Consider the following 68,555-nt stretch of genomic DNA (forward strand, 5'->3'; position numbering starts at 1 on the left):
ATGACCAGTATTGTGGATTTTTTTTTTTTTTTTGGTGGTTCTGGGGACTACACCAATATCAATAACCCTAAGCCCCAGCTTTGTTGATCTTTGTTCACGGTTGGGAATGCAGCTATTTTTCCTTCATAATTAAGAAATGACACTAAGCCACAATGATTTTCTTCGTTGGAAAATAAAGTCAGCTGCTGCTCTCGGTATTAAACTCAAAAGAAATTCAGTGAGAAAATAAAATCCAACTGAATGTCAAATCCAGCTGTGAAGCTTAAAGGGATAAACAATCCCATTTGTACTCTAGACAAGAAGAAGGAGCAGAGGGGGAGGAAGGGAAAGAAAGATTGACAGAGCTGTTTAAGATGGCAATAACCTGGCCATGGGGGGAAAGTTAAACTTTAGTGAAAGTCAGGAAGGAAGTTAATATGTGATATGAGGCTAGGCACTAGAGGAAGGTGACCTCTTGGTTCTGGAGAACAAGAGTCAGTTGTACACACAATGTAGAACTGAACACAGCTAGGAAGAGTGTTGCTGAAGCATGTGGTGTGTTGGCTATAATTGGAAATCAAATTTGTGGGCACTGGTATTAGGAAGGAGGTCAGCCGGTCGCAGCAGTGTCATTGCTCTTGGATGCAGTTCAGAGGCAGGGCTTGGGTGGGATGGAGAGAGGCAAAGCAGGACAGGAGCCTCGTCCTGGAATACTTGGAGGAAATGCTCAACAGATCATCAAAAGGGAAATTTTTGCTTCAGGAATGAGGCAGTAGCCAACCAATAGAACCTAGGACAGGCGCAAGAAGTCAAAGCTGGCTCTAGAGCCAGCTCTGTGCACGTGCAAGGCCAAATATCCTTAACCTTCCTTTCTGAAATCATGATTGCTCCTGAGCCTACCTGTTTGGCCTAGCCTGGGTCTCTTGCCCTTATGGTTGAGTTTATTATTTAAAGAAAAAAATAAAAAGCCAGGTGTGGTGGTGCAGGAGGATCATGAGTTCAAAGCCAGCCTCAGCAATTTAGCAAGACCCTGAGCAATTTATCGAGACCCTGTCTCAAAATAAAATATAAAATATAGAGAAGGGGGCTTCAGAGGCTAGGAATCAAAAGGGTGTGAGAAAAATTTCCCAGTAAGAAAACCCACTGGAGGTATAAAGTCAGACTGCTGCAGAAGCCGTGGGAAAGTCAAATGTATCACGACCAACTCTTCTTATTGTGTGTGTGATGCTGGGGAATGAACCCAGGGCCTCGTGCATTTGAGGTAAACACTCTACCAACAGAGCTATAGCCCCAGCCACACTGGTTCTTCTTTACTAGAGAAACTTTGTATGAAGTTCTTGGTGTGTGATTGCCTGGATAAAGGCGAGAGTAATTTGTACATCAACTTAACTGGAGGTCTACATTTCCCAGAATGTCCTTCCCTGTATGGTGCCAGGTAGGAGTGGAGCAAAAGAGGAATTTGCGTGAGATTTGGGAAGTAGAGGAGAAACTGCAGCCATGACCCTCTGCATGTTGACACGATTAGAAGTGGTTTATAGATAGGTGCAGAGGTACCCATGGATTCCAGCTTGACCTTGCTCTGTGCTCCTGATCCACCTCTTTTTGCTAATTTATCTTGGTCCTATGTATCAACAGGGGCCAGATGCTCACAGTGATTCACAAAGGCAGTAACCACACAGTGGGGTGGTCCCCCACCACCTCCCATAAGCCTTGCCTTTGGGAGGCAAGGATGTGGTGTGTTGGCTAAAATTGGCTGGATGTGCTTAGCTCCTCAGATTGACCCAATAGTGAGAGCTTCGCAGATCCCTCTTTTCATCCTCCCTTCTCCCAGATCTCCCTGCAAATGTGTAGGGTCTCCTTTCCTGTAATAAGTTCATTATCCCATAAAATGCAGTGATTCTGCTTTTCCTGAATAACTTCTGACTATACTACTGTGGAGTCTGTGTAGACCCCTGGGGAATCCACACATAGGAAGCTTCTACCTGCTTACTTAGGGTAAGACATTTTGGTTTCAAGACAGAAGGCCAGGGGCTGGGGATGTGGCTCAAGCGGTAGCGCACTCGCCTGGCATGCGTGTGGCCCGGGTTCGATCCTCAGCACCACATACCAACAAAGATGTTGTGTCCGCCGAGAACTAAAAAATAAATATTAAAAATTCTCTCTCTCTCTCTCTCTCCTCTCTCACTCTCTCTTAAAAAAAAAAAACAAAAAACATTGAATTCCTTAATCTTGTGTAGAATTCCCCATAAAAAAAAAAAAAAAAAAAGACAGAAGGCCAAGAGGAAAAAAAGACAGAGAGAGGGGTGTGGGGACTGCCTTTGGCTTCTATACTCAACCAGGAAAGTGCAGGAGCAACTAGAACCAGGGGTTCAAAGCTCTGGGTTTCCTGTCTCTGTTGCTCTTTTCCTGTGAGCTTTATTCTTCCCTACATGGGGAAAGGATGACCCAGCTTGGCTCATGGGTCCATTGCCAGGACCAATCACAAGCCAGAAGATTGAGTCATTATTATTATTGTCCATTGCCAGTCATTGGCCTAGCCTGGGTCTCTTGCCCTCATGGTTGAGTTTATTATTTAAAGAAAAAATAAACAGCCAGGTGTGGTGGTGCAGGAGGATCATGAGTTCAAAGCCAGCCTCAGCAATTTAGCAAAACCCTGAGCAATTTATGGAGACCCTGTCTCAAAATAAAATATAAAACAGGCTGAGGATGTGGCTCAGTGGTTAAGCGCCCTGGGTTTAATCACCAGTATCAAAAAGAAAAAAGACAGTAGCATAGACGTGGTCATTGGGAGAATTGTTGTAAACAAGGAAGAGGCCTCCATTTCTATCTACTATGATTCATTTAGTAAAATTAAATTGAGGGGGCCAGAGTTGTGGCTCAGTGGTAAAGCACTTGCCTAGCACGTGTGAGGCACTGGGTTCAGTCCCTGGCACCACATAAAAATAAACAAATAAAAAATAAAGATATGTGTCCATCTACAACTAAAAAAACATATTTAAAAAAATAAATTGGGCAATTTTGAGCATAACAAAAGCCCTTTCTAGCTTAGTTATCCAAAGAGACCTAGTGGTTCAAAGACACAAATAAATTGCACAGGCCCTTCAGAGAATCTGATATTATACTAACATACTTTGAGAGCTTTTTGTACTTTACTGGAATCCTGACAAACACCAGGTAATTATTATTATTATTGTTATTTGTACTGAGGATTGAACCCAGGGGCACATTACCTCTGAGATACATTCCCAGGCCTTTTTTTTAAAAAAAAAAGTTGAGACAGAGTCTTGCTAAATTGCTGAGTCTGGCTTCCAGCTTTCAATCCTCCTGATTCAGCCTCCCTTCCAAGTTGCTGGGATTACAGACATGTGCCACTATGCCTGGATTTTTTTTTTCCAACCAGGGTTTGAACCCAGGGCACTTAAACACTGAGCCACATCCTCAGCCCTTTTAAAATATTTAATCTAGAGACTGGATTATCACTGAGTTGCTTACAGCCTTGCAGATTTGCTGAGGCTGGCTTTGAACTTACGATCCTCCTGCCTCAGCCTCCTGAGCCACTGGGATCACAGGTGTGTACCACTACACTAGGCCAGAAGGCAATTTTTTTGAAAGCATATGAGTTCAGAAACTTGAGTGAACTTTCTCATTAGTTCTAATTGTTAATCTGAGGAGACTCGAATTTTCTATACTGTAGAAATATAGAATTAATTTTCACAAGAAAGTTAATTTTCCTTAGGTTAAAAAAACCAAATTAAGTAATGTAAACCTAAGACTATGATAATCTTTATTTTCTGAGCTTTAATAACTAGTATTTATCTAGCTCTTATTGGAAAGCATAATGGTTTATGCAAGTGTTTTGAAAGAGTACCCCAGCAACCAAGAGAAGCTTTTCATACTGTATGCCACATTCTTTTTCTGTAGATTTCACAAAGGCCCTGAGAAATCCTGCAAAGAAACTCCTCAAACTTGGATAAACTTAGCTCAAGCTTATTTCATCATGGAACCACTGCAATACCATTCAGCCTTCTGAGGATCTACTTTTCCAAAGAACACACTTTCAAACTGATAGGTCTTGTGAAACTAGTTTAGTTAACCCTAGATTTTTCTCGAAGACTCTACTCTGTCCTTTACTGTAATCTGTGGAAGATGGTCTAGGTAGAACAAGGATTTATTTGGGTGTATTTTGGTTTTTTGTTTTCCTGCCCTTTAGCCCTGCCCCCCCTTTGATGGTGGGGATCAAACCCAGGACCATACATGCTAAGCAAGTGCCCCACTGCTGAGCTACACTTTCAGCCAAGATCTACTCTTCAGTCTTTAATAAGAGCTGGCAGCATCACATGGTAGCCCATTAGTGTGCATTTGGGGGTGTTGAGGCTCCAACCCAGGGCCTCACATATGCTAGGCAAGTGCTCTATCATGGAGCTGCATCCTCAGCCCAATATATACAATTTAGCTTATCAATTAAATAAAACACAATAACTTCCTGTGAGTTAATTCCAGCATTATTAAAAAAAGAAGGACCGTATAACAGTCACATCCAGTTCCTGTATTCACACCAGTTCCACACTAGTCAGTGGGAAATAGTTTTTGATTCCCATCAGTATCTTTTTTGGTACCAGGGGTTGAACTCAGGGGCACTCGACCGCTGAGCCACCTCCCCAGCTCTATTTTGTATTTTAGTGCCTTGACATTACTAAGGCTGGCTTTGAACACCCGATCCTCCTGCCTCAACCTTCCGAGCCTCTGGGATTACAGGTGTGCGGCACTGTGCCCCACTCCCATCAGTATCTTTTTTTTTTCCCCCAAATTTTTATTAGTTATTGATGGGCCCTTATTGATTTATTTTTTATATGTGGTCCTGAGAACTGAACCCAGTGCCTCACACGTGCCAGGCAACCACTGAGCCACAACTCCAGCCCCCATCAGTATCTTTTGACTAAGATGGAGATGTCATTTTTTTTCTGCTTCTGTTTCTCCTCCTGCTAAACTTCAGGCCATCAGCTCTTGTGCCATGTTATTCTCCTTACATTGTACAGAACCACAGTGTTTATTGAAAACTGTCTTTTCTGCATTCCGCACTGTGTACCCAGGCTATGAATTAGAGGATAACTAAATAAATGGAAATGTGAAAGCTCCACGGAGGGGCATGTTTCACGTGGGGGTAAAGTTTGGGTTGTGTTAGTTTCCCTTGTATTGCCATTTCTGATCAGACAGTATGTTTACTAGATTAATTGAAAGGACAATGATGAAGGTCTTCAGTGGGTCTCACCCTGGTGTATATCAAACTTGTTTCTGGAGCTCAGAAAAAAAAAAAATGTGGGTTTTCCTCTACTTGGGGCCTTCCAAATTAGAAGTTCCATAGAGATGCTCAAACAGGAGTAGTTTTTTTTAAGTTTTGCAATTTATTCTCTGGCATTTCTTACATGGTCTTTTTTGCCAGGAGGGTACGGGATTGAACTCAGGGGCACTTGCCTACTGAGCCATATCCCCAGCCCTATTTTGTATTTTATTTAGAAATAGGCTCTCACCAAGTTGCTTAGTGCCTCGTTTTTGAAGAGGCTGGCTTTGAACTCACAATACTCATGTCTCAGCCTCCCAAGCTGCTGCGATTACAGGCATGCTCCACTGTGCCTGGTTTATATGGTCTTTTTTTAATAAAGAAAATACATTTTTCATTGTTGGGATTTTTATTTTACACACTTGGCAAGTCTCTACCACTGAGCTACATTCCCAACCCTAATCAATCATTTTTCAATACACCCTTGCCTAAATTTCTTTTCTGATTTTAGTTTAAAAATAACACAAAAGGGCTGGGGATGTGGCTCAAGTGGTAGCGGGCTCACCTGACATGCGGGGGCGCTGGGTTTGATCCTCAGCACCACATAAAATAAAATAAAGATGTTGTGTTCACTGAAAACTGAAAAATAATTTTTTTTTTTAAAGAGAGAGTGAGGAGAGAGAGAGAATTTTAATATTTTATTTCTTAGTTTTCGGCAGACACAACATCTTTGTTTGTATGTGGTGCTGAGGATCAAACCCAGGCCACACACATGCCAGATGGGCGCGTTACCGCTTGAGCCACATCCCCAGCCCCTGAAAAATAAATTATTAAAAAAAATAATAAAATAAAGATGTTGTGTCCACCAAAAACTAAAAAATAAATATTAAAAAATTCTCTCTTGGGCTGGGGATGTGGCTCAAGCGGTAGCGCGCTCGCCTAGCATGCGTGCGGCCCGGGTTCGATCCTCAGCAGCACCACATACCAACAGAGATGTTGTGTCCGCCGAGAACTAAGAAAAAATAAATAAATGTTAAAATTCTCTCTCTCTCTCTCTCTTTAAAAAAAAAAATTCTCTCTTTTAAAAAAAAATAATAACACGGAAGATATGTATGTTTGTGTGTGTGTTGTATATGTGTGTATGTGTACAACTGGGGATATAACACAGGGATGCCCTATCACTAATCTACATCCCCGCCACTTTTCAAAATTTCTGAGACAGGATCTTGCTAAATTGCCCAGGCTGGCCTTGAACTTCTGATTCTTCTGCTTCAAGGGTACCAAGGATTGAACCCAGGGACAATTGACCACTGAGCCAAATCCCCAGCCCTTTTTAAATTTTTTTATTTTGAAAGGGAGTCTCACTAATTTGTTTTGGACCCCCCACTAAATTGCTGAGGCTGGCTTTGAACTTGGAACCCTCCCGACTCAGCTTCCCTAGCTACTGGGATTATAGATATGCACCACATTGCATGGCCTGGCCAAAGAATTTTTTTAAAGAAAAATATTTAAGTCCAAACAAATATTCCAATAATGTAGACTCTGATCCTTGTTCATATGTACAGATATTTTTGAATTTTCAATTTGTCAGCCTTTTATTTTTAAAAAATTTCATACTACCATATAGTGATAATAGTCATTTCAGTGATTCTATAATATTCTAATAAATATTTATTTGTATCATAATTTAGTTAGCCTCCCTCTTGCTATTGTACATTTAAGCTGTGACTTTATTTTTAGTTGCCATAGAGAAATGGCAATGAGGATGTTTAATGTATATGGATTTTGCTTTCCTTTTGAATCAGTGTCTCTTAGGAACATTTTTCTGGAAATCTAGTTATTGGGTCAAAGGATATGAATGTTTTTATGGCTCTTGTTAATGATTACTAAATTGCCTCCCAAAAGGTTGAACAAATCCTCAGAGCCATGCCCTACTCCTTGGCATGATTGCTGAGGATTCAGGGAGACGCTGGCAGCACCAGAGATATGCTGAGTTTTCCCAGGACAGACAGAAAACATGACTTCAAATGTAACACTCACGTTATCTCACTCAAAAAAATAGGCAAGAGGGCTGGGGCTAGGGCTCAGTAGCAGAGCACTTGCCTAACACATGTGAGACACTGGGTTTTATCCTCAGCACTGCATACAAAAATAAGCAAATAAAAGAAAGGCGTACTGTCGATCTATAACTTCAAAAAAAATTTTTTTTAAAGAATAGGCAAGAAACCTAATAATAACAAGAGGGCAGATCATAGTGCTGCCTGACCATTTCTCCTACCACCACTAGCATTTTTCCTACATCCTTTCTACTTCTAGAAGAATGCTGGGAGGTTAAATCTTACTGGCCCTCATCTTACAGATGAGCAAAGAATGGAAAGAGAGGTCTAATAACTTGTCCAAGGGAGTTAGTACTAAGACATGAATTCGAACCCTGTAGGGTTTTTGTTTGTTTCTGGTACAGGGAATTGAACCAAAGGGCACTTAACCACTGAGACACACCCCAAGCTCTTTATTTATTTTTATTTTGAAATGGGCCTCACTAAGTTGCTGAGGCTGGCCTCAAACTTGCAATCCTCCCACCTCAGCTCCCAAGTTGCTGGGATCACAGGCATGTGCCACTATGCTGGGCTACTGAACCCTGTGTCTGAACAGTGCTGTTCTTGCTGCATTTTACATCATTGATTCCTAAAGCAGTTCTAGAATCTTCCTAGATTCCTCCTAAATCATAAATTGGCTGGAAATGAAGTTTGATACAATGGATGTGGTAGATTAAAGAGCCCCAGAGTGCTTTGTTGTTTCTTTCATCAAGAGGTGGAATTTACTGAGCCTCCCCTTGAATCTGAGGTGGCCTGGTAACTTTAAAAAAAATGTTTTTTAATTGTTCTTATTGATATTGATATACATGACAGTGCATTTTGACATATTATACATATTAAATAATTCTAATTAGGATCCCATTTTTTTGAGGTTGCACATGATATGAAGTTACACTGGTCATGTGTTCATACGTGAACATAGGAAAGTTATGTCTGATTCATTCTACTGTCTTTCCTGTTCCCATCTCCCCTCCCTTCCCTTCATTCCCCTCTGTCTAATCCAATGAATTTCTATTCTCTTCCATCCCCCACTTATTGTGTGTCAGCATTCACATACGAGACAGAACATTTGGCCTTTGGTTTGGCTTATTTCACTTAGCATGATAGTCTCCAGTTCCATCTATTTACTGGCAAATGCCATAATTTCATTCTTCTTTGAGGCTGAGTAATATTCCATTGAGTATATGTACCACATTTTCTTAATCCACTCATCTGTTGAAGGGCACCTAGATTGGTTCCATAGCTAAGCTATTGTGAATTGAGCTGCTATGAACACTGAGCTGCTTTACAGAATCATTAATTTATTTTTGCCGCACTAGGGATTGAACCCAGGGCTTAGGTAAGCACTCTGCTCCTGAACTCCACCCCCACCCCTGTTAAGACCTAGCAGAATCAGCTTTCACCCTCTTGGAGACTCAATATGTAAAGAGGTTCCCTTTCTGGAGAGACTACAGAAAGAAGGAAATTCCTGGCCAGCCCAGCCTTCCCCCCACCCCAACCCCCCCATGGTACAGCTGGGACACTAGATAGGGAGAGTCATCATCTTAGATATCCATCCCCAGTCGAATCACCCAGTTGACATGTGGAGCAGAAACAAACTGTCCCTGTTGTTGTTTTAAAACACATTAAGTGTTGATGTGGTTTATTTTACAACAAAGACAACAGAAGCAATAGGGCCTATTTTGGTGAATGTCAAATTTAAATAAAGAGTAACAGCAAAATGTTCAGTCTTCCTAACCCTCACCTGGCTGAGTGAAACTCACTGACATTTGCCACCTGTCATGCCACCTAGCACTCACCTCTAGCACAACTCTGACCCCACTGCATGTGACCTTACACACACACTGGCCTTCCCTACCAGACTGGCCATAATTCATCTTAGTAACCACAGTCTCTCAGCCAAGGCCTGGCATAAAATAGTTCTTTAATGCTTATTTGTTAAATGAATTTTGACTCCCTCTTGACTAATTGATAAGAGCCCTTGGAAAAGAATAATGGTTTTATTTATTGTGCTTTGCACTGTGCCAACTACTTACATGTATTATCTCACTTAATCTTCACAATAACCCCATGAAGTAGGCTGAGGTTATAGGGCTTGTTTGAGGTTACACTCCTGTGGAGCTGCACAGATTTAAATGTGGGCCACCTTATGCCAGGGATCTCACTTTGCAAAGAGAAAATTTTTATCATGAAACATTTCAATCATACAACTTGACTGTAGAGACTACAGAAACATATGTTTATTTCCCTGAAGCCTTAACTTTATTTGCTTCAAATATTTATCATGCTTTTAAGGAAATAAAATACTAAGAAGATTCAGTTAAAGTCCCCTTCATACTTTTCCAATAGCATGGTGTTATGGTTTGGATTGGAGGTGTCCCCCAAAAGCTCACGTGTGAGACCATGTAAGAATGTTCAGAGAAACAATTGTGTTGTAAGAGTCTTAACCCAGTCAGTGATTTAATCCCCTGACAGGGGGTAACTGAGTGGTAACTGAAATGGCAGGGTGTGGCTGAAGGAGGTGGGAATTGGGGCGTGGCTTTGGGTATTATCTGGTGAGTGGAATTGCTCTCTCTGCCTCCTGGTCACCATGATGTGAGCTGCTTCTCTTTGCCACCCTCTCCTGCCATGATGTTCAGCCTCATTCTAAATGGAGCCAACCTTCTATGGACTAAAACATCTGAAACCGTGAGCCCTCTAATCAACTTTTCCTCCTTTAAAATTGTTCTGATCAGATCCTTTAGTCACAGCAGTGGAAAAAGCAAACTAAAACACATGAAATGAGGGGGGTCAGCCCTCAAGATCTTCAGGGGGTTCATTCCAAGACCCCCATAGATACCAAGATCTATGGATGTGCAATTCTCTTATATAAAACAATGTAGTATTTACATAGAACTTACATCTTCCATCACACTTTTAATGATCTGTAAATTTTTTATAATAACGAATTCTGTGTAAATACTGTGTAAATAATTGTTACACTGTATTGTTTAGGAAACAATGACCAGGGAAAAGTCCAAACATGTTTGGTTATAGACACACTCTTCAAAAAATGTTTTCTATCCTTGTTTGGTTGACTCCATGGATACAGATCCTAAAGATATGGAGGGTTGACTGTATGTCCTTCCCTTTCTTCCTTATCCTCGATCCCAAGATCCCAAGACAACTACTTGCCCAAGTCTGTGCTTGTTTTTATGTTTTTCAACATATGCATACATTCATAAGTAATGTATCATGGATTCTTTAAAACTTTACACAAAAGGAATCATAATGTTTGCACCTTTCTGTACCAGAAACATCTTTTTCTCACTCAATAAATATGGTTTTTGAGATTCATCCATGTTATAAACTTGTAGCTTTTTAAATGCTATATAGTATTTCATTAAAGAAGCATGCCATAATTAATCATTTTTTTGCTGATGGAAATATATATGTATTTATTTATTTATCACAATATATATTGTTATTACAATATTTCAATGGATATCTGTATAGATCTGCAAGGGTTTCCACCCAGGGAAGCACTTACCCTATAGCATATATATATCTTTTATTCTACTAGATTTTGCCAAATTGCCATGCAAAGTGGTACTGATTTTCACTTCTAGAGTCCACTCTCTTAAACATGTTTTAGTTTTGATATTAGTTTCAGTGTTTTGTAAGTCTTTGGCAGCAATTAATGAAGCTGTTGCAACATGGTGCACAAAACCTTAAGAGGTCTCACCTGGGTGTGGTGGTGCACACCTGTAATCCCAGCAACTTGGGAGGCTGAGGTAAGAGGATCACAAGTTTGAGGCAAGCCTCAGCAACTTAGCAAGACCTTGTTTCAAAATTAAAAGAAAATACAAATAAAAAGTCCTGGGAATATAATTCAATGGTAAAGCACCTCGGTGGTAAAGCATCCTCAGTATAAACAAACAAAACCTTCAAGAGGTCTGGTTGGTTGGCAGAAGATAGTACTATTTCCTGTTAGGATTCAGTCCCAATGCAGGAATACAGAGGATTGGGCACATGGGCATCTAACCCAAGGGCAATCGGGGACTGCTATCTAGACTGTCCTACCACACTCCACCTGCCACAGGGCTGTGCATGTTTGGGAAATGGGGTACCTGCTGTCTAATTTGCATAAGGAGCTAGTGGCCATCCTGAGTGGGAAACTGACAAGTCTGTTGTAGAGACTTGTTAGTCTGATCAAACAGGAGACGCTAAGAAACTTAGCCACTTTTAAAATGAGCCATAAATGGTTCCAGAGAGATGGCAGTGGGTATGTGGAAGTTGGAGACAATGGAGAATTTAGGTGCAGGGTGAGAGCTTCCATTTTGCAATGTACTCTGCCCATCGCTCCTGGGAGTGGGTTAAATGTCTCATCTCCAAGGAAGTTCCTATTTCCTTGACATTATCTGAGATTTCTGGATTGCTGTGTACTGAAAGGTGTTCAAACTACCAAAGTAAACACAGTACAGAGATTACAAACTTCACCTACAGAAGGCTCATTGCAGATTTCTTATAGATTCACACGTTTCCCACATGCATACACAGGCATCCAGCATGCTCAGTTGGCCTTGGGAGGATCCCAACTATTGGACCAGAAGAAGGTATCTCCCACAGAATCAAATACAATAGGTAACAATCTCCCACATTTAATTGCTTCTCTACTTGGATGAGCTTTGCTGTCACTGAAGGTCCTGGATTGGCTATGAGTGGACTTTGCCTGGCATGAAGAAGTTTACAAAGTTCCGTATGCTCCAGTTCCAAGCTGAACTGCCATTGGAAGAAGCTGGGAAGAGTAGAGGGGCCCTGGGAAATAGCCAACCATACCCCTGCCAGCCAGCCATGGAACAGAGCTAGAATTAAGATCACAAATATATAGTTGACAAATGCCCAAGAAGTATGTGGTGGTGATGGTGCCAGAGCCTATGTAGGAGTTATTTGAGGTCTCTTCATCAAAGCCACTTGGGTGGGGTCCCTGATCTGTGAAGTCAAAGGGAAAGCAGACAACTGTCCCCACCCACTGATAGCACATTCCCTTTAACTAAATGGTGTCCATGGTTCAAGAATCAAGGGCACTATATTCATTTCCAGGTGCCTCTATAACAAAGTTTGGTGCTAGAAATAGGTGGTTTACAACAACCAACTTAATTATTGTCTCACAGTTCTGGAGAAAAGATGTCCAAAATCAAGGCATCTGCAGAGCCGTGCTCCCAGCAACCTGTAGGGGAAGGCTCCCTTGCCTCTTCCTAACTCCAGATGGTTTGCTGACAGTCTTGAGGTTCCTTGGCTTGTAGAGACCTCAGTCCAATTCTTTCTTCACCTGAGGTTCTCTCTGTGTCTCTCTGCCTTCCTTCAGTCATGGTGGCTGTATTAGAGTGGGGTCTCTTCTTATAAGGACGTTAGTTATATTGAAGTAGAGGTCCAGTCTACTCCACCATGCCTCAACATCTGTGACCGCCCTGCATTTACATAAGGACACATTCTGAGGGAACAAGGGTTAGGACTTCAACATAATTGTTTTAGGGAAAACCATTTTCCCCATAGCAGACATATTTCTGTATAGAAAACTACTTCCTAGCTGGGTGTAGTAGTGCATACCTATAATCCCAGCAGCTAAAGAGGATGAAGCAGGAGGATCACAAATTCAAAGCCAGCCTCAGAAACTTAGCAAGAGTCTGTCTCAAAAACAAACAAAAAAATGGGCTGGGGATGTTGCTCAGTGGTTAAGTGTCCCTGGGTTTAATCCCTGGTACCCCACTCCCCAAATAAAATGAAATTTAAAAAAAAACCCAACTTCCCGAATCTCTCAGTCTGCCTTAAGCCACAGTAAAGTGATCTGGTTAATCCATGGGTTCTGAGTTTGTTTGCTCTGGTTAAAATCTTGTCTTTGTTGCTGTGTGACTAAGGATTATGAGACAGGAATACATTATAGTAAGACCTTTTTGAGGTTGGTAGAGGATTAAGGTAAGTACTTTGCATAGTGCTGGGCATTAAGCGCTCATTGAATATTAGTTACTTAAGTGACATTAATGTTGTTATCGACCTCCCACCCCCAACTCTTCCCATTAACTTTCCTAGTAGCAGTTCATTTATTCTCCCTTGCACACACACATGGACCTCAGGCCTCACCAAATGTATCCTTACCCCACCTGCACCCGGTACTGGGAATTGAACCCAGGATGGGCTCTACCACTGAAGTTCATCCCCAGCTCTTTTAATTTTTTATTTCGAGACAAAGACTCACTATATTGCTGAGGCTGGCCTCGAACTTGTGATCTTCCTCCTGAGATTAACAGGAGTGTTTCACTATGCCAACTGCTTCTTCATTTTAATAAGGAAATTAGGAGTGGAGTGGAGGGGTGTGAGTGGGAGGGACTCCTTTAGTGTATAGCCATATAGGAGATAGTTTACTAGCATTTCAAAAGTTCCTTTGTAGATTCTTCCAATAGAAAAAGTAGGACATTTCTCAAATGCACAATCCTGAAGTTGGAAGGACTGCTTAGAAAAGAAAAAAAAAATAAACTGCTGACTATGTAAACAGCCTTACAAGGGGATGTCCACCTTGGAGAATTTTCCCCATGGTCCTGCATCAAACTTTCATTCAGCTTTACAACAGGTTCAGAGAATTTCCCATGTTCTAGTCCCAGAACTGCAAGCTGACTCACACTAAAAACATTTGCAAGATGTACCAGATGTAGAAAATGAAAGGATACTTTATATAATTTACAATGACAAAAAAGTCACCGGTGTACTAGTGCCTTTGTAGTTCCAATCACCGCCTCTCTCAGAATCATCAGAAGGCTGCTTGGTGGGTGTAGAGTCAGACTGAAGGGCTCAAGACACAAGCATTAAATGAATAATAGCATCAGGTTCTTAATTGACCATTCTGACATATCAGAGAGGCACACAGGCCCCTTGGGCTCTGTCTCTTCCTCCTCCTCTTCTTTCAATATCTCCTTTAATGCTTCCATTTTTTTTTTTAAACCTCCTCCCTCTGATCAGCACATTCCCTTTTTGGATAAAGTGTTTTGTTCTCTTCACGGGTTTCTTCTTTTTTTAAGGTCAGAATCAGAGAATCTGAGAGAAGCTATCCATAGTAATCTCTGCAGAAAAATGTCATATGATACTTAAAATACCATGTGAACAACTTCAGGAGGGTTCATGGACCTCCTTGAAGCTGTTTTATGCATCCTAAAATTCCTGCCTTGGGGCTCAGTGATAAGAGTACTTGCCTGGCATGCAAGAGACCCTGGGTTCCATCCCCAGCACTTACCCCCACAAAAAAAATATCTTGCCTTAAACAGACCTTGCTTATCTTGAGCTGAAGTTAAAGTTGAAAGCTAACCACGTAATCTTTTCCTCTTGGTCAAGTTCTTGGGATCACCTTACATTGTCACCTTCATTTTCTTTCCTCTAATTTTATAGTAAGACCTTCTTTCTGCCCTCTACACTGCCTTGACCTTGTGGCCACTATCTTGGTCTTGTTTCTGCTTTGACTTGTAGCTTGCACTTTCCCTCTGAATCCAGTTAACCCACTCCTTTCTTCCCTCATCTTTTTTCTTGGCAGGCCTTGCCCATGTCCTCATACATTGGCTTTGATTGACATATTGATCTCATTCAACCTGTTTTTCTCATAACCATATTCATAACATTGTCTCCCTTTTTTAACTTCCTCCCTCTGCCTGTTCTTTTCTGCCAGTGTTCCCAGGGCTTAATTCCTTGAATATCCTTTTCTCAGTTTCTTCCCTTTCCTACCTCCACTACCACTAAGCATTACCTATCTTTAAAATACCACTTTTTACATGATTTTTGATACATATTTGTATTTCCCATCCAGACTAGTCCTCTGAGCTACAGCCTTGCATATCCAACTTAACTGCAATTTGCACTTGAATGTCATAAAAACAGCATAAACTAAGTAGATCCAAAATGAAACAAATGTTTCTCTGCTCCCATCTTCTCCCTTCTCAGTTCATATAGTAACTCCAGCCAGAGGAATAATCACTCATTGTTCCCCTCTCCTTAACTGCAACACGAGTGATCTTGTTACTCTACTCTTAATATATATCTTGAGAATAAAACAGACTCTTCATCCCAGGGCCACTTAGCCCTAGGCTCTTAGTTCAGGCCAGCCTCATTGCCCACCTGACCCACTTGCTCTAACCTCCTGCCTGCTCTCTGTTTTATCCTGGCCTCTCTCTCATCCATTCTTCTTATAGCAGATACAGCTTGCTCTTTAAAACAGAACTAATATTGTGTCACTCTCAACCTTCGTTAGTAGCTTCCTATTCATTCACTAAACATATTTTTTACTGAGCAGCCCCTAGGTGCCAGGACCTAAATAATCCCTGCCTCCTAAGTAAATGTAGATAGTAGATGGTGGTAAAGCCTATTTAAAAAAAAAAAAAAAAAAGGAAGGGGCAAGGGAAGAAGAATTGTGTGTTTATTGTTGACAATTTTATTTTTTATAGAGGTGATACTTGAGAAAGAGATGATTTATGATTTTTTGTGGTGTGTTGAATATTGAACCCATGATTTCAGGAATGCCAGGCAAAACCTTTGCCACTAAACCACACCCCCAGGGATAACCTCTGCAGTTCCCTTAAGATTTCAGGTGGAAGAGATTGAAGAGCAAAGGCCCAGAGGTGAAATTATGACTGCCTTTGGGGCTGAGCAGAATAAAATCCAAGCTTGACTGTGGGTTATAAGACGGTCTAATCGCCCTCACCCCTGAAAAAACAGTAACACCCCCAACAAACAAACCCACAACCAAGAAACAACCCCTTCCTCAACCTTGACTTTTGTCCTATTGCTTCCCCCCCCCCCGCCCCCACTTTATCTTCCAGTTCACTAGAAACTGTTTCTTGCTTTTCCTTGTTATGCCTCTGCACAGTATTCCCCCACCCCTTATGCACAGATTCAATCTCCAAGGAGGGCAGCTTTTCTCCCAGTAGATGTGTTTGAATTTCACCTTGGGCCTTTCCTTACTGCAGGAACTAAAAGAAGCCTTGTTATTTCTCTTTTTGACGGCTTCCTCTTGTTTCCCTCAAGGCACCCATCCCACCATGCACTTGGAATTCACATATGCACGAATTTAAACTCAACAGGCAAACTTATCTCATTGTCATTTGAATTTGCACTTGATCGCTGATAAAGATTATTTTCCCAAGCAATGGTAACGTTCTTAGCACGATCTTTTATTTTGTCTAAACAAACGCTCAAAGTCCCTACGTCTTAAGGATCGGAGCAGGGCTGGCCAGCCGCAAGCCCCACCCTGCCAATTGTCTGGAGGGAATTTCTTTTTCTAAGTTCCTGGAGGAGGGAATGACTCACGGTGACCGTCACTTCGCCGGAATCATTCCAAAACCCGAACCCATTTGGAGGAAAGTATTTCACTTCGATATCACCAAGTTGCGAAAATGGGCCAAAAAGTTGCACTCGCGTGGCACCGGGTACCACCAGTGCACACTTACTGAGCAATTATTAATGACCACCGAATTATGCATTACAACGTTATATTAGTTACCGGGAAGCTAAAGCCCCGATGCAAGTGGATGTGTGTGAGGGGGTGCTGTCCATCACTAGCCTCTCCGCCTCTTCCACAGGACTCTCGGTCCCCAGGGAGAAGACAGCCAAACTGACCCCTTGTAATCTCCCAAGGCCAAAGCGGGGAAACAGGCGCGGGGATCGTGGGGCAGAGAATCCAGAGTTTTCCGGGATCTCGACATTCCAGCCAGGCCGCTCTCCCGGCCCATCGAGATTACAGCTCCTCTCGCGAGAGCACTGGGAAGGCTGGCTCCCGGCGGCAGCGGGATGTTGGCTGAGCACTCCAGACCGCGCCCCCTCTGGCGCAGCTGGGAGAGGCGCGCGAGGTACGGGCGGGAGCGGCCGGCGCGCGCACGCGCAGGTGAGCGGGTGAAGCGGGGGCGCGGGGGCACGAGGGCGAGGGGCGGGGCTTTGCGTCGCGCCGCGGGCACGTCGTTGCGCGTCCTCAGTATTTAATGTCTCTGTGTTCCACTGGCCTGGGCGAGCACGTGGGGGAGCAGCCCGAGCACAGAGCTGCGGGGCTGGGCCGTGGGGCCAGGCGGGGGCTGGGGGGGGGTGGCGGCGGCTCCAGGGCTCCACACCCCGACGGTCGCAGAGAAGCTGGTAAGTTAGGGGCACTGGGGGGTCGCCTGGCCCGCTCATCCCCTGCCTGGGCCCTAGGAGGGCGCCGTCGTGTTGTTGGGGCGCCTGGGGTGCAGGTGCGGGGCGCAACGCGCGCTCCAGGTAGTGGGAGGCAGAGGATCCGGACCCCGAGCGTGTGCAGAGGGCTCATGCTAGTCTGCTGTCAAGCAGGCCCGTCTTGCCTCCGTAGCCAGCGTGCCCAATGGTCCTCCCCCGCGGGGTTGTCTGCCCGAGGGCTCCTGCTGACAGGTCGCGTGTGCGTGGATGGGGGCGGCGCTCTGAGCCTTGCGGTTCCCCCCACGCGCGTCACCGCCCTCGGGGCGGGGGCGGGGACGCGACACCCGGGGCGCCCTTTCTGCGCCTTAACTTTGCCGGAGCGCGCTCACCGCCTGAGCGTCCCACCCAAGGTCGCCCAGCCCCACTCGCGTTTACTTTTCAAAGGTCGTGTGTACCCAGTTTGAGCCCCGAGAGGCGGCGGCGGCGGGGCGGACTGTGGGCAGGGCCAGGTGCTCAGAAGGGCGAGGAGGTCCTCCAAATCCCGCAGGGAGCCGTTCTCCGGCTTGGGGGGGGGGAATAGGAGTTAAATTGTTCACTTCCGGAGCCTAACCCAACTTCTCGGCCTCTTTGGCTCGATGGCGGTGGCAAACCCCAGCAGGTAGCCCAACCCCTGGAGTTTAGCATTGTGAACCAGTGAAGAGGGCTCGGCGGACCGAGCTGGGAGAATGGGTTGGGCGACTGCTGTGCCCGGAACCGTGTTTGGAGCGGAGGGACGCTTAGAACCGAGTTAGGATCCCGAGGACAAGGGCTTGGATGTCTCTAGGAGAGTTAGCATTTGCAACCCCCTTAAGCGGTCCGGAGAGGTGGAGGCCGTCCAGCCCAGTATGCTCGCTGACTTCACTCCTCTGGGACGCCAAGAGTCACGTGCTCCCCCCTAACTCAGGTTTGCGATCTGCAAGGTCCACACATGCACTGGGGTATGGGTTAAAATGTGCTTAGACCATGGGGCTGGACACCTCAGGGATGGGATTTCTAAGTGTTCAACTATTTTGTGCCGTAGTTTATAGTTCTTAACCATTTCCCTTGCTAGGAAGTAGGGAGGTATGAGAGAGGAAGAGTGCGGGTGTTGGTGTACTGTACAGACGGGACCCTGGTCCCATGGGAAGCCCTGAGCATTGAGGGACTTGCCCCTCCTCTCCCGAGGAGATGCAGCAGGGTGGCAGGCGCCTTCCTGCCCCTGGGCTATGGTTAACACAAACCCGGTGGACTTCGCTCCAGGTGTGAGTGGAAGCCTCTCAAGCTGGGTAGGGTAAGGTGTGTGTGCAGGGCAATTAGTGAGGTTAAACTGCCTGTATTTCCCCTACTGAAGTGCAGGCTACTCGAAATTTAAATTATGTTTTACAGTGAAATCTGGGCCGCTGGATCTGGTGCAGCCACCTCTGTTAGATGGTTTGCTTCCTATTCCCCTCCACCTTTTCCATGTCTCAATTGCTGATTAGGAACACTGTTCACGAAAAGCTATTAGTTCTGGTAACTAATAACCATACATGTTCATGTAACCACTAAGCCCTTCCTAAATTAGTACCCCCTGTTAACCCTTTATATGGAAAGCAAAGCTTGAACTCTTAGCACTCAGCCACTCTGTTCTTAAAGGTATAGAGCATCTTTGAAATGAAAAAGGCATCATGATTTGATCATTTGATTCCTCTGTTCTTGACATTCAAGAGTTCACCTGCTGATTATTGAAGATTCTTTTGAGCACTGGGAACAAGTGAAGTTATTTTGGGGGAGATTTTTTACTTGTGTTGAGTCTTGTTTCACTTCTAGTTTTATGAGTCATGGATAATAATTTGTGTGTAGCCTTGTGAAAAATGAACATACGTTAGAGGTCTGTATCCTTCAGGTATGCGAATCACTAAAGCCTTGGTGGTTTCTGGCTTAAATAGGCTCCATTATCATTGTGTTCTGTGCAGAAAACTGAACCAAGGTGGGTAACTGATGCAAGCCTTTGAGTGAGACAGGTCTAGTGGATTTGTGTGTGGGTGGAGTCCCCTGCAGGGGTGTCTTTCTCCTATCTTCCAGCTGTTTCTGGGAAATGCATTTACATTCACTTGGCCAGTGCAGGGTGACAGTGGAGGTTAAGTATCTCTTTTAAGTAGCCTGCTCAGGTGCTGAAGTTGATATATCTCCAGTGTAAGGTTGCTGAGCATCAATATTTTAGGGCAGTTTGTCCTGCTGCCTGGTAACCCAGATTATTCTTGGGCTTTGGACCTAGATTGGTCATAGCCATAGTTTGTGAGGGAAGGTAGTTCTAACCTTCACAGTGTTCCTTTCCCATTCTAAAGAGAGATGGATTTCATATTTGTGAAACTTTGGACTGTGCCTGGTACATGATAGGTGCTTAAACATTGTTGTCTCATTCCTAGGAATCCGAGACTGAGTTAAATTTCACTTGAATCACTTGATTTGAATTTTATTAAAATCACCCCTTTCCTCCTAGCCTCTGACCTAGAAATTTGGTTAAAGTGCTGAGGGAGACAAATTGGTTTCCCCAGTTTGCTGGCTAGCCTCCTAGTTCAACATGTCATGATTGGGTGGGCATTTTAGGGCTTTGAAGAGTGGCAGCCAGAGTGCCTGGAGAGCTGCTTCCCTGCTCCTTCTTCCTGGTGTGTTTAGGATGACCAAGCTTGGTCTCTTCCCGTTGTGGGGAAGCCAGACAGTTGTGTCAGCTGAGGGTTAATGCCTTTGGTTTGTTATTCTGAGGAAATTTCCTGTACTATGGGGGAGGTGCTGAGTTCTCTGGGCCTCTTGGTCCACTGAAATCATATACTCTTTGGAATTGTTCATCTCCATAGTGAGGCACCTATTAATCCTACACCTTGCTTCCTAGGGCAAGCTCTGTTTCTCCTCTCTCCCTTCTTGGTGTATCTACTTCACCCAGGTTTCACTTGCACATTTAACATCAAGTACCCATGTGCATGTATGGTGCTCCACTGAGTGAACCTGATACCTAATTTTAAACTTGGGCAATGGAAAGTACTGTCACTGAACATGTTTGGAGCTGGACAGAGTCTGGCTGGAGAAGTAGCTCTTGGGGATGTGGAAACTGAGATTTCACCTTCCTTTTAATCCTCATACCTCTGAGCACCACTGAAACCGGAGGCCATTCCGATTGTTTCAGTGAGGGGTAGAGAAACAAGTGTGGGTTTGAACTAGGTCCTCTGGAGGGCTTTTGTGAGAAGAACCAAAGAATATTCTTAATTCCTTTGTTTTTCTTTTTCCTTCTAATCTTTCTGCTGCCTTCTAAGCAGATTTTTGTAGTAAAGTTATGCACATCATCATCAGCAGTTTGAGGACTGGCTTTCTAGTAATAAGTAGCTTTCAAGGTGTCCTTTTCCTTAACTTTCTTTTTCTCTTCCTAAATGCTAGCAGAGTTATTCGTCCAGGTCTTTGCAATCTGGACATGTCTGCAGCTTGGTTTGTTAAGTTTACAGGTGTAGGTGGTAAACATTCTGTTCCCCGTCCTGTAATACTGGCTGGTCATGTTCATCTAGCCATGTGTCACTAAGGCCCATTTGTACTTGGGAACAAAGCAGGGCACCCAGGTGAGTTCTGGAAGTTAAGGTATGCAGAGCTTGGAGCCAGTGAGGCTTATCTTACCTCTGAGCTTAGTGGCAAGAACCTTGGGCTTACTGTAGTTCTGAGTGCTGAACCCTGGCTGTGAGTCTAGGCAGGCCTCTTGGCCCTCTGGGGTGTCAGTTTCCTCACCTGGTAAAGGAGGATTGGTGAACATTAATGGTATTTAGGTTATGCCCCTAGGAACCTTGGAGTTGAATAGGGTGCCTGAGGGCTGCTGTCCTGGACAGCTCAGGTCAAGAATGTTTTCAACATCATGGTTCTTTCTGACAGCACTGGTCTAGTATGTTCTTTTTAAAAACAATTTTAAAAGTTAATTGCTAGCCGGGCATGGTAGTGCACACTATAATCCCAGCAACTTGGAAGATTGAGGCAAGAGAATTGCAAGTTCCAGGCCAGTCTTGAACCTTGTCTCAAAAAAGTAAATGACTGGACATGTAACTTAGCAGTAGAGTATTCTGGATTCAGTTGTCAGTACTGCAAAATTAAAACAACAAAACAAATTGCTTCAACTTATAAATCTCTAAATCATCATGTGTTTGGGTTTAGGCTTCCATAGTCCATAAACCCATCAACTTTATTTCTCTCCATGATGAGCAACTTCTGGTACTAAGTACTTACTTAGGAGAGGAGTGATCATTTATGAAACAGTTTGAGAGAGGAGCTTAGTAAGGGGCTGGGGACATGCACATGAAGTAGAAGGGACAGGTTCTTAGAGCACTGTGTTGCTTTAAGAGCCTGTTTATTATCATAAAAGTCCTTTGTTCTTAATTCCCTGGTCTCTGAAAGGCAGATGTCATCAGATCTGCTAGTTGACCTGATGACTTCCTTTAGGACCCTAGTGTAGGCCCTCAGCTAAACCAGGTTGGATTTTTATTCTGTTCCCTTCAGTTCATCTAAATGTTATGGAATGTTTTTCTGTATTTACAGAAGACATTGGAGAGAGTGGGCCATTGGAGAGAGTGCTGATCCTGAAGTATGGAGGCGGGGACAGTTGGGGGAGTTAGGGGGGGCACTTTTTTCAGGTGCCCTCCTGATCCAGCCTTGGGTGTGCTTTGTTTGAACTTGCTAGACTGGCCTTTGACATATAGCGTGAGATCTCTTTTTTCTTGGAGCCAGATGCAACAGATGCATAACGGACACCTGTGGCACTTTAGGAAGGTTATTTTTATTAATTTTGATTCAAGGTTGCTTTGGCTATTCTTGAACTCCTGGGCTCAAGCAATCCTGCCTCCACCTCCTGAGTATCTGGGACTACAGTTGTGTGCCACCATAACTGGCTAGGATGGAATCTTTTTCTTTTGAACAGTGCTGTTTTTATATTCTCAACTCTATGAGGTTAAGCATATCAAGTTTGTAAATGAGGAAACTGAGTCCCTGAGGAGGGCAAGCTGATCCCAGGATACAGGGAGGGCTGGGCTGGTTATTTTTTGTTTCATTTGTTTTGGCCCAGGCTGGCCTCTAACATGATTCTCCCACCTCAGCCTCCCCAGTAGGTGGTGTGCATCACTCTGCAGGCCTAGGCTAGCTTTTGACCTATGTCAAGATACCCTCTCCCTCCCCACGCTATCTGCCCTCTCTCCCTCTTTCCCCTCTCCCTTTACCCCATGCTCAAAGGCTATTTCTTATTTACTGCCCCATTATCACTCACCCAGCAAGTAAAAATGGGTTTTTAAAGGACTGAAATAATTTATCTCACAAACTGAGTTTGAGTTGTTTAAGCCTCAAGGCAGAAAATCCAAGGCAGTTTCTCAGACCTTACGGCACAGCTACCTAGTCTGAGGCTTTTTTATTATAGACATTACTTGCCCATTTCAAAAGTGTATGATGGCAAAATAAGATTTTGGAAAGGTAAGAATTAAAGATCATGAACTTTCGTTTCCTGTAAAATGGGATAAGAACTCCTCCAAGACTGAGCGGGTTGAAAAGACAACCTTGAAGACACTCATTCTTTAGCTAATAATAACATGCCTGTCAGACCTCACATGGAGGTCATGAGACCATCCCCTGGCCCTCAACAGGCTGTCACCCAGGAGTATCCCAGTCCTGGTTGGAGGAGGCAGCAAGTTCTGTCCCAGCCCCCACCCCTTCTCTCTGCCCTTGACCTGGGTGTGCCTTTGTGAGTACCAGGGACAGCAACCCTTGTGAAGGCGGCTCCATCTTCTGTGATTCTTCTTTGCCCCTCTGACAAAATAGTGACTCCCACTTCTTGAGCTTCCTTGGAGAGAACGGCACTTGTGTATGTGCCTGGAGCTGTCTGTAAGAGGAAAGGCAGGGCTGAGGATAATCTCGCTGCTTTGTCCTTTGACTTTGGTGTGGCCCACTCGGCCAAGCATGTGCTGGTGCTATTTTTAGCAGGTGGCATCCTTTAGGAGAGCCAAGTGCTTGTGGTTGCAGTGTCCAAGACAGGTCCTGCTGCTGCGGCTGCCTAATCAGGAGAGGGAGAGAATAAGCCACCCTAGAAGCTGCCATGGCCTTTGTGGATGGGTTGGCTGCTTAAGAGGCCTCTGGGGCTGCCTTTTCTATTCTGGGTCTGTGGCAGAGGCCCAGTGCTTCCTTCTGGGCCAGGCAGGCATGTGACTGAGGCCATCCAGTGAGCTGGGGAACTAGGGGTCAGGACCTCTGCCCTGCGGAGCGAGGACCCCTTTTTGCTCCAGTTGCTGGTTTCTCAGGAAACCAGGCAACCCTGTTTCATGTGAAGTGTTCAACCTAAGGGCCAGCGACTAAGTGGACAAAACTCTCTTAAAACTGTGGCTTGATTGGCAGTCTGATTACTGGTGTCTCCTGGCTTAAACTAACATACATAGGAGAAGGCAAAACCATGGCTCCCAGTAGGAACTCTTTGCTGGGAAACTACTAAGGCTGAAGAGGGATGAAAAACTGTTTGACAAACAAGTTTGTTCCCCATGCTATTCTCCACCCTTCTTCTCTCTTTCCTTTCCCTTCTTTCCTCCCTCCCTCCCTCCCTCCCCCCTCTCCCTTTCTCCATTCTTGTATAAGTGTGTGTGTGTGTGTGTGTGTGTGTGTGTGTGTGTTTGTCCCTGTGTCCCCCCCCTTCCCTCCTCCTGCCAACTCTAGCCCATCTATCTGTTTCTGATTAAGAAAGCTTAGTGCCATATAAGGCCCTCAGTTGCCTATGGTTTATGTTGGCTGGAGAGCAAGGTTGTTTTTGTAAAGTCTGATTCAAAGAAGTGGCAAGAGCTCATGCTGTGCTGTGTGTATGTGTTCACCCTCCCCTAGGGGTTAGGGCACCTCCTGGAACCTACTGATTTGATGAGTGGGGGCCTAGGGTAGGGTTTCAGTGGTTCCCTAAGCTAATGTGCAGTGTGGCTGCAGGGCTTCCCAGCGACACATTTTCTGAGAACTCTGAGTAAAAAGTGTGCCTCTGTTTTTCACACAGAATACCTGTCATGGTCCCAGCCAAGGGCATCTTGTTTCTGGAATAGATTTTTTGTTTTGTGTGTGGTGCTGGGGATCATACATGCTAGGCAATTGTCTACCACTGAGCTACATCCCTCACTCTCTCTGGGATAAATTCTGAAAGCAACTTGTATTTATGAATTAAGAATGAAAGTCCTTTGGGTCCGGGAGTTCCCCCTCAGGAGGAAATCCATGACCCCAGTTCCTCTGGGTGCTTGTGAGCTCTTATCTTCAGCACTGCTTCTGCAGGGGGTGCCAGGAACCTGTTCTCTGGCAGCAGCAGAGCTCAGACCCCATCTTGCCGTCTCCAGTCAGCTACGCTTGTTCCTGCCTTAGGACTTTGGCACCTGTTCACCCTGCCTGGAACTTTCTGCCCCTCCCTCCCTCTCTCCTTCCCCCAGGTGCTGGCATGGCTTCTCACTATTGTAGCTCTAGTGCCACTGCTTCTAAGAGACATTCCCTTGATTCCCTCTGCATTCTCCCCTGACATTCTTCCCTCCTAAACACCCTTTCTCATCTAAACCAGGGTGCACAGAAAAGGACTGAGAGGACATTTCTCAACCTTGCCGTTACCCTGCTACACACAGGACTCTGTACTTAATTCACTACATTATATGTGCAAGGGAGCCTTAGCGCCCCATTCTCTCTCACCAGCTGCCAGAGGCTGCAGGTGTATTACATACATTAGGTTCTGAATCTCTCTGTAGTATCTTTCCTGAAATTTGAGTCCCTACCCCTCCCTCCATCCTTTCTTTATGTCACTCGTAGAACCCTTACAGTGGGTATTAAAATCTTTCTTAAGTGACCAATCCCAAGGAGGAACCTGCCACCTGGTGCTGACTGGCCTCAGTGGGGTGGAGAGACTGTTGCCTTAGCTCTGAAAAGGTCCACCAGTAGGCATATTCTCTTTTGGATTATTATTGTTATGTCTATGGGCAATTTGAGGGTATTTAAAGTAAAATTGGCATCCGTTATTATGGAAAAAGAAAACATCATAAGTTTGTATATATAAATGAGTTGGCACTAGTATGTACTATTATGGTTAACAAGAATCCATTGCTACTTGTTTATAGCTTTAGAGTGCATTTTCAATTGCAGTGTTGCTTGTAGAAAGATACAACTTTTTGACTCTGGAAAGGATACTCATTTGCTAGGGATGTAGCTCAGTGGCGGAGTGCTTGCCTAACCCTGTTCAAGTCTTAGCACTGCAGCAGCAGCAGCAACAACAAAAGAAAAGGAGGCCTACCTCCTGTGCTCTTCCAGTAATAGCTGCTTTCAATTCTTTGGGCTACTTACCTCTGTTTCTAAATAGTATACTTTAAAAAAATATATTATTTGATTTTTCTAATGTGAGAAGTAAGAACTTAGCTGATTCCTACACTTTTTTCTTTCCTTTTTCTCTCAGTATAGAGGTAGCACAATCATTGGTCAAGTTACTATTCTGGATATATATTATAATATAAATAAACATCGCTTATGACTGTGTAGTTCATTGTTTTCCTTTGTTTTCTTGTCCCTCCTTCCTCCTCTTCTAGTTAATTCCCTTACTTTTACTTACTCTTTATCTCTCCAGTCAGTTCCTTGACTCTCCCCTGAGCCCCTGACAATGCCGTGGAACCTGTGCCACTGGTGGAAAGCTGTTCTTATTGTGTTAACACCTCAGTTCTGCTGAACAGTTCTGTGTTGCTCTTGGGAAGTATCCTTTTCCCTTGGCTCTGATTCCCCTTCTTCCTGGGAATTTCCTCTTCCTTTCTTTTGTGTTCCTTCTTGGATCTGATGCAACCTCCCCTCTTGGTTTACTTCCTTGTCTTGGTGGAGTGCATTCTTCAGAGTATGCACAGAGGTTTGTGACCAGTAACAAGCCAGCTAATGCATGCAGAAGGGCAGGCACCTCTGAAGGCATGCATGAGAGTATGAGTGGCTGAACACAGGAGGTTAGAGAAAAGTAGGCAAAGACAACCGGGCTGGTAGTTCCCTTCCACCAGGTCAGCAGAAGAGCTGGCTTTACTTTGAGGCCTGGATTTGGGAACCAGGTAGTTAAAATGGGTATTGAATGAAAGTCTGCCTATGGAATGGGGCAATCCAAGCCCTTGGGTGCCCATAATGCTAGCATTCAGGCTACTGTCTTCTCATCCCCCACCCCAGGACCGTAGAACATCCTAGTCTAGATAAATGGCCACCCTAGTTAGTTGGTTCCCCTGTGCTGACAGCACACTCGGCTGTCTCTTGGACCAAACTTTGAGTTGGTCTGTGGTAGAAGGTGGCATAATAAGTTCATTGGAGAAGAGGTGATTGTTTTTGCCTCCCAAGAAACTGTAAAAGATTGAAAATGCCTCAAGGTCAGCGCCTCGTCTTACTCATTTCTGTGTCATGTGCTTGGTACCCAGTAGGTGCCAATAAATATTTGTTGAATAGAAATTGCCCTCTTAAGCCTTCATTTGACTTCTGGGTTGGTATTGTAGTCTGCTGCTTGGAAATCATGGTCTTATCTCTGACCATTGGAGGTAGTGGCATGAAAGGGCCTTTGTACCATCTTTTCTGATTTCCTCTGAAGGCATATGCCATCTTCATTAGCTTTCTCTTGCCATCAGATCCCTGCTTGTGCTATTGGTTCCAGTCCTCTGTGGTCATGGGCTGGAACTTGTGTACCCAAGAGGACATTCCTGTGTCTATTTTGTCACCAGCTTCAGAAGCCTGATAGAATTCACTTGTAAAGCCAGATGGTTGCTAAGAGCCTGAAATGAGGGGCAGGGTGAACAGGACATGGTCTTCAGAGTTTTCTAAAATCACACCCTTATCACCAATGAAGCAGTTGGGAAGACCTTGGCAGGAGGTGCTGATGCTCTTTCCACTGTCACTCGAGGAAGAGGCTTGGTCAGCAGAAACAGGCGATGGCTATCCATCCTTGTGTGGCTTTTCTTATTACCAAGTTTTCCAGATCAGAAGTTAGTTTAATTTCTAACTGGACTGGAGGAAGAAGAGTCCATTCCAGAAAGGATTTGGGGCTTCTAGCTTTTCTTACCTGGTACTCGCCTTTGGTATCAGACTCTGGTTTTCCATTTTGGCCAGAGAAGGCTTCACTGAGCAGGTTCTCCCACCCAGATGTTGATTAAGCCTCAGGCCTCCTGCACAGAGGGCTGGCAGCATGTTCCATGATATCCTGATAGCTGGTCCACCTGGGAGGACTGGAGCTGTCCCCAGCTTGTCTGTGCTCTGCGGGGTCATCACAATGGAGGGTGTGGGGACGTCCTGGCAGGCCCTCACAGCCCCACTGTGAGCAAACATGGAATCTTGAGAGTGCCCTCACGAGTCACAGCTCACTCTGGCCCCGAGGATGAAAGGATTGACACCGGGGCTGGGCCAAGACCAGCATACCTGAGGCATGGCTCCAGCGCTCTGATTATTGGGCCCAGCCATGCTGCCGCAGGAGAGTGATCCTGGCTCACCATCGCCCCCCACCCTCAGTGGTAGGACTGCACACTGCCAGCAAGGTAGGTGATGGCCTTGCAGCCTTTGTCCAGTCCAGCAGCACCCACTAGAACCTGCTGTGCAGTCGGTAGCCACCAACTACGTATGGCTTTTAAAATTAACTTTGAATAAAATTAGAAATTCAGTTCTTCAGTCACACTTGTCACATTTCAAGTGCTCAGTAAACCTCCTGTGGCTATCAGTATTGCATAGCAGTTGCTGCAGGGGGGATTGCCTGGACTGTTGCCTCTGGTGACCTGCTCCACTTTGACCATGTTGCAACTATGCAAATCCTATGGTTCCCGTTGCCTTGACCAGAAAGGTCAGATTCCTTCGGTCTGGCCCTTTACCAGCTCTTTAGTTTCCGCTCTTAGGACTTGTTCTGGCCCAGCTCTGGGACTTGCTGCCCTCTCACCTTTCAAGGCATTAGAACCTTCGTTTATGTCATCTCCCTTCCCCCTCATTGAGGCCTGGGAAAATCCTAGCCTTTGAAAGCACCTCCCTGGATTCTCTTGGTTTACTTCTTGCTGCCCGAGGTGTGGGATGCCAGTGTGAGCCAGTGTCTGTGAGACAGATCGAGTCTTCCATCTGGAATGGGGTTCTGTGTGGCAGCTCACGCATACTCAGGTATGTGAGTAAGGTGAACACCTGTGACCTGATGAGGACTTGGGAGAACACTTAGGATGTAGCAAGAGGTACTCTTGTGGACAGGGAAAGATCTCTGAGCGTGTGAGTTTCCTCTGCCTGGCTCAGAGCCCGCTGGTTCTCTGGATGCTGGAGCAGAGCACTGGGCTTTCAGTTAGGATTCTCTGCAGGGAAAGTCCCCCTTCCAGGGGACCTGCCTTCAGCAAGAGCTTGCTGTGCCAGGCACTCTGTTGGTGGGATATCTTGGGTAGGCACCTTCCTGGTGGTTAACACCCTGGAACAGCCATTGGCAAAATGAACATTGGGATGGTGATAGAAATGTTCAAATTCTGGTTGAGAGGATGTGTAAGTGTTCATTCAGAACACAAAGTGGATGTGGGTCCATTGACCAGGTCCAAACCCAGAATAAACTTGGGCTTTTGGCTCCTATACTGTTGTTATGTTTGACTTTCCTGTCAATTATGTGCAGCTCTTTTTCACAGTAACTGTAGCCAAATTGGCTTAGTCACTGGGACCAACACTTTTTTGTCCCATTCCCAGGGATTTGTTTTCTTGTTTAGCCAGAAGGATCTAGACTGTGGTTACTGGGTTGGGATGAGGCCATTACTTCTCCAAAGGCTGTTCTGAGAAGCTGCAGGTACCTCTTTGGAGAAAGAAGGGGTCGTTTTAGAACCTGGAGTGAGGAGAATGTGAAGGCCTTGTGATGTAGCTCGTGCCTGCCTTTAGCTCTGTGTGACCGTTTGGCAATGAGCCAGCGTGCATCTATTTCTTGGCAAATGGACCTGCTAAAAATAAGCAGGCAGCTATTTAATTCCAACAGATTTAAAATAGCCAGGAGTTCTCCCACCAACCCTAGGGCAGGGTTCTACAGCATCCTGTGGGCGGCTTTCCCTAGCTGCAGAAAAAGATGTCCTGGGAGGCAGCTTCCAGCTAGATTGTGAACATGAAGGCTTTGGGACCTGTGGTGTTCAAATCATTTAAGCCCTGAGAAATTCAAGTTTAAAAAACACCCACGACAAAGATGGCAACTCAGTCTACCAGAGAAGGAAGGTCTCGTGAGGCCGAAAGGGTGCATGTGTGTGCAGGCAGCCCAGTGTGGACCTTTGGGAAAGGTTGGTGCATCTTATGCCACCTCCAGTAGGCCTATCAGACCTTGTCAGCTGGGGAATATGGCAGAGAGTCTGTTTAGCTGACCTGAGATGACTTCAGTGAGGAAGTGAGGGGCCAGCCATTTTCTGACCCGTGGGAAGTGGGGGCTGGGGGAGGGGCATCAGATGCCTCCTGGCAATGGGCACCCTTAGTGAGATCCCACAAGGTTTGTGGGCTGCATCCAAGGCCTTTGGGCAGGTGGCTGCTGATCCCAGGGGAGCTGTTCTTGGTGGAGGATGCCTCCTATCTCTAATCACAGTGCTCAGATAGCTAAGAAAAAATAAACCCTGTCCATGTTTAGACTCTGAAGATCTCCTGCCTCTGGTCTTGAGTGTGATGAGGTACCGGGAGAAGGACTTGATGCAGAGCCATGCCCTGTACAGATGAGGTGACTCTTGGTTCCTCAGCAGTGGGTCTCTGGCTCTAGCCTCTAAGGGATGGAGGCTGGAGAGTGGTGGGCACTGGGAATCCCGGGGGATCATTCTGGATTTTATTGGTTGGGTAGTCTCAGGTGAATAGTATTTAAGGCCTCCCCGGAAACCTTCCTGTCACAACAGTGGCTCTCTGGCATGGAAATGCCACAGCAACCATGTTTCTTGGGCTGTAGTCTCAGCTGAGTAGCTACAGCTAACTCTCTGTTGGAGTGATAGAGCTAGGGGCTTAGGGCCCCAATTTCCAGGGAGCAAACTGGGCTGGGACTTGGGTGGGTGAGTAGCAGTGGTAGTGTGATATGCTAGAGTGGCAGGCAGGACCTGTGTTGTGACCCTGGTGTTCTGAGTGAGGACTGGGAACAGAGGATGATTGGGGAGAAGACAGTGATGTGGTGGGTTGAGGACTGAATCACAGTGTGGATCACCCAGGGTGAAGGACCCAGGCCCACTCTGGAGTGCATGTTTGAATGTGGAGTCTCTCCTTATAGAAGTGTAGCCAGCTCCCCCATAGGCGGGGTGATGTCACTAGCAACTGCTGGAGAAGCAGGACTCTGGGGATCAGCTTTTAGCTCTGAAGGGGCAGGGCTTTCCCAGCTGGTTTAGGAGATAAGTTTGGAGAACAGCCCCTTCCTCCCATACTGCAATTTGAATCTGCAGCCTTGGGCTTTGGTGTGTTAAGTGGGAAATCTGCCTTCTATGGCAGTGGTTGCTAGGATTTGTTTTCTTGATCCCATTCCACAAACCCTGCTAAAAAGGAATTGCGTGCTGGGCATGGTGGCACATGCCTGTGATCCCAGCTACTCAGGAGGCTGAGGAAGGGGGAGCATGAATTTGAGGCCTACCTGGGTAACTTTGTGAGACCCTGCCTCAAAAATAAAATTTTAAAAGGGCTGAGCATGTAGTTTAGTGGTAGAGTGCTTCCCTAATACGTGCAAGTCCCCTAAGTTCAATCTCTAGCACTGTTTAAAATAAAAGGGGTGCGGGAGGATTGCCTAATTAATAAGCAATCAGAATCTAAATGTACTGGCCTGGGATCAACCCCAGCTTGACTTCCTGTTAGCATGCCCTTTTGGGTAGGACTTGCTCTCTGCCACCAGACTGGACACATCCTAGTGTACCAGTCTCCCTCTTTCCTGTCTCAAATTATTTACTCTTTTGTATGAAAGACACTGAACACGAAGCAACTACATAGCAGATCTCCTGTAATCTACTTTCTTTGGGGAGAGGGAGGTTACAGAACAGTGATTCTCAAACTTGACTACATTTGAAATTATCTGTGTTTAAAACAGAAACAAAAGAACTGGTATTGATTCTTATCCCTCAGAGATTGATTTGGCCTTGAACTTTTTCTTTTTCTTTCTTTTTTTTTTTTTTTTTTGATGTACTAGGGTATTGAAACCAGGACCTCACATTGTACTCTACCACTGAGCTACATCCTCCTCTTGGCCTTGGCTTTTAAAAGCTCCAGTAATGCTTCAAGTTGGAGAACCACTATGAAATATTTGTAGATAAGAAATCTGCCCCAAAATAAAACTATTCCAGCTAACAAATGAACTCATCAAGGTCGCAGGATATGAAATGAAAAGTGCAAAAACTTTTCCTTTTCCCCAGCTGGATGGCCATGTGTATGTCCTTCCTGGTTTTTCCACGGGATTGCATACACAGTAGTAGACATTGCATACCCAGTAGTCTCTAACTTCTGTTTTCTGCTTTTTTCCATGCATGAAACCAACTTTTTTTTTTTTTTTTGTACCGGAGATTGAATCCTGGGGGTGCTTAACCACTGAGCCACATCTCTAGCCCTCTTTTATATTTTATTTAGAGACAAGGTCTCACTGAGTTGCTTAGGGCCTTGCTAAATTACTGAGACTGACCTTGAACTCATGATCTTTCTGCCTCAGCCTTCTGAGCCCATGGGATTACAGGCATGCCACAACGCTTGGCAAAACCAGCTTCTTTTTCTAACCCTAATATATCTACTCATGAATTCTACAATATATTTAGCAGTGATTTTTCCCTGAAAAAGTAATTCCAGTTTTGTTTCAAATGATACCCTAATGGGCATTCTTAGGTAGACCTCAGCCTACAGAGTTTTTTGTTTTAAGCTTGCAGGTGTGGGATTTTGGGGTTGTTAGGGTATGGCTCATAAGGTTTCATGAACTGTTACTAAAGCTTTCCAAAAAGGTAGTACAGACTTCTTCTTTTCTTGGCCCACACAATATGTCTTTCCTAGGAGTCCACTAACTAGTGAGTTCCAGATTTGATGTGGAATAGAAGCTGTGTTCCTATTCCTTGGTTGTATGACCTTGAGTGTATTTTAGCCTTCAAGGAAATACATTCCTTGTATTATCAAGTGGTCCGAGGATTAAGTGATACAAAGGAAAGCATCTATCAAGGTTATTCATTTGTGAAGTGATAAGGTAGCATCATTGAAGCTTTCCATCTGGGGGTGGGTTATAAAGTCATCTGAGCCTTGGCCACTGCTTAGCCTTGCTCTGTACTTTCTAGTCTCATTGCTTTATCTTCAGATATTAGCAAGGAAGCTCATTTTTAAACATAGAGGGACTTCCTGGAGATGACCTCGCTGCACTCCCTCACCCCTGCGCTCCAGGGGTAAATCCCATCTCCTCGCATTCCTTCTAATTGTTATGTGCTCATGCTCTTCTGGGCATCTTAAAATCCAGCCCTGACTCAGTAGTTCTGGGGTGGGGCCAAGGTGCTGCATTTCTGGCAGGTTCCTTGGTGCTACACAGGATTCTGGTCCCTGGACTATACTTTTAAAAGAAAGGTCCTAGGGCTGGGGATGTGGCTCAGGCGGTAGCGGGCTCGCCTGGCATGCGTGCGGCCCGGGTTCGATCCTCAGCACCACATACCAACAGGGATGTTGTGTCCGCCGAGAATTAAAATAAATAAAAATAAAAAAAAAAAAAAAAAAAAAAAGAAAGGTCCTAGAGCATTGGTTCTCAACCTTCAGCTGAATGTCAGAACCACCCAGAGAATGCTGAAGCACTGATGTTTCTTATCTCTGCAACAAAACACCCCAATGAAGGTCTAATTCAGCATGTTCATGTGCAGTGCCTGTACTCTCATAACCCCATGTCTCTCCCTGTCTTCCTGCTTTTCCCAGGCATAACTACTTCAGGCCTCCAGGATGGCAATCCATTTCCGTTCACTCTTTCCCTTGGCATTGCCTGGAATGTTGGCGCTCCTCGGCTGGTGGTGGTTTTTCTCTCGTAAAAAAGAGCAGGTCAGCAGCAATGATAAAAAGGTGGACGCTGGTAGTGTGGTGCTGAGGGCCAGCCCTGACATCAAGAAATCGCTCCCCATACAAGAAGCCTGTCCTGGAATTGTGTCCACACCCCGCAATGTCACACAACCACTAGAAAAGGAACAGTCCACTGCAAGCAAGCCTTCTGTGGAGCCCCTAGCCTCGCTGCGCACACACCCAACCTGTCGCAGATCAGAGTCCTCAGGCTGCCTCCCTAACCCCACAGACACAAGATCTCAACCAGGAACACACAAAGATGACACTGCAAAGGTGGAACTCGCCCTGATGGGTGACAAAACCAGATCTGTTCCTCTTGAGTGTCCCCTCCCATCTCCCAAGGATGTGGTGTTCCCCCACGAAGCCATAGAGGTGTGTAAGCAAGAGGTAGTGTTCAGTAAGGCACCAGGGAGGGGCTGGCCCAGCCAGTCTGTGTGTGCTGCAGAGAAGCAAAGCCCTGGAGAGAAGGCAAGAGAGACGCGTGGAGCCGAGGGGACCGGTGACGCAATGTTGGGGGAAAACGTGCTTGAAGAAGGCTTGTTGTCCCAGGAGCGTGTCTCAGAATTGGAGAATAGCAAGGCCCTCAGCCTGGCCCCCTTGGGAGGCGGAGGAGAGAAGGGGAGCGGTGGCCCCTTCTCCCCTCTCAGAGAAGAGTCTGCAGTTGGAAAATTGTTAAGTAGCTCTGGCAAGTTGGCTCACGCAGAGCTGGCAAAGGATGAGGAGATGCAGGCATCTGAGGTCCAAGATGACAGTACCTGGGACAGAGACATGGCGGCAGAACTAGGCAAAAAGGAGAGCTTGGATAAGAATGAGAGGATTGAGCAGGCTGCCTTCCAGATAATCTCCCAGGTGATCTTGGAAGCAACCGAAGAGGTGCTGGCCAGCACGGGGGACAAGATGGCAGATCAGTTATATCAGGCCTCAGGCAGTCCGACCGTAGGGCAGGCGGAGAGCAGTGCCCCAGCCAGCCAGAAAACTGTCCTGGGGCAAGACACTGCACAGGCTGCTCCAGCCGTGGTGGGGGCAGCCTCTGGTCCAGTGGATCCTGCCCTTCCCTTGCCAGGCCCACCAGCAGAGAACCTGCCTTCACCAAAGACCTATGTGAGCTGCCTGAGCAGCCCACTGTCCAGCCCCACCAAGGACAGTAAGCCAAAGAACTCCGCACACCACATCTCTCTGGCTCCCTGCCCACCTCCAGCGAGCCCCCTCAGAGAGTCAGTGGACGAGGCAAGCATTCTGGCGGAAGATGCCACCTGTGCTACCTGTGTGTCAGCCAGCCAGAGTGTTCCTTCCGCGGCCTCCTCCGGGCAGTGCTCGGATTCCGTCAGCACTTCAGGGCTCGAAGACTCTTGCACAGAGACCAACTCAAGCCCCAGGGACAAGGCCATCACCCCGCCGCTGCCGGACAGTACTGTGCCCTTCAGTAATGGGGTGCTGAAAGGGGAGTTGTCAGACTTGGGGACTGAGGATGGATGGACCGCGGATGCAGAAGCAGATCACTCGGGAGGTAGGTGGGTCCCGGGGGCTCACTGGAGGATCAGGGGAGGGCTTCCCTTATTTGTTAGGGAAAAGCTGCTAGGCTGTCCCTCCCTCTGGCCATTTCTGCAGCAAAGTGAAGGCACTCTTCAACTCTGTGTCCCAGGGGGCCCGCAGAGAGGTGGGTGTGGCAGAGAGCTGGCGGGGACCTGATGAGAAGCCACACTGTCCTGAGACCCCAAAGCCACAGGAGCTGTGGCTTGGCTTACCAGCCAGGGAGCCTCCTTAGCCTTTTAGAAGGAACCAGTTCAAAGTGGGGTCCACCGGTTAGCTTTGGTGTGCCTCTTCTCCTCAGAGCCTGAACTCTTAGTGGGTCTTTAATCGAGAGGCCTCTTAGCTATCTCCCCCAGTGCCAGGTCTGGGGAGTTTGCTCAGTGGTTGACCTCCATTTAATCCTGTGCTTGTTCCATGTCTTCACCGGCTTTCCTTCTCCAGAAGCTCTTTCAGGGTAAGTGTCCCATGAACGGCCACAGCCTTGAGTCCCTGGGGAGGCTCAAGCGCTCCTCGGTTGTCGCTGTCACCTATTCCTTCACAGTCTCAGCCATTTTTTTTCTGTGCAGCTGCAGTTCCACCCTGGGAAAGAGGGGCACTTTGGTAACGAAGTGCCACTGGGTTTTTCGAGTGCTGACCCCAGCGTAGACAGTTCAGACCGCTAACTTACAGGTCAGCAGCTCCTGGTCCTGCTTCTACGGCTCCCCCCGGGATATTTTCCTGTATTTTAGAGAATGTCATGATTTCCCAAGTGGCTCTCTGACTTGCTTGTCCTGGAGCCCTTCCCTACCATTTCAGCTCCATCCAGGAAGCTTGGGACTCTCTCTAAGGTGTTCTACTGCTGTCAGCAGCATCTGGTGTACACAGTGCTGTTCTATCACCCCAAGTGCTGTTGACTGAGACCACTATTGTTTACCTCTAGAAGAAAATGCTGCCCACCAATAGCCTAATGTTAAAATGCTTTTTAAAAAATTGTATCTTAAAATGGGTAAAAAAGTTATTTGTTTGTTTATTTTCTTTTTTTAAGAATTTCCCTTTGCCTGTTGCCCTTCAGCTTAATTAATGAGTCCCCCAGTCTTGTGTCAGCTCTGGGTTGATCATCCTACCTGTTCTGATGGGTTGAGGGCTTCTGAGTGTAACTTTGCAGACAAGGAGGCTCTGAGTCTCCTGTGATAGGTGGAGAAGTTTAGGGGTAGCTGATCAGTCAGAGCATGTGACACCGACCATCGGTGCTCAGGGAGTGTTGAGCACCAGGCAAAGGGTTTCCTGCTTGGAGCGTGAGGAAGCTGAAGCTTAGGGTGCTGGCAGCTGGCCTTTGAATGCAGCTTGCTAAACGCCTGGCGTGATTCTGAGCCACTCCTGGGTGCCAGTGGGGTACAGGTGTTGGTCGTTCCAGTTCTGTTGGACAATGGCTGAAAATGAGCAGAGCCTCCATCACCCTGTCCTGCTTCCAGCAAGCTGGTCAAGCAGCTCCCTCAGGAGGGTTTTTCCCTGTTAGAAGCCTATTCCAAGCCACTGGTGTTGAGAGAGAAAAGGTCACTTTGAAGGTGACTTTGCTGGGAGCAGACTCTTTAGCCTTAGTCCTTTGTATCTAGGCAGTGCACGGATTGATTGGCAGAGGCTTATGTCTAGGGTCCAGGAAACCTACATGAAAAATAACCTAAATAGTAGACTCGCAGGAGTGATCTGTTTCTAGGTATTGAGTTGTCCATATTTAAGCCAGAGCTGTTTTTCTTAAACTATCTGGACTCCTGTTTTTCTGCAGTGTTTCCTTTGCTGTGGCCTGGGCTCAAGTTGGTGCCAGGGTCCCCCTTCCCATTGTGCTCTTGGGAATGAGCTTAGCTCCATCTTTTGAACAGAGGATATTTGAGCCCCCAAAAGAATTCAGAGTTGCACAAGCCAGGCCTAAGTCAGGGAAAGAAGGCTGTCCTTCCTTTGTCCACATCTGCCAGAGAAACAAGTGAGGTCTCTATCGGAGATGAGAGTGGGGCCACTAGACAAGCCAAAGAGACTCTGTCTTATTCTGTTTGATGAGGCCAGGCCTGAGGCCTTGGGACTAGACACTTTTGGTTTGAAGGGGGGATGGGACACTTGGAAGGGTGGCAAGATGGTTATGAGGTGGCAGTCCAGATCAGCTCCTGGGACCATGTGGACCAGTGGATTGTCCCTTCCCCCACCATGCACTCCCCTCCCTGGGCGTGAAGTCAGTTTCTTCCCAGTTGACCACTTGTGTCTGAGTTCCAGCAGCTGTGGCTGGGCGTGGCTGCCAAATAAGCAAGTGGGACTGTAGTGACAGGCTAAAATTAGGAGTATTGATACCCCTAGGCCTCCTTTCATTGGGGTTTCTCTGAACCTTCTAGAATGAGTTAACAGTCACCTGCCAACTTGAGGGGTGGAGGGAACTCCTAGTAATGTGGATTTTGGAAGTCGTGGCTATCGACAGCTCTGAGCTGGGTCTGTGTGTGCATGCTGCTTCCTTTCTTCAGGTTCCGACGGGAACAGCATGGATTCTGTGGATAGCTGTTGTGGCCTCAAGAAGACTGACAGTTTCCAGAATGCCCAGGCAGGCTCCAACCCTAAAAAGGTTGACCTCATCATCTGGGAGATTGAAGTGCCAAAGGTAAGGAAGGCTGCATCCCCCAGAGCCAAGTTCTGTGGCAAGCTTAAGTTCTCTGTCCCCCAGGGTAGGGGAGACCAGTGAATCAGAAGGGGTCCCTAGTGAGCCGAAGTCCTGAAGCTTGCCAAGGTTCAGACTATGCTGTGGATGGGATTCTTCCAGTGACCTCTTACTCTTGTCCTCCAAGTCTCGGGCCTGCCCTCTCCCTGTCTCCTCTCGTTTGTGCTGGGGCTCGATTCTGTCTGCAGATTTGCTAGTGCAAATCAGACTGAGGACTGGGGCAGCAGTCCCCCTTCCCTGAGCCCCCACTCCAGCTCTCCCGTGTAAAGTGCATTTTATAATCAAGCAAAGCATAAAACTGTGTTTCAGAGACACTTGAATGGTATAGAAATGTATGAAGAAAATAAAAACCAGCTCTAATCCTACCCTTGAGAGTGACTGCAAAGACTTAATTCCTTCTCGTCTCACACCCTGTGGTTTTTAAACAAAACTGAGATTATGTTGCTTTAATTAATACTTTTAAATATTTAACAATTTAATTTACTTGTTATTCTCTGAAAACGTAATTTTGACTGCATTATTCATTGTGTGAACGGCAGTTTGCCTCGCCCGTCCCCAGTTCCTGGGTTGCTTCAGTAGTCTAATCTTGCTATTATAACTTAAACCTAAAAATCAAGCTAATAAGTTGTTATCTCTGGGGCTCAGAAATAACTGGCAGTCTGCTTAGACTGCTGTCCCAGGGCATTTGGCTCCGTGCAGAGGTAGAGACCTGGCTTGCCCTGAACCCGAGTCAGGATGGCTGTATTGACCCCAGGCTGCTGGCTCCTGTGGTGGTTTCCTCCCCTGGTCTCCTTGTTGCCATGTCCTCCGTAAACACCGATTGCTGAGGCAGGCCCTGGGTGAGGAGGAAAATGTCCCTCGTAGCCCTGCTGGGGAGGGGTCGTTTGGGATTGTTCTGGAGCTTGTCTTACATCATGGCTAAGTTTGGCTTCTGCCTGCCTGCCTTGAACTCTGGCGCACTGGGCACTTCTGCATGCCTTGAGCTCTGAAGGTTCCAGCCCGCCGTCCCTTGAGTAAGAGCCCAAGTGTCCTTAGGTGCTTTACTTGGAAACAGAGCCCTTTTCCTTTGGTCCTGAGCAGTCTTGGAAAAGCAGGGCTGTGAGGAATCCTATCAGCCCTTCTGCTGCTGAAACTGCTCATGCGTGAGCTGGAGGAAGCAAGGTTGCCCCCAAGGCTTCTCAGTCTGGGCCACCTTGTTGGGATGAGATGGGAGCTGTTGGGTCCTGCAGCCAGACTGCCTTGTTCAACTGCTTAGCAGCTGTGTGACCTGGGGTGGGTTCCTTGGCCTCTGGGTTTGTTCTTTCCTCTGTAAAATGGTGATAAAGGTGTTATCTGTTTCACAGGTAGTGTGAGTGAATATGAGTGCCTGGAACTGTCTGGGCAAAAAAAGGCTGACATAGTAACAGCTAAACAGTAAAACAGAAGTAGGTCTTTGGGAGGCTGGGGCTGGGGCTCAGTGGCAGAGCACTTGCCTAGCATGTGTGAGGCACTGGGTTCGATCCTCAGCACCATAAATAAATGCATAAAATAAAGGCCCATCAACATCTAAAAAAAAAATAATAATAATAAAAAAAGTAGGTCTTTGGGATGTGAGGAATTGGTTTCCTGCTAACCCTCCCCTCTCTCTCCTGGGAAGCACTTAGTTGGTCGGCTAATCGGCAAGCAGGGGCGGTATGTGAGTTTCCTGAAGCAAACATCTGGTGCCAAGATCTACATCTCAACCCTGCCTTACACCCAGAACATCCAGATCTGCCACATAGAAGGTCAGTGGTACCTGTTGCCCAGTGCTTATTTTTCTTACTTGCAGTGTGAGTACATGGAAGCATTTGAGTCTCAGTTGCTAGAAACGGCTTCTTGCCTGAGGTGGAAGAAGCACTGGGTGCCTTCCCTCTGGCTTTCTTCTTCAGTTTAGGGGTTTGAAGGAGATATGTGGGTCCTTCCTCACCTGATCTCTGGCCATGTGAAGTATGGGGTGGGAGAGCAGGGCCAGGGTCCTGGGTTTATGGTGCCCATCATTCCCACAGGCTCCCTCACCGAGCACAGGAGAGCCAGGCTTTTCCCATCTATCTGCCTCCCTCTGCATTCACAGCCTGGGTCAAAATGACAGAGATCTCACTTGAAAGGCTAATGGGCTTAGATGACCTTCTTTCTAAATCAAAGCTTGGCATTTTGACAACTTAAAAATGCCCTTGAGGGCTGGGGTTGAGGCTCAGCGGTAGAGCACTCACCTAGCACATGTGAGGCCCTGGGTTCAATCCTTAGCATCACATAAAAATAAAATAAAGATATTGTGTCCAACTACAACTAAAAAATAAATATTAAAAAAAGAAAAAGATGCCCTTGAACTCTAGAAGTCCTGTGCAATGGGGTGTGTAGGTGAGTCTGTTTCTGCTATGACTTTTCTCTTTCCCATAGTGATTGTCTTGTCCCTACCCCACTTTAGGCTCTCAGCATCATGTAGACAAAGCTCTGAACCTGATTGGAAAGAAGTTCAAGGAACTGAACCTCACCAATATTTACGCTCCTCCGCTGCCTTCACTGGCACTGCCTTCTCTACCAATGACGTCCTGGGTAAGCTTGCTCCTGGGTCAGTGGACTCCTGGCGCCCTTTCCCCCAAGTCTTCCTCAAATCAGAGACTCCCTGGATTATGGGCCAAGAAGGCTGCAGGCACATTACTGCCCATGCCCTCTCAACTCTGGCTTCCACTGGTCAGTTCTGCCAGCTTGTACTCTCTGGGGATGGGGCACAATGCCAGCAAGAAGCCAGGGCCTCTCAGTCCCATGTGGGAGGACTGCACTCCCCTGGCTCTGCCATCTGGGTGTGTTTTGTGTTTTTCAGGCATTTGCCTATAAAGGATAGTTCAGCCAGGAGGTGGGGTGTGCTGGACCAGTGTGGGGGCTCCTTAGAGCCGTTGCTGTGTCTAGGATCATTACCTAGCACCAGAGGCCTGTGTGGGATTTGGAGGGGGCTTGTGATGGGTCATTCTGTCTCTTCCATCCTTTCTTCTAGTTGAGCCAGGCTAAGTAGTAGCCCTGGTGAAGGATCCTTTCTTTTCCTCTCTCCAGGAACTATCCAGGTTATATCCTGCAAATCCAGAGTTTTTCCCACCAGGAAGCCCCAGTGGGTTGGCAGGAGGAGAAGCTGACGGATGGTCCAACTACAACCCCGTCTCTAGGGCTTGTGTGCTGGTTGCTCAAGGTCTTTTGGGGCCTGTCATTCATATTCTGCAGCACCCATGCCTTTGGCCCCAGCCAGGCTTCTTCTCATGGGAGTAGGCATGCCAAGTTCTGTAGGCCAAGGGCTGTTGACTGCCTTTCACACAGATGGGCTAAACATGCTGCTTCAGGGAAATTGTCCCCTGGGTTGAGACCCTTATGCTCTGGAGGAAGGAATGGGCTTTTAGAAGTGGGCTGAATCACGTTCCCTACTTTGCTCCCGAATTGTGGAGTTTTTTCCTCAGGAGCCTTGGCCTTAGACGCTCCTTAAATGATGGAGTGGTTTGTGTGGATGGTTTCCTTCCCTTGTACTCTGCTGGGCTCAGTGGGACTGGTGAGGAGTACCTCTGGGTTTGCAGGGCTGGCATGTGCCCTTGCCAGGCTGGATTCTTAGCCCTGTTCCCCCTGGGCCTCCAGGCCTTAAGGCGGAATAGGCATCTGTCTAGAGCCCTCTGCCTAGAGCCCTATCTGCTGCTTGTAGCCTAGCATTAGGAAAACCAGTTCTTGAAGATGAAGGCTTTCAGAGACCATAGTGGCCTCTGCTGGGCCCTTTACCATAAGACCTGTCTTCTGAGCACCTATAGACCAAGGCCCAAAGTGAGGATGAACCAGAAGAACACTGGGAGGGTAGAGAAGAGTAGGACTTAGGGAACAAGAGGAAGTCATAGGAGAAAACTAGGATGCAGACTCTGGCTGACCTTGTCAATGGGTCTGGCTCAAGGCTTGCTGCTCCCTGCTCAGAAGGCAGGGCAGACTGTGTCAGGCAGTAAGCTGGGGTCAGCTACAGACCCAGAGGAGTTGGCCGAGAGGCCTGAGGGCTGCCTACCTCCTGTCAGGCACCTCCTTCTCAGTGGTCACTCAGAGTTCCCATGTTTGCCTTCCCTGGGTCTTACAGACTCATCAAAAGAAGGAGGAGGGAGGGGAAATTCCAGAGGATGGAGCCTGCCCAGGTCTATGGGAGGCCCACACTACATCCAGTTAGCTCCTGGCTCCCCAGGCTCTGCTGGGGTTCCCCTGCCAGGCCCTGAGGTTAGGCTGCCCCTGATGGCTGCTCAAGGTATTGCAAGATAGCAGCTGCAGTGGCTGAAGTGGTTCTTGAACTCTGCTGCCTGGGTGCTGTTGTTGGCGTTGCTGTGCTTTTTCAAAGATGTGCCAGTTGAGAGACATATCCTGGGGCCTCAGAGCTTATCCCAAAGATGAGGAGAGGAGGACTGATGCTGTGCCTGCTGCCCCTTCCTCTCTATAGCTCATGCTGCCTGATGGCATCACTGTGGAGGTAATCGTGGTCAACCAGGTCAATGCCGGGCACCTGTTTGTGCAGCAGCACACGCACCCCACCTTCCATGCACTGCGCAGCCTGGACCAGCAGATGTACCTCTGCTACTCTCAGCCTGGAATCCCCACCTTGCCCACCCCTGTGGAAAGTAAGTGCTGTCCTGTGGGCCAGGGAGGGAGGTTCTGGGCTCTGTCTAGGCCAGAGAAAGAACTTCTGGGGGTTGCCTCTGCTGTCCTTTGTCTTGACCAGGAGAGAGCTGTACTGGGATCCTTCATGGGACAGCATTCCTGTGTCTCCTAGCTAGCTCAGCTAGTGTTTCCATTGGCTGACAGAGCAGCGGGACTGGAGTGGAGTTTGGACACATGGACTCAGAATCCCAGTCCTGCCACTTTATGTCTGTTAATGGGGTGATACCACTTGTTCCAGGAAGTCTGGTTGGATACTCTGTCAATATGTGAAATATGCATAACTGGTTATGATAAAAGAGCCAGAGCCCAGCAAACCCAGGCAGTGGGTTGGCCATCCCACGTGACAGGTGAGGGAACTGAGCCTCTGACTTTGTGATTTGCTCAGGTAGCCCCTAAGGAGCTGGATCCAAACCAACCTTCCTCACTGTTAATTCTTTTCATTTATCGATGGGATTAAATGTCAGAACCATTCTCACCCTTTACCCCCACCCCCACCCCCATCAAAGACTCCTAACCTGGGGGTCCCCTGATGGGCTTTGAGGCATCTAAGAAAGCTCTCAAATTATCTGCAGTGTTTTGTGTCCATCCTTCCTTTTCTTTCTCCTCCCCTACCCCCACTGCTTTCTTTCTATTGATAATCAAACCCAGAGGTGCTTTACCACTGAGCCACATCCCCAGACCTTTGTATTTTTTATTTTGAAATGGGATCTCACTAAGTTGCTGAGGCTGACCTCAAACTTGCAATCCTCTTGCTTCAGCCTCCTGAGTTGCTGGGATTGTAGGCCTGAATCACCATGCCTGGCCTTTTTTTTTTTTTCTTTTGGAGGAATATAGGTTTAGTTTTCATCAGATTCTCTATTGTTGTGTGCCAACCCAGCAATAAAGACTGGAGTCCAAGAAGTGGTTGCACCAGGGACCAAGGGTCAGGACCCAGAGTGGTCAGCCCCATGTGGGCCTGGGGCACAGTTAGGGGTTTAGCTGGGTGACCCTTACCCCATAGTTAGATCTTCCTCTGCTGCCTGGGAGGGACTTGGTGATCTTGGAGCACAACCTTGGTAGCTACCCAGGTGCTCTGCACCACCTACTGAGGCAAAGGCTTAGTTATGGGGCACAGGCCTAGGAGTGCCCTTCTTGATCTGAGTTGCCATGGGCCAGAGCAAACTGTAGATACAAAGCCACTGAGATCTGCTGCATTCAGAGGTTCTTTCCCTTACGAATGCGAGGCAGGCCCTGGCCCACATTCCCTGATTTTGTATCATACTTGGTTTATTCTGATTAATATGTCCATCTTGGGCCTCTGTAAGTTTCAAAGTAATGGATCTTGATTGAATTTTTTTTTTTTGGTCTGGATAGCTTTGGGGTATCACATATGTTAGACTGAATTTTCGATGTCCAGCCGCCTCCCTCAGCTCTTCTTGGGCTCAGGGGGAGGCTTTACTTTGGGGACCCATGCCATTTCTGTCCCCTAATCACGAGAGATAGGCCTCTGAGAAGTAATGCTGAGAGGCATGTAGGGGTGATCAGAATAGCCCTTGGAGCCCTTCCCTGGGTCAGGTATGTCCACACACTCTTCTTCCTGCTCTTGCAGTCACCGTTATCTGTGCTGCCCCTGGTGCGGATGGGGCCTGGTGGCGTGCCCAAGTGGTTGCCTCCTACGAGGAGACCAACGAGGTGGAGATTCGATATGTGGACTATGGTGGATACAAGAGGGTGAAAGTAGACGTGCTCCGGCAGATCCGGTGAGTGGAGACCCCCTGGGTTTGTGCCCTACTTGGTGTGAGGGTATGGTTCAATTCTGCCCAGCCTCCGACCAGGGTTCCTTCTTCCCTCCTGCTGCTACTGAGATTAACAAAGTTGGTGACTCATCTGAGTCAAACCTGGTTAGAAGGCTGTCTAGTGGAAGAGACCCTCAAGTATCAGATGTGGAGGGGGAGAAGACAGGTTCCTTTTTGAGTGTGAAGCAGGAGTCCTTGTGACATCGGGCTGCTGGAGGGCTGTCTGCCTGCTTTCAGGTGTGCTCTGTGCTGTGGCCTACAGTGCCATCCTGGAGTGTGGATGTCACTGTGCTAAGCAAAACGTAAATTGACTGGCAGTGGAGTTGGCCTTCAAGTCCATGTTAACTTGCCCTTTTCTTGGCTTTCCAGGTCTGACTTTGTGACCTTGCCATTCCAAGGAGCAGAAGTCCTTCTGGATAGTGTGATGCCTCTGTCAGGTAACGGGGAAGCCTCTGGCCAAGGGGCAGGTAGTGGCTGAGCAGGGGTCTTCTTAGAGCCTTGGTCTCACCTGGAGGGTTTATACAGACAGTTGACACTGCCATCGGAGTTCCTGGTTGAATAGGTTGGGGCTGGGGCCTGAGAACTCGCATTTCTGTCGAATTCCCAGGTGAAGCTAGAGCTGCTGTGCCATAGACTGTCTTTTGGGGTCCACTTTTCTGGACATATGGTGCCAGCATTAAGAGGCTTTCAGCAAAGGCAACTTCCTGAGCACAGTCCAGATTCGAGAGGGCAGGTGCTAGGTCAGCAGCACTGCTCAGCTGCTTCACAGGTGCTTAAGGGCACCCTGGGGACTTAGCTCACACTCATGGCTGTCTGGTGTCTAAGGCTATGAAAGTATTGCCAAGGGGAAGAAGGCTGGCATTATTTAGTTTCCATTCTCTTCTCTGGAAAATGGGGGTGGCACCTATCTTTCAAGGTGGCTGTGCAGATTATAAAAACCCAGGAACTGGTGTGTGGAAGGTAGGCAGATAGCAGCTAATATAGCTGTTATACTTGTGTTTGCCCATCACACTCTCTTCCGGGGTTGGCCCCTTTGGATCTTGTTCTGGCTTGTCTACAGCAATCTAAGTGCAACAGAAGCACTACGCTCTAGCTGGAGTCATATCAGGCAAAACACTGGGCAAGGTCTTGGAGTTTTTCCTTTCTTGCTCTTGCCCAACCTTCCTCTCCATTTCTGTCCAACTGAATGATCTGTCTAGACTCGCTGAAATGCTCCCTCCTTCATGAGACTTTCCCACACCTTCAGAAACACCTGCTCCCATCCCTCCCACTCCCTGCCTTGGGCCTGTTCTTGTTGTTTTTTGAACCAACAGAGCAGAACTGCCTCGGTGCCACCTCCACAAGAGAGCAGCTGCCTGGATTTGAATTCCAGCTGCACACTCTGGGAGCCGGATGGCCTCTGGTGATTAGCCTGTGCCTCAGTGTTCTCACCTGTAAAACGGGCATAAAACCTGTCTTAGGGTATTGCTGATTTGGTGGAAGAGCTAGCACTATTGGTCCCCAGATTTGTGGAGATGGTATTTCCACTGAAGGGAGAAGTTTCCTCCTTTATCCTCTGTCATTCTGAGGGTGACATGCATCTGGCATCCTGCAGTCCTGTGGAGGTCTAGTCTCTACCTGACGGGTGGTTCCCGAGAGCAGTCTCAAGTCCCTGCAGCGTCTGAAGCTTCCTGCTCAGAATACAATGATGGTCAGGTCACTTGGGTGACAGGAGTGCTTTGCCTCGATAAGAGTCTAAATGCTGCTTTTCCTTCTCCCTGTAAAGATGATGACCACTTTTCGCCTGAAGCAGATGCAGCTATGAGTGAGATGACAGGAAACACAGCGCTTCTGGCACAGGTGTGTGCTCTGGTTTGGAGGTGGGGCCAGCTGGACAGGGTCACCGGGGAGCCACCTGCCTCAGTTAAGAATTGACCTTTAAACTCCTTCCTTTCCATGGTAGGGAACTTTGGTCAATCGGCAGGCTTTTAAAAGAAGTGTTTGGCTGGGTGTGGTGGCGCACACCTGGGATCCCAGCTATTCGGGAGGGATTGAGGCCAGCCTGGGTCACTTAGTGAGACCTTGTCTCAAAATAAAAGTAAAAAGGGGCTGGGGATGTAGCTCAGTGGTAGAGCACTTGCTGAGCATGTGTGAGGCCCTGGATTCCATCTCCATCGCTTCAAAAAAAATTGAAATAAAAAGAGGTGCATGGAGCCACTTTATGTATTTCTTCCCCCCACTCCTCTAGGTGACAAGTTACAGTCCAACTGGCCTTCCCCTGATTCAGCTGTGGAGTGTGGTTGGAGATGAAGTAAGTCCTGCCCTTCTGTTGGAATTGTCGCCCAGCAGCAGCGTGTTGGCTGGAGCTGGTTCTGGCCCTGCTTCTTCCTCCCTAATCGGAGGATAAACTACAAGCCAGTGCCACCCGGGGAACACATTGGGTGCCATGACTGGGGTGGTTGTGTTAATGTCATCTGGCGGGTACAGGCCAGGGTTGCTGCTTGGCATCCTGTAGCACCCAGAACAGTCCCTCTTGGAATCGCCCAAATTGCCGAGGTGGAGAAACCCTTCCCTGGGCCTTCTGGAAGCTTAGGTAGCCGCAGAACATTAAAGAGGGAGCCCCTGTTGGTGTCAGGCCCTGCGTGAGCACCTGTCGCCTCATTGGCAACTGGACACGTAGAAGGGAGAATGTGTTGGCTTGAGAACGGCTCCAGGCAAAGCTCTCAAGAGAACTTTGTTTTCTAGGTGGTGCTGATAAACCGGTCACTGGTGGAGCGAGGCCTCGCGCAGTGGGTGGACAGCTACTACTCAAGCCTCTGACCCTGGCTCCCGGAGCCACCACTGGAGTCTTTTTTTGCACTGTTGAAATTGGGCTTGGCACTGCAGGCAAAGAGTTCACATCAGAGTAATAAACGTCATCCTCTCAGTCCTCTTTCTCCCTATTCTGTAGGTCCCATGGAGAAGACGTTCCTCTCCGAGGAGAAAGGATGAACAGCGGGTTCTTTTCAAAGCCATTGGATGGTGTTAACCTGAGCTGTTTAAAAAGAGATATTGAAGGGAAGCAGTCTCAACCAGGTTGTCCTGTTCCCCCTCCATTCTGCTTCCTTCCCACCCTCTCCACCAAAACCCCACAGACTCTAGTGGGCTGGCCGCAGGACATGCGTGGCTTGCCGCTAAGGGTTTCTTTTACTTCAAAGTTTTTCTTCAGGGAGCCAGCCATGAACTGACTGACTGGTATCAATTTCCTGTACGGCTCAACATAAATGAATTTGGTGGTGTTTGATCAGTTTTTATACACTTCCTCTAGGTCTATAGGAACCCAGACTTTTTTAATGCAGATGTAAATACGGAGCAATTGTCACACCTCTGGCCCTTGTTATTGGGAAGGGGAACTGTTATCTTGCCAAGCCTGGTTGTAATTTATAACCATTTTCTATTTGTGCAAACTCTGTAAATAATGTTTAAAAATGTATTATTTTGTACAAGATACACTGGAGAACAAAGGGAACTCAAGGTTTTTCCACATACTTCACCTGTAAGTAGAAGTTAATCCTGTAGAGGGCAGCTGCCAATCCTGGCTCCTCTTCCAGGAGTTTCGGGGACTCCTGCATATTGGACAGGTGGCTGTATGGGATAGATTGTCATTTGGGGATTTTTTTGCTGTACACACTTGTTTAAAAAAAAAAAAAAGTAACTCAGTGAATACCTTGCAGTGGTGTGTTTGATTCTTTTTTAGACTGGCTTCAGCATTGTGCAATTTAAGAATAAATGACATAAATAACTTGAGCATATATAAATTTCTAATTGTATAAACTATAGCTCTGAGTCCTTTCTTTTCCTAGTGGTGGAAAATATTGGGGGCAGGGGTGGGAAGTGAAGAGGGCGGTTGTAAGCGTGGAGGGTCCCAGTGTGCCCCCTAGGTCTGCAACTAAAGGAGAACCCGCAGTTCTTTGAAGACAGTTTAGCCAGAATTGTCTGGCCTTTTCCTATCTCCTTGCCCCACCAGGTGGCAGCCAAGCTTTGACTTCTACCCTTGAATTCTTGGAGGAGCCTGATATCTGTGTAAAGCACTGGTTTCTGAAACCAGTTAGTTGTGCTTTAGTGGATCGATGATGTCATGTAGTCTGCTGTAGTGAGAAGGCTATAAAAATTCATGAAGGGGCTGGGGTTGTGGCTCAGTGGCAGAGTACTCGCCTAGTTGTGTGAGGCACTGGTTTCAAATCTCAGCACCAGGTATAAATAAAGATCCATTGACAACTAAAAATAATTTTTAAAAAAATAGTAAAATGAAACACTAAACAAGCCTCTTGCTTTCTTTGAAGACAGGAGAGTAGGTACCTAACCTTGATTTATTCCCACTGCCTTGGGTAAACTACCCACCCTGTGTCCCCCTTAGTTTTGGCCCATGTTCCCTGTGCTGTGTGCCCACACTGCCGGGTAGTGGGCCTCGGCACCAGACTGGAGAGCAGAGGCAGCTGAGGGTTTTTAGGCAGAAGAGGTATGTCCTGTGGAATTCTCTCTGGTGACCAAGCACCCCACCTCTTGCTCCCTCCTGGAACTTCTCCCAGGCCCAACACAACAGGCTCAGCTATTCTCTAGTTCTCTGTGCCCAAAGGCTGCAGCTGCTCTGGACCTTGAGTTGGAGTTGTCATTGTTGAGGTGGCCCGTCTTTCCTTCAGTTTCCCTCATCTGTTAGATCTGATAATGCTACAAATCTCGTAAGAAAGAAATCTCAAGATTGTCCCCTGTTTATCCAGAGCTGGGCCCCAGCAAGTTCTCCTGTAGTCTTTGCTGTTGCCCGAGACCTAGTGGTCGTTGGGTGTGACTTTGGCCCAGCCACGCAACACCTGGGTTTAAGCTTCGTGTGTGTGATCTAGTCTGGCTGCTGTGCAAGGGTGTCCATGGGGGCCTTCAGACACGTTTGGGGGAGAGCTGGCGAAGCCTGGTGTACAGATTGGACTTTGAGGGGTCTCCAGCTGAGGAGAGCAGGATTCTGGCACAGGGAGGAGGTGTGGGAGGGCAGGATGGAGACTGAAGTCCAGGCGGTCCTGACAAGACAGAAGAACCTCTTGTGGGATGGACAAGAGGTGATGAAGGCAGGATCCTCAGGTAAGACCCTCGGGGCTTGGTGACGACGGGAGTGGAGGTGAGGCAGGGGCTGTGCTTGAAAGGTCGTGGGGTCATATTTTTTGAGGATGGCTTCAAGAAACATGGCTCAGTATTTGGGGGGAAAAGCAAGTTGGAAGATGGTCAAGGGCATGTATTCTTTGAATAAATTGTTAGATTGCTTTTGATTAATTTACAGAGTTCTGAAAATTAATTTGTTTTGGGCCATTTTGCCAGAAATTCTGTTGCCCTCTTAATGGAAGAGCTGATTTGTGGAGTCCTCTGGGCAAGTACCTTTACAATTTTTTTTTTTAAGAGCATTTTAATATTTACTGTTTAGTGGTTTTTTTTTTCCCCCGGCGGACACAACGTCTTTGTCTGTATGTGGTGCTGAGGATCGAACCTGGGCCGCACACATGCCAGGCGAGCGCACTACCGCTTGAGCCACATCCCCAGCCCTGGGCAAGTACCTTTAGACACCTCTGTTGAAAGAGCTGTGGGCCATCCAGGAGATCTTAGTATGAATTGCAAACTTGTGGAAGAAGCTGGCACTGGAGAGAGATTTGGCTGTCTATCAGGGGAGAGTAGAAGAAATGTGGAAGGCTAGAGCTTCCTCCTGTTCTCATTCAGGTGTTTATGTCCTTGGGCCCCCAAGGAGTATAGGAGGAATGGACAGTTCTCCTAGAGACTGAGTTCTGAGGTTCCTGCTAGACCTTGTACAACTTTGGTTATACCACTCACCGAGATCAGCATCCGTCAGATGACAGCTGATTTTTGATGAGGAAGTTCATTTCTAACCCTCACAAGCTTAAGATTGAAACAAGTTACGGAGTGCTTACTGTGTGTCAGGTGCTATGCTCTGTGACAGGTGATACTTGGACCTCCCAGCAAGGCAGGAACCTCCTTCACAGATGATTAGACTAACCTCTGTGGTAAAAGTGACCCAGAAAGTAGCCTGTAGTTGGACAATGCTGAGACTCCAGGTGACCAGTGTGCCACTAACCCAGTGTGGATTCATCTTGCCTTGGTCCGTGTCTCCTAGTAAGTGCCCTGGTGGTTAAATGGCCAACCCAAAGAAAAGTTTTGAAGCTTAAAGTAGAAAAAAATTGCCATGATGGGGGAGAGAAATGATTTTCTTCTGTGAAAGTTAACTTTTTAACTCACATGAATAAAGCCGGGGAAAACCTGCAGCATCTGGGCCAAAGGTGAATGTTTTTAATGTGTAATGTTCTAAAAGGAAAATTGAATCTCCACTGAAAAATGTCATAAAGGAGATGGACAGAAAATAGAAAATGTGGATCTGTTTCTAGACCAGCGCTCTCAAAACAATGGGAGTCACAAATGTAAGATCTTCCAAGAGCCTCAATAAAAAAAAAATGGTTAATTTTTTTAAATATATTTTTTAGTTGTAGATGAACACAGTACTTCATTTTATTTATTTTTATGTGATGCTGAAGATCGAACCCAGGGCCTTGCACATGCCAGGTGAGCACTCTACCACTGAGCCACAACCCCAGCTTCAGCAAAAATGGTTAATTTTTTTTTTTTTTTTTTGTGGTGCTGGGGATTGAACCCAGGGCCTTGTGCATGTGACGCAAGCACTCTACCAACTGAGCTATATCCCCAGCCAAAAATGGTTAATTTTAATGATAATCATTTCAGCATATGATGGACATACAACTATTAATTAGAAGGCTTAAGGTATTTTTCATACTGTGTTTGAAATCTGGTGTGTTCTTTCCTCTTCTGTGCCTGTTCGGACTGTCCACATTTCAGGGGCTCCATAATCACAACTGGGCTGAGGCTACCAAGCTAGACAGTGTAAGACTAGACTATTCCATCATACCACTGCTACAGCCTTCTATATGTTCTTCCTCACTCAAAAAGCTCTAGGTTCTTTTGCTCATTTATTATTTTTAAAATCCATTTTATTTTTTTAAGGGGTCTCATTATGTTGCCTAGGCTGGCCTTGAACTCCTGGACTGCTCTTCCCAAGTATCTTGGCACATACCACTGTGCCTGGGTTGCACATTTTGTCTGAAGGTTATCTTTAGGATAAATTGCAGGGGAAGAGAAAGATGGTAAATGTTCTAAGTAACAGTTGGACATAATGCGTACTGTCAGTTTGGCATAAAGTTTTATATCATCTATTAAGTTGAGCTTGTAAATTATTGAAAGCTGTTGGTTTTCTTTTCTTCCCCCTCTTTCCCTTTCCCAACTTGCTCTATACTATATCTACCCATTTATATTAAAGTGATTCTGTCAGTGTTGTTTTGTCTAGTTTGTCTAAACAGTTATTTCTTTAAGTTTCAGTTATGCTTCTTCACTCAAAAAGGCCCTTGAATGGAATTTTCTCATCACTGTAAATATCTTTGGTGATACAGTTTAGTGCTTTTTGTTTTGAAGTTGATATCATTTTTCTCTGTCACTTAACTTTAGGTGGGTGGCTTCTAAATGGAACATTGCCAACTTTTAAAAAAAATTTTAAAGGGAATTTTTATTTTTCTGTACAGGAAATTGAAACAGGGTCTCATGCATATGAAGCAAGTGTTGTACTACTGAGCTCTACATCCCTAGTCTTTTTTATTTATTTTTATAATTTTGAGACTGGATCTTGCTAAATTGCACAGGCTGGCCTTAAATCCTCCTGCCTCACTGAGTAGCTGGGGTTATAAGTATGCACTACCGAACCTGGCTGGAAAATCTAATAGATGAGCCCATTTATTATGATCACTGATACAATGTTATTTGCTATTTCATTCATTTTCCTATTCTCTGATTTTTTGCTTAATTTTTTTCTTATGGTAAATTTAGCCTTCAACATCTTATTTCTTGTTACCAATAAACAGTTTTAAATATATTTGGATTTATATTTCATATCAAAGCCTTCCTTTCTCCCTATTCTGGGTATAGAAAAACTTGGTAGAAATTCTGATTTCTGCTGTTCTTCCTGTAAGAGCACTTTGCACGTACGTGTCTGCCCTCTTAGAATCCTAGAATCATCTAGAATATGGTTCAGAATTTTCTGATATCTTTTTAATTCTTTTTAGTTGTAGGACACAATATTTATTTTTGTGCTGCTGAGGATCGAACCCAGTGCCCTACGCATGCAAGGCAAACATGCTACCACTCATCCACAACCTCAGCCCTCTATAATCTTTTATTAGATTCATTTGTGAAAAGTCTATCTCAAGAATCTTTTAATGGTGACATTAAACTTCAGTCAATGTTATAAAAAGCATTTTGGCCCAACTCTGCCTCACCGGTGTTCCCAAGTTCTTTATTTTGACTCACCTTTCCTCTGTGTGTTGTTAGAACATAATGGGTCCTAGGGGTACAGTGTGTACCCCTGTATTCCCAGTGATGGGAAGCTGAGGCAGCAGAATCATAAGTTCAAGACCAGTCTCAGCAACTTACCAAGACCCTGTCCCAAGCAAAGACACACACAATGGGTCCTTGCACATCTGCATGTCTTAGAATTTTTGTAGTCAGAACATGTATGAAGCTTGCACATCTGAACATGCTTGTCTGTCTGTCCTGATACCAGCAGTCCTTGCCAAAAATTGTGTTATTCTTCCCCACAGCAAGAATCGAATATCTTGGTCCTGTTGGACTCAAGTGTGACTACAGGTCTCATTCTGGACAGTGAAACGTAGCGGTAGAGGTGACCTGTGTTACCTGGACTGATGACTTCATAAGCCACAGTGCTCCACTTCGGCTGCCCTAGTGTCAGCCGTGTCCCAGGGAGACATCATCTACTGGGGTCCCTGTGTGAAGATGCTGTGGAAAAGATCTATAGCCAGTCTTCAATATATGATGTGACAAAAGTCTGTTGTAAGCTACCAAGACTGGGGTTGTGTCACCCATGACCCGTCCTGGCTCAGCCTTTTTGGTGGTATTGTTCTAGGCCCCAGATCTTCCCTCTGCACTCAGAGTCCTGCCCGTAGGCTGTCTACACCAAGTTCTGCTTGACTTCTGGAAAGTTCCCTGCTCTTTCTTTTCCCATAAACTCCCGGCCTGTAAATCTGCAAATAAGGACCTTCCTGAAGATTCCTCTTAATGAGACTGACTTGTATTTTTACGAAGCAAATGATCTAAGAGGGATCTTGGCTGTTTCTTGCTAGAGATAGGCCCACTGACATCTGGTGGGGACAGACCGTGTTCCGATGCTCTGGGCAACGAAGGCAGATACCTCCTACCCAGAGCTGGATGCAGTTCTTGTTTTTCCCTGGCTTCACTGGCTTGGTGACAGGAAGGAGCCCTGACTACTCCCAGTGACGTCTTTCTCAGTGTTCACTGAGTGCCTGCTGGACGCCAAGCATCATGCTAGAGGGAATGCAGACAGACAAACGCAGCGCCTGTAGGAGTCCCCTCCGTCGGGACTCCCACGGATGGTGCTCTCCTGGGTGGGGCGGTGGGGCAGTGGGGCAGGGCACAGGCTCACAGCCAGCAGAGCCAGGACCTGAACCTGGTTTTGTGGGCACCAGCCTCCATGTCCTTCCTGCCCATGGTGCCTCTGCTGCTCTTTAGGGTGACTCAGGTCCCAGAGGTGCCTTAAGGGTGAGGGTGAGGCAGGATCCTGTACCAGAGGGAAGCTTCCTCTTGGTGGCCTCTGAGAGGCCTTGAGGGGAGAAAAGTGGAAGCAGAGGCAGAAGCTGCATAGTGGGGCTGGTTGGGGTAGGCACCCCCCGATGAGGTGGAGGCTGATCCTGTAGGGCTGGCCACCAACATCTCAGACCTGCAGGCACATCTTCCCAGGAGACTGTCTATAATTATCAGCATAATTTAAACCAACAGTCCCAAACGACACCTGTTTGCCATAATGTTTTATTGAAACGTAGCCACAGACATTTTCATACTGCCTGATGGCATCGTGTTACCAACACTGGAAGGCAACCTGAGACAAAGACTATAGGCCCTGTAGTCCAAAATATCTATTTTTTTTTTTCCTCTTTGTTTATTTTCCCCACTGAGCTGCATCCCCAGTTCGTATTTTTAATTTTGAAATAGGGTTTCACTAAGTTGCCCAGACTGACTTTGAACCTGCTATCCTCCTGCCTCAGTCTCCCCAGTCAGGGGTGACAAGCATGCTGCCCCCACACATCCAGCTAAATGTCTAGTCTCGGAGACGGCATGCCAACCCTTGCTGTAAATACTCTTGTACATTTCTAGTCCCGCCCACCATTTAATCAAACTTGGATGTAACCTTGCTTTCCCCTGCCTCTTTTCCAATCATGCATTCTTCAGACTTTGAAAACAGTAGACTCTGTTTCCATAAGGTTCTCTGGAGTGGGCAGCTGTGTCTTGTGACCTCCCTCCTGCCTGACTCTTAAAAGAATGATCAGGCACAGGACCCTCCGCCCTGAGGATAGACCAGGAAGATAGACCACATAACCCAGGATATACCAGGAAGACCCTCTTTGGGGTAGTAAAGTGTGGTCCTGGTGACCCACCCTTCTAAATCCTATCTTGAGACAGGGTCTCACTGTGTTGCCCAGACTGCCCTTGAACTCCTGATCTCAAGTGATCCTCAGCCTCCTGAGTAGCTGGGACTGCTTTGTGCCCCGTTCTTGATCTTCATTTTAAAGACTTGCAGGCAATTTGTATGTCCATCTAAGTGAGGGCTGACCCAGGGCAGTGGCATTCAGCTCAGGCTGCATATTGAACTCATGTTGAAACCTACCGATGCGTGAGACCTACTCTGAGAGATGTAGATTTCATTGGCCTGGGCTGCAGCTGTGCGTTGAGAGGGGTTTAAAAATCGCTGCTTTTGGAATATAACAGGTGCACCAAGTGCATCAGTGCTCAGATCTCGGGAGCAGAACATGAAGCCTTCTTACTTATGCCTACATCTGGGTAACCTTCACCAGAGGACTACAGAGGGATATTTCTTAGATTGAGTTTCTCTCATGACCTTATCTGGTCAATACCTTCTACCCAGGGAACAATTTTCTTTTTTCTTTTTATTGCAGAATTAGGGGATTGAACCCAGGGATGCTCTACCAGTGAGCAATATCCCCAGCCCATTTCTATTTTTTTATTTGGAGACAGGGTCTTGCTAAGTTGCCTACGCTGATTAGAACTTGCGATCCTTCTGCCTCAGTCTCCTGAGTCTCTGGGATTACAGGCGTGCGGCTGCTCAATTCTTCCTCATGAGCTCTCTGGGTCAGGCTGCACAGGGCCCTCTGCACATATGGACACAGTAGTGGTGGATGATTCGCACATTCTCTGTATCTTAAGACCCTTAACGGAGGCTGAACTGCCATAAAGCACAAGAATTTGGCAGAGGGCCTGTATAAAGAAAGTACTCAGTAAATGATGTCAACTCAGAGTAGAATGTTTCCATCCAGGGATCCTGCTGCATCTAGAACTGCGTATCTAGAACTGCGTCAAGCACTGGAAATGTGACTTGTCCAAACTGAGATGTGTTGTCAGTGTAAAACACTTTATGAGAAAAAGTGTGTGTGGGGTGCTGGAGTAGCTCAGTGATAGTGGATCCTGGTTTAAACCTCAGTACCAGAAAAATAAGAGTGGAACTATGAAGGTGTGTTGTGAGTCAGCACTGTTGTCTTGAATTTGGAAACTACTGCTCCTAGAACTTGTAGCATTTTTCCCCCTTTCAGTTCAGGGGTTGAACCCACTGAGGGACACTGTCAGCACCTTTTATTTTGAGACAGATCTTGCTAAACTGCCCAGGCTGGCCTCCATTTGCCATATTCCTGCCATAGTCTCCTGAATGGGTGAGACTTATAGGCCTGCACCCCTCTGCCCAGCTGGAACTGTGGCAATTTGATTTTCCTCTTCAACAATTTGATTTTTTCTTTTGTTTGGAGTTGAAAAAAGATGGAGCCCTTATTTCCTATGGAGTCTTGCCGCTAGGGGTTCAGAACTAAGTTTGGGTTCAACTAGGATTTATTGTGTAATCTGGGTGGCTGTTTTGGTGTCTGCTCATGTGTTAGCTGAACCTTGTTAGAAGTAACTGGAGAACAAAACACAATGTCTATTTGCACAGATCAGAGTTTCTGGCCTCAAAATACCCATCCTCCAATTTCAATCCTACCACCGCATGACTTCGGGCAGGACACACGGTCTGTAATGATCCTATTCTCCTATGGTTGTTCAGAAGAATGAAAAGAGATCATTTAACTTCAGTAAAAAAGCTCACCCCAAAACAGAGATCATGAGGTGATGAGTTCAACACAAGCCCTGAAGGTTTCAGATGTGTGGAGAGGGGTGATTTTCAGGCTCACCCAATACACTCCGCACAGGCTGCCGCCGCTGTGACCTTTAACCACTAGATGGCGGCACAGTACAAGCTACTGCAGGTACCAGCTCCCTCCACTGCCTCACCACCTACCTGCCCACAGTGGTTTTTCCAAGAAAGTCTCATTATTAGAACTTATCAAAAATGCAAACACTCAGATCCTACCCCAGACCTACTGAATCAGAAACTTGTAACACGATGCAGGTGGCTCTGGTGCACACTTCAGTTTGAGAATTGCTGTCCTAGATTCAACCTTGGGGTAGCTTGGGAAGATGAGTGGTAAACCTTGAGACAGAGGGCGCTCTGGGGACCAGGGGGTAGGCGAGGGGGTGGAAGGACAGGTTGGGGAGGGTGGGTGGAGGTCAGTGGTGCAGGGTCATTAGTTCCCCAGAGCTCATCCAAACAGGGAGCCATAAAGGAGCAAGACACTGGGTGGAGATTTTGCATTTTTGCCCCCTAGCAAAAGCATCTCAAATGGTATCAGCTGGATGGAGGAGAGGGGGTGTTACTAAAGGACCCCTGCTTTAGGTGACAGATCTCAGACTGGGAGCAGAAACCCAGAGGCTGCCTGAGTTCTTTGGGGGAGCCCTGGACCAGCCTGTGTTCCTGCTATTGCTGTTTATCTCTGCCTGTTCTGAAATTTCACCAACCCACCACTGTGTTAATGGACTGAAATCTTGCAACCCTCCCAAGACAATTCAGGAAAATGGATGCTCAGAAATCAAAAAGAAGCTTGAGACCGGGTGGAAAAAAAATCACTAGTGAATTAAAATCGTATTTCTAGCTTTTCAATCCCATCTATATCCTAAGGGGAAGCCAGTCCCAGAATGAATTCATCTCCCTCCCTCCCTCTCTCTCTCCTTCTCTCTCTCTCTCTCTCTCTCTTATTCTTTTGGACATTGACCAAAAAAAAAAAAAAAAAAATCCTTTTGTAGGTGGCTACTGAGGCTTCAAAGGGGCAATGTATCATGCAAATATTATTTTTCAGCTATGACGTGTACAGTTTAGTTTGATTTATTTTTGATGTCAGAAACAAAATGGAAAGTTAGCTCTTTAAAAATGAGCGTGGCTGCCTGAATAAATAAATAATATGCTCTTGGCCAGAACCTGCCAGTGCTTCCTTAATTGCCCATTGATTCTTTAATTCTCTGCACTTTAACATCTATGGGAAATTAAGAGGCCACAGAGCTTGGAGATGTCTTTTGTTAAACAAATTAAGGAAGCAGGGTTTTAGAAGGTGTCGCCCTTCCTGGGGCTTGGACCTGGCATTTAAAGGCAGGAGGCAAAGTTACCGGAAGGACACCAGCCAGGTGCCCTCCCATAGATTCTTCTGGAGCTCAGGCACCGTTGTCTGGGTTTTCCAGCCGTGCCTATGTATGGCATGTCCACTGGCATGAGGACACAGGATCCCAAGAAACAGGGTCTCCAAGAGTACCTCCAGTTTTTTGGAGTCTTTTCCATTATGGCAGGGAGAGATTCCCCCCAAAGCTTTCTTTTTTTATCCCATTTCTTGGATGGAGAACCAGCCACTCTCCCTCCCTCACCAGAGGCTCCTGATGCCATCCATGAGGGCCCCAGAATCCTCTGGCTCACCTCCCCTGGGTCTTCAATTCTAGTCCTTCCAGCTACAGAAAGTTCCTGTTACACTCCAGGCTTCTGTCTCCTGCTGTCCCTCTGCCATCCCCCTCTCTGCCCAACACACGTCTCTTGAAGATTCTGTTCTGGGGTTCCTGCCTCCAGGACCCACCCAGGGCATATATCTGAGCCCTCACCCCAGGTGTGGGTGGCAGTCCCCTGTGTCCCCAGAACACACCCAGTGTTCTTTTTCTACCACATCGGCTCCTAGTCTTGCAAACCCCTTGAGAGCAGGGCCTGAGTGTTGTCCTCTGTGACTCCAGGTATAAAAGAGCTAGAATCAACTTGCCCACCCTCAGCTGGCTTGGGAGATGAGTGGTAAGCCTTGAGAGAGAGAGAGAGGGCGCCCTGGGACCAGGGGGTAGGCGACGGGGTGGAAGGACAGGTTGGGAGGGTGGGTGGAGGTCAGTGGTGCAGGGTCATTAGTTCCCCAGAGCTCATCCAAGCAGGGAGCCATAAAGGAGCAAGACACTGGGTGGAGATTTTGCATTTTTGCCTCCTTGGAAAAGCATCTCAAATGGTATCAGCTGGATGGAGGAGAGGGGGTGTTACTAAAGGACCCCTGCTTTAGGTGACAGATCTCAGATTGGGAGCAGAAACCTAGAAGCTGGCTGAGCTCTTCAGGGAGCTCCCAGACATCCATGGGGCTCAAGAACACTGTGTTGAAAGAATGAACAATTGAGCACGCTTGACCCCAAGCAGTCAGAGACTCAAGTGACGGAAGGTGAAATGCCCCAAGGGGAACTCCTTAACTCTGCTGGGTTTTGAGGTCCAGCACCTCACAAACTCCTTGTCTGGATGGTCCTCCACTTGGCCTTCGGGTTATGGCTGACGAGGGTAAAAGAAAATGTGTGCAGGGCACCTCCCACCAGTAGGGGGCCCCCTTTCTCCCTGGTGACTGGCGGAGGCTTTGGATAGGCGTTTACCTCTAGGTCTAGCAGGCCAGGTGTGAGTGACATGGAGGGAAGGCGGGATCCTGCTGGGTCCTTGAGTAGGACATCTCTGACCACATGTCCGTGTCAGGGCTGAAACCTCCCAGCGTGGGCAGGCAAATCTATTTGTCTGTGCCGGTTCAGAGCTGGGTGATGTTGGGGAAGTTACTTAACTTGGGTGGGAGGGTGGGTGGAGGTCAGTGGTGCAGGGTCATTAATTCCACAGAGCTCATCCAAACAGGGAGCCATAAAGGTCTCAGTTTGCTCATCTGTAAACTAGGGCCAATAACTGCCACCTCAAAGGACTTAAACGTGAATCCTTGGGCATCAAGGACACACTTGATAAATATTTTTGTTTATTCTTTGTGTCCTTCAGCTGCTACATGGAGCAGGTATGAGGACAAGATCCTCCTCTATAGAAGTCTCTCACCTGGGCTGTCAACGTCTGCTTCTGGGGTTCCAGGGTGGGGGCTACCCACCTTTCTCTGGGTCCAGCAGGATCCATCATTTTGTCCATGTTGTTGACCTTCCTCCCAGAATCAGAGTGGACTTCCCCCATGGCTTAGATTATGGCTCCAGAATGATATAACCATCCTAATACCACCGCGGGGATGGCTGGTCCCAGTGCAGCAACCTCAGCTGGCTACCTACGAGCCTCTCACCTGCTTCTCCTCTCCGCCCTCACTTCCCTTTCTTCTGTGTGTGTGTGTGTGTGTGTGTGTGTGTGTGTGTGACTGTTAATTGAACCCAGGGGCACTCTACCACGGAGCTACATTCCCAGTCCTTTCTAAAATTTTTTAAAATTTTGAGACAGTGTCTCACTGAGTTGCCTCAGCTGGCCTCCACCTTGCGATTCTCCTGCCTCAGCCTCCAGAGTCCCGGCAGGCGCATGGGTCCCATTCCCCTTTCCATCAGCATCTTCGTTACATTAGAATTCTCACCCTTCTACTTATCAAATCAGCATCGCGACTGCCTGTCTCCGCCACTGTCAACATCCCAGCTTCTGTGTCTCTTGCAACTGAGCGTCTGGGCCGCCTCTCTCTCTCTCTCTCTCTCTCTCTCTCTCTCTCTCTCTCTCTCTCTCCTCTCTCTCTCTCTGGCAATTACAATTCCTTCCCCAGCTCCCTTCGAAAGTCTTTGTTCTTCTCCCTGAACGTTCAAGTTAATTTCTGCCAAGACTGTTTATTCAGCCTTTGTACTGGCTGGCCTGCTACTTACTCAGGAAACACGGCCCTCAAGAGGCAAAGCTCAGGGACGCAGAGCAACAGTTTAGGACAGGAAGGAAAGACACTTCAGAGAAAGAGGAGGCCAGACAGGAATCCTGAGGCCCCCTGGGGTGGGGATCAGGATCACTGAGGAGCAGCGTAGGGAGGGAGGAGGGAACTGCAGACTCTGGGCTCTGCTTCCTGGGTTAGCTGGTGGCGCAGTTCATGCAGGGGTGTGTGTGCAAGAAGCCCATGGACACAGATGCACGCGTAGTAGTTCCAAACCTGTGTGTAGAGGAGGCAGAAAAAACAGCTATTTGTGGCCAGGCTCCTTCCCTGTGTTGGCCTTTTGTTCTGCCAAACATTTGAGAGTTTGGGGAGGAGGTTCCGGGCAAGCAAAATTGCCCTGCTCTGAAAAGAGAGGAATTTGAGGCAGAGGTGGTGATCCAACAGGGAGGGGTGAAGAGAAAGGGGACTGGAAGGGGAAGCTGGGGAGGGAGGGAGGGCCCAGAGCACCTGTGGGTGGGTTAGGAGGTCCTGGACCACGGAGTCCCCACCACACAGCTGTAAGCCTCCTAGTCATCCCCCAAATTTGATTTTTAAGCATCAAACTTGGGTTGGGGGTGGAAGAAGAGGTATTATGTCATTTATCAGCTGATGCCAGGGTGGAGATAGAGCCACCCCACAGGACACTCAGTGCCAAGCTGGAGATTTAGAACGTCAGGCCCCTAGGAATCTAGAGAAATCTTGGAGAGAGCTTTGGACAGTGGAGTGCAGATAGAATCAGTGTCACCTACTCAAGAGTTCAGGAGATGGGCTGGGGATGTGGCTCAAGCGGTAGTGCACTCGCCTGGCATGCGTGCCGCCCGGGTTTGATCCTCAGCACCACATACAAACAAAGATGTTGTGTCCGCCGAGAACTAAGAAAAAGTAAATAAATATTAAAAAAAAAGAGTTCAGGAGACCCTAGCTGGCATCTGAACTTTTCTATACATAAACACACACACACACAAAAATATACAGTACTTATAATATTTTAAATGTATCAGAGCAAAATAATATATGGATATAAAATATGAGAAGTGTACAAAGATCCAAAATCCTAGGAAAGATAAAACATAAAATATAACAAATATGTTTATGTGATACAAGTACATAATATATATAATCATGCATATAAAGTACATAAAATTAGAATGTGGAATCTTGTTTCTAATATACATATAAAATATCTTTCTCATCCTGACAATCTCTTTTATTTCAAGTGTTTAGCTCATTTGCATTTTTGAACTTTCCCCATGTGTGATTTGCATAGAATGAATGACACATATTTAAAGTACACAACTCCATAAACTGTTCGGCTTTGGGGGTTTTATTTGCAGGGCTGGGAAGTGAACCCAGGCCTTGCCCGTGCTAAGCAAGCACCCTACCACTGGGATGCATGACCAGCCTGATAAGTTTTAAAATCTGTGCACACCCACGAACTCATTGCCACAGTCAAGGGGATAATGAACATGGCCCTCACCCCGCCACACAGGATCACCGCACCCTTTGTAATCTCCCTGGCTCCCCCACCCTGGCCCTCCCATCCGCCAGCCAACCCACGATCTGCCTTCTGTCGCTATGGATTCGTTTGCCTTCCCTGGAATCACCCTGCATGGACTTCTGTCTGGCTTCTTTCATTCAGCAGAACTTCCCCAAGACCCAGCCCTGCCGTATCAAGAGTTCTTTCTCTTTTGCTGCTGGGTTCTACGGGATGGATGTGCCCCACTCTGTTCATCCAGTGGCCTGCTGAAGGACATCCGGGTTTAACATTCATATGAAAACATCTCCTACGTCTAGCCACAAATGGTATGCCGTTTCTCTCTCTTCTGTTTCTCAGCATTTCCCCAGAGTAGCAGGGGTCACTCTCCCCAGCTGGCACAGGCAGATCTGCCAGGCCCCTCTGGTGGGGCACCTGGGGACACGAGGCAGGCGAAGGCGTTCTTGTGGCCCTGGATCCTCAGGGAGCTGAGTCAGGAGGGGCCCCAGAAGACGCACAGCAAGCGCAGAGCCCGGGCCAGCCCGGCTCTGCCAGGTTGCTCTGCAAGGGACACAGCTGTGACACTCCACCATCACGGCTCTTCCAGCCTCCCTAGGGATGCACCCTCGGGCATACTCATGTGAAAGCTCTTCTCCCAGACCCCTGTGGCTTCAGTTCCTTTAGGCCTTTACTCAGAAGCCAGCCTCTGGGGGAGCCTGCTCTGTCCACCGTATCTGAAACTCCACCCTCCACTGCCCTTTCGTTTCCGGCTTCTGGAGTGTTCTCCTTGGCAGGCATCACTGTCTAGCACATCCTATAGCTTCTCTGCTCCGCCAGGCCTCACCTCTCCCCGTTCCTAGAATGCCTGGCACATAGGAGGTGCCCAAGGATTTTTTGAAAGAGCGAATGGATGGAAGAATACCCACTTATGGTCATTCAGTTGGAAAAGAGCACTGCAGTCCCTCCAGTTTGAAAGGCCAAAGGCAAGCTCAACCTGAAAAGGCCCTGAACTTCCACCTGAGAGCTGGGTGTCTTCAGCTCCCTTTAGTAAGTCCTGACGGAAAGTAGCTCTGTGCTGAAGCTGTGGTGTCTAGCCTGTCAGGGACCCACCTAAGGGACAGCTCCTCCGATTGTTTGCAATCTCAACACAGTGGAACTAGGTGTGGTGGTGCACTCCTGTGATCCCAGTGACTTGGGAGGCCAAGGCAGGAGGATTGCAAATTTAAGCTCAGCCTGAGCAATTCAAGAGCCCTTGTCTCAAAATTAAATAATAATAATAATAATAAAACAGGGCTGGAGATGTAGCTCAGTATTAGGGCACTGCTGGGTTCAATCCCAGCAACTCACACACACACAAAAAACAAGACCAGTAGACCCCCCTCCTCCAAAGAGATCTTCCTGGAACTTCATTGTGCAAAATAGAAAAATTAATATTTTATTTGTATGAATTTCCATGCTTGGGCTGGGGCTGTAGTTTAGTGGTGAAGTGCTTTGCCTAGCATGCATGATGCCCTGGGTTCAATGCGTAGCACCACAAAAAGTAATAAATAAATAATAAATTTCTATGCTTACACTTATAGGATTACTTATATGAAAACATTAAGATTGATGAAAATATAGATTTCACTAAATGCAATGTGATATTCTGGATAGGATCCTGGGAGAGAAAAAAGACATTAGTGGGAAAACTGATGAAATAGAATAAAATCTGGAATTTAGTTGGTAGTCATCGACCCCTGTTGGTTTCTTAGGGTTTTTTTTTTTGTTGTTGTTGTTTTTTGTTTTAGTATCGGGAATTGAACTCAGGGGCACTCAACCACTGAGCCACATCCCCAGCCCAATTTTGTATTCTATTTAGAGATAGGGTCTTACCAAGTTACTTAGCACCTCGCAGTTGCTGAGGCTGGCTTGTAACTCACAATCCTCCTGCCTCAGCCTCCCGAGTCTGGGAGGGATTACAGGCTAGGATTACAGGCGTGCACCACAGTGACAAACTGGTTTCTTATTTTTGACAAATGTACCATGTTGTGTCTGATGATAATATTAGGAGAAATGAACACCAGCACAGGGCTATTTAGAAACTGTTGGCACCAGCTAAATGCAATGGCCCACATCTATAATTCCTGTGACTCTGGAGACTGAGGCGGGAGGATTGCAAGTTCAAAGTCAGCTTCAGTAACTTGATGAGAATTTGTCTCAAAATAAAAAACAGATTTATTTTTATAAAAATATATGGATATAAAATATAAAAAGATTTATTTTTTAATTTAAATTTTAAATTTATAAAAGTCTGGGAATGTAGCTCAGTGGTAAAGCACTCCTGGATTCAACACCCCCAAGATATAGGAACAGTTAGTACTACCTGTATAAGTTTTCTGTTATTTAAAAATCATCCCTGAAGAAAAAAAATGTATTTAAAACTTTTATTGCATTAGTGAATAATGTTTAAATAATGAAGAAGTACAATTTTGAAATATGATGATGGATGACAGTGATCATCTTCCACCACATACAAATTATTGCTGTTTTGTTTTTGTTACACAATATTTTTTAAAAAAAATCTTGACTCTTCCCACTAAACGGTGGGAAAAGGCAACAGATTTTAACAGCTGCTCTCCTCTCGGTCTCAGGATATGATTCAATTAAACCCAGAAGGCAGGAGAGGCTAATTCGGGTTTTCTAGAAGAATAGGCAAAGTGGACGTTATGTATTATCACTGTGCTGATCTGTACAGGGCTGACATTTGGTACAAAGCACAGGGAAGTGTGCATGGTGATTTCCAGGTTTGATTTTTTGGGGGGGTGTGTGTGGGGGGAGGTACCAGGGGTTGAATTCAGGAGCACTCGACCACTGAGCTCCCTCCCCAGCCCTAGTTTGTATTTTATTAGAGACAGGGTCTCAATGAGTTGCTTAGTGCCTCACTGTTGCTGAGTCTGGCTTTGAATGCACAATCCTCCCATCTCAGCCTCCCCAGCTGCTGGGATTACAGGCATGTGCCACTGCGCCCAGCTAGGTTTCCAATATTTTTTTGAAAGATGACATTTGAACCAAACATTCATGGAACCAGTGAGGCCTCCCTGGGGCTTCGTCCAAACACGGTTGGAAAACCATTGATCTGATCGCAAGGCCCCATATTATAGATGAGGAAACTGAGGCCCAGGCAGGGGAAGGGACTAAGCTCTCTCACAAGAAGTCAAGGACAATGGGCTGGGGACATAGCTCGGTGGTAGAGCAGTTGCCTGGCATGCACAGAGGCCTTGGGTTTGGTCCCCAGCCCAGCAAAAAATAAATAAATAAATAATGGTCAAGGACCAGCCAAGATGGTTTTATTTCCCACTGTGAGGTTTTTTCCTGTGGAGGGACGTGACTCTGGATTATTCTTTCCAATTGCTGGATAGAAAGTCACTGACTACTTCTATGTGCTCTTCGCTGGATGGTCATTTACCTATTTCCATTTTTTAAAGTGCCAATGCAGAGTCTTGAGCATGTCCCCTTGTTGGCATGCTCAGGGTATAATCCTAAAAATACAGTTGCTGGTCGGCTTCACTAGAAAGTGCCAAATTGTCCTCCAAGGGCCTGCCAGAGTGGAGCGCCCCCTCCTGGCTGCCGGGCAGTTGGCACCCTCTCTGGTTCTCGGTCCTGTCAGAGTGGAAGAGATGTATCTCCCTGTCCGTCTGGAAATTGTGTGGGTCCTGGGACAAGGGTCCTCGTCCTGAGTCCACTCCTACTTACGGTGTGACCTTGGAGGACCTTGACTCTCATCTGTCACACGAGGAGGTTGTCCTAACGCAGAGGTTCTTTATGTGGGTGTTTCTACCAAAATTAACATTTCACAAATCTCTCCCATAATAGCAGGTATGCTGGTAGTATTCGATGACTGAGAAAATAGAACAGTGATGATCAATAGTCTCGATCTGATCTCACTAAAGTGTCTGTGGTCAGCACGTTCATGCGGTTTGAGATCAGGACATTTTATACACGTGAACACAGACTTCATCCCCCACATTTATTCTCACCCTTCTCCGCATCCCCAAACTCATGGCCTGCAGTCAGCAACTGCTGGACTAGAGAATGTCCATGCAGGGGGAGGGCACCGTCGTGGTCGAGAAAGCCCCAGATTCCGAGTCCTGATTTTGCTGTTCACTAGCTCTGGAGCTTGGGCCAGTTGCTTAACTTCCCGGGACCTGAGTTTTGTCTTTGGTGTGTGCACGGGCCCCGTGCAAAGTGTACCCGACGCACGTTAATATTGCATGCTTAGGACGATTCGTGGAACACAAGTATGAGCTCTTTTTATTCTCTCAATTAATCCTCCTAATAATTCTACAAGGGAGTTACCATCCATTTATTTATTTGGTGGATAGTTATTGAACACGATCCTGTTCCCGGCACTGGGATTAGGCACTGAGATTAGGCACTGAGATTAGGCACTGGGGATCTATCAGTGAACAAAACAGTCAAACTCGCTGCCCTGATGGACCCTAGGCCAGTGTCTCACTTCAGTGTTTCCAAAACACAGGGAGGTCAAGGGCCTTTTTCAAGTCCATGAATAAAGAGGAAAAGCATCTGGGGTGGCACTGACTGGCATCGCGGGAGGGCTCCTTCCCAGTCCCCATCCAAGTCCTGTGACTCTTGCAGCAACTGCTGGGGTCCCTCACCATCCTTGTGTCAATCGGGGGACACGAGTTCCATCTCATGGGGATTTATTTTTTTGTCCCCGGCACCAAAAGTCAGTTCTTGGAAGCTGCAGGAGCGGAAACCTGGGAACTGGCGGCTGCATGTTTTCTCCGATCTGGAGAATGTCCGCCTACAGGGAGCCAGAAAAGTGGGGCCAAGACTGGAGAGAAGCAGAGGTGGGGGGCAGAGAGCGAGGCTCGCCCAGCTCATCCCTGCCTTCGCAGCCATGGTGAGACTCGGCCCCGATCCACTCCCTGAGTCCTCAGAGGTCTCCAGCATCCTGATGATAACTTCCTTTCCTTTTTTTTTTGCTGAAACTTGCAACCCAGAAGTCCTATTTCCCACCCTGGGGCGGGGCAAGTGCTGGGAAGTGGCTGTCCTAAGGTGCTGAGCTCCCTCCGGGCCCTCGACCTGCCTTTTTTTGGCCTCTGGAGCCGAGAGCATCCTGCTCTTAGAGAACTTTGCAATAGAATCTCCAGTTGAGAGCATGTGGCTGCAAGCTAACTCTTCATAAATCAGTCGGGAGCTTTCCGCCTGGAAAAGAGCCTCCGCCATACATCATTTTTGTTTTCCTCTTGGGGAGAGGAACTATGCTACAGCAATAACCTGCCACGTATACGTCTCAAAGCCCTATTTATATAGCCATATGGATAAATATATATAAATAGGGCTCTGGAATAATAGATTAAAGGATCTGCTCATCCATAGAAGACTTATGGGGCTTTCAGGACCTCATGGCGGCCTGATTCAGTAAGAAAAATGGGTCTCCAGGAGGATGTGGCCAAGAATTCGATGAGCCCGTGACCTAGAAGGAAACCCATATGGGAGACGGAGAAGTGGCAGGAGCCCGACGTCCGGAGAGAAAGAATGGGGTGTGAGCAGGAAGGAGCAGGGCAGGACTGTACATGGTCATAAGCCCTGAGGCGTCTTCCCAGCTCAGCCCCTATTTTCCTGTGTGGCAAAACAGGCAACTTGCCTTCTCTGAACCTCAGTTCTTCATCTGTAAATGAAAAATGGGGACTCACTGACCTCTAAGGTCCTTTTCTGTTCTGACATTAAAATGACTTTGATTTCTACCGTCCTGTCCTTAGAGCAGGGGAGGTTGAGGAAATCTCAGACTGAAGTCATCCCTACGTCTTGGCAAAATCTCTGGTGGTCCTCAGGGGTCTCTTATCTTTGGAAGCTTTCCTAGAAGGGGTCTGTATCCACCCAACCAAAGGTCCTGGGGCAGACTAAATAACAATAAAATAAGCTGCCACTGCTGCTTTTCTGCAAAGCTGTGGTAGGGGCTTGATGCTCAGGACCTGCAGCTGGTCTTTACTGAGCCACTACTAAGCTCCAGGCACCGTTCTCTGGACTTTGCATATATGATCTCACTTTGTCCTCAACAACCCTGGGAGGTGGGTACTGTTATGGTCCTTATCTACAGAAGAGGAAGCGGAAACACAGAGCGGCCCAGAGAGTGTCCCAGGCCACCAACTGGCAGGTGGTAGTGTCAAGAAGGCTTGGTTCTGCTGTCAGTGGTTAAGCGCCCTTGGACCCGAAAGAAAAAGGTGGTGACCCCAGAGTGTTCGCCAAGCCTTGGCCATGCCTAGGACCCACCCCCAGGGAGCTGGCCTGGACTCCTGGGTGGACAAAACCATCTTGGCCCAGGAAATGGACCCTACGACACCCTGACCACTATGAAAGGTCAGTCACAGCCTGGACCCCAAAACCTTGGGCTGATGTGGTTTCCTTCCAGGTAGAAGCAGAGAGGGCGCTCACGGGGACGGGACCCCTGAGCCCACCGTCCTGCCACGGCTGTGCTCCCAGGGCTGCACGTGGCCACACCCCACTCTTCTCCTTGCTGGGCCTCCGGAGTCCTGGGCACCCATCTGCCTGGGTCTGCGTTCATCCTGTGGCCATGGGTGTGTCAGAGCCTCCCAGGGGTTCAGAGGGGGCCAGACTGTCACCCTTTCTTTAAGCCTTGGTTTATTAAACAATGAAGAAATGTTAAAATGGACTAAAAAAATTGTGGTCCACATTTTAAAAATTAAGACATTAGCGCATGTGCACGC

General features: G+C 47.0%; 1 protein-coding gene across 2 annotated transcripts; it reads left to right on the forward strand.

The window, feature by feature from the left end:
• The first annotated feature begins 17,226 nt into the window (after positions 1-17,226).
• On the forward strand, positions 17,227-47,978 carry Akap1 (A-kinase anchoring protein 1). Of its 2 annotated transcripts, none has more exons than XM_078042285.1 (11): positions 17,227-17,251; positions 33,385-35,029; positions 37,536-37,669; positions 39,363-39,489; positions 40,170-40,297; positions 42,189-42,366; positions 43,995-44,145; positions 44,551-44,618; positions 45,947-46,020; positions 46,409-46,471; positions 46,906-47,978. In XM_078042285.1, the coding sequence occupies exons 2-11, from the start codon at positions 33,409-33,411 to the stop codon at positions 46,978-46,980; spliced, it is 2,619 nt and encodes an 872-aa protein (XP_077898411.1). In that variant the 5' UTR covers positions 17,227-17,251; positions 33,385-33,408; the 3' UTR covers positions 46,981-47,978. The 2 variants fall into 2 exon arrangements, with proteins under 2 accessions (XP_077898411.1, XP_077898410.1); XM_078042284.1 differs by lacking the exon at positions 17,227-17,251 and adding an exon at positions 17,336-17,493.
• The last annotated feature ends 20,577 nt before the right edge of the window (positions 47,979-68,555 follow it).

Source organism: Ictidomys tridecemlineatus, chromosome 3 (genome assembly GCF_052094955.1).
Source record: "Ictidomys tridecemlineatus isolate mIctTri1 chromosome 3, mIctTri1.hap1, whole genome shotgun sequence".
Taxonomy (NCBI): Eukaryota; Metazoa; Chordata; class Mammalia; order Rodentia; family Sciuridae; genus Ictidomys; species Ictidomys tridecemlineatus.

Bases quoted from the DNA above. Each gene is read 5' to 3' on its own strand.
- Akap1 (XM_078042285.1), top strand. From the start codon at position 33,409: ATGGCAATCCATTTCCGTTCACTCTTTCCCTTGGCATTGCCTGGAATG. The intron at 44,619-45,946 runs GTAACGGGGAAG...CTCCCTGTAAAG, and splicing joins TAGTGTGATGCCTCTGTCAG to ATGATGACCACTTTTCGCCT. The intron at 46,472-46,905 runs GTAAGTCCTGCC...TTTGTTTTCTAG, and splicing joins GGAGTGTGGTTGGAGATGAA to GTGGTGCTGATAAACCGGTC.